Raw genomic sequence first — 63187 nt, forward strand, 5'->3', positions numbered from 1 at the left:
CCTCCCATCTACCCCCATAGCTGTATGAACCGACCCCTCCCAACATACACTATATCTGTATGAACCGACCCCTCCCCACTACCCACCATAGCTTCCTTCCTTCCTTATACGGAAACCGGCTCAGAAGGTTGACTTCCATTAGCCAGGCAGGCCTCAGTGTAGCAAACTCCGACCACAAGAGTTCCCCACACATCGGTCGCTACTTCCGTGGGCTCTCACCGGGCTTTCCTTCCCCACCCACCAGACGCGGGACGTCGTCCCACCGCCTGGTACCCAGCTTGATCGTGGGGGGCATTCCGCCAGATCAAAACCCTCTAGCTGCTGTTATCTGCCACTGGCCATTCCGCACCCACTAGGGGGGACATGAGTTTGGTCGGACCAGTGGCATTATTCCGAAGCCCCGTTAAGGCCGCCGCTTAAAAAAGATCTGGTTGCGGACTTTTGGTTCCCGGCAGTCTTGCACCTCTCCTCCCCCACGCTATTATGTGGGGGACTTGGGAGTCCGACGTACCAGGCTCTACCCACCATAGCTGTATGAACCGACCCCTCCCCACTACCCCCCATAGCTGTATGAACCGACCCCTCCCAACATACACTATAGCTGTATGAACCGACCCCTCCCCACTACCCACCATAGCTGTATGAACCGACCCCTCCCAACATACACTATAGCTGTATGAACCGACCCCTCCCATCTACCCCCATAACTGTATGAACCGACCCCTCCCAACATACACCATAGCTATATCAACCGACCCCTCCCAACAACCACACCATAGATATATAAACCGACCCATTCCACCTCTACACCCCACCATACATTCAATACATCAACACCATCCCACGTCCTACCCTACTCATCAAATCAAAATTCCGACATCAAATCACACCAATCAGACAAGATTAACCCACAACCCACACCTAGACTACAGGAGATTATCTACATAATAAATTTAAATGACAAATTAACACACGCATAATAAAGATAGAGCCACACAACCTACTTTTTGTACGTATTCTATCTCGTACAATAAACATGAATTAAAGCAAATAAGATAAAAGAAATTTTCTGAGCTAAATATATATTTGGTGTTAGTTTTTAGTATTGGAACGTAATTTATTACACGCTTTATCTAACTTCATTACTTTTGTTTACTGCTTAATGCCTTTGTCTATCTTCCAAAGGGAGGGTGAGGATTAGCGTCCTTCACGGGCTACTGATTTAAAGCAACGTATTTTCAGTCCCAGCATTGGCAGTGTTGAATTCACAAATTATGATTTACTAAAAAGTAGAAAATAAAACAACTAAATAGCGGCGTATGCTTACGGCGGGAACAGGGCATTGCCCCCCCCCCCCGGACATTACCCCCACCATTTCCCCCCGTCATTACCTCTGGAGTATTTACCCCCCCCCCGTCAATTCCCCACCCCGTCAATTCCCCCCCCCCCCGTCAATCCCCCCCGTCAATTACCCCCTGTCGATACCCCCCCCCCCCGCGCCCAGTAGGGCATTACCCCCCCCCCCCCCGGTGTAGGTCTAGGGTTAGCGCAAGGGTTAGGGTTAGGGGGGAATGTCCTATGGGGGGGGGGGAATGTCCTATGGGGGGGGGGGTAATGTCCGGGGGGGGGAGGGTAATGTCTTTCCGCTTACGGCGCGGGTTAGCTCGTATACTTTACTTCACATATTTAGTCCGTAACTTGCGGCGCTAGTATAATATAAAACTACATGTAATAAAATCACAATACCTTCATTAGGTCTATTTACAACTCGATATTCAATGCCGATGTCAGCAACTCTCTTGGTCACCCGCAGCCTGGAGTTTGAATGCCAGTTGACTCTACCTCGAGTCTTAGAAGTCACTTGACATGGAAAACACAGGTCACATGACATAAGAATCACGGGGAAACATCGCTCACCGAAGAGCATAAAAAAAAAACATCAACAGTTGCTGTCCCACAGGGGGCGCAACTAAATAAGGTGTAAATTATCCCCCCTGACTGGTTACCCATGGTATGTGTTACATATCTTTCAGACTTTTTTTCCTGGGTAGGGGGGGGGGGGGACTTGAAACTTTTGAGGGGTGGGGGAAGGGGCTTGATTTTTCCGTGGGGCGGGGGGGGGGGGGTTCTATATACATTCTATTTTGTTGGGGGGGGGGGGGGGTTGACGTGTTTTGGGGGAGGGGGGGGGGCGTTTAAGTAAAGTTCTCTTTTCAAACCTAACGATTCTCCACAGGACAGGTGGAACTAGTGTTTCTTGTTCTCAGGGACGTTTTACGGATTGGCGTACTGCGCACTACGCTAATGCGCCTTGACTTTACCCACCATGATTTATGCACCTATCATAGCTCAAGTCCAGACTTGAAAGAAACTCACGTCTTTCGGGTTAGCAGTCGAGCGCTCTGCCCCCAGACCACGCCATCCCTGTGTACTGTTTTAGCCACAATATTCTTTTACCTGGTCTATAGACTGTCAGGTGTTTGCATTATATTTCAGTTCACTACCGTATCGAAAAAAAATATTTCAAATTCGAAGAAGAAAACATAATGTTCTAATGAGGAACTGACGCCCAACAGAGTAGGTGAAGTAGAGTTGATCTGTACGAACATAACACCACACACATGTCGCCTTAAAAAAATTAATTTCGCAGAAAAAAATAACTTAACCCCAAATCTAACCCCAACTCTACTACTTTACCACTAGATTTAACTTTAGTTTAAGTTATGAAGTATTGCTGATGTTACCCAGATTGTTCTAATTTTAGATCCAGTGATTTCATCGAAACGTACTCGGCTGTTTCCGTAATGCGTTGATATGTTCGTAGGTCAGGACTGGTTATTTCCCCTCACGTATTTTAATGAAGAGATTATATACTCTTGCGCATGCGTAAAATCAAGCACAAACTTGAATATCTCTTTTCGAGATCTTTAGATATTGGTTTCATGGGTTAAGGATTTAGTTATGGTCATTCAAAACTTATGAAAGTAGGATTATTGACTCACTCGACTTTCTCACTTTCATGGTGAGTTTCTTCAAGGTAATTCGGTGCTAAGTAAATTACAGCTTACAGCGGCTTTTTAAATAAATATCTTGACACACACATACATACACACTCATTAATGCATATATAGGCCTATATATATCTCTCTCTCTCTCTCTCTATATATATATATCTATATATATATCTATAATATATCTATATATATCTATAATCTATATATATCTATATATATCTATATATATCTATATATATCTATATATATACATATATATATGTGTGTGTGAATGTGTGTGTTTATATATATATATATATATATATATATATATATATATATATATATATATATATATATAATTGATCTATATAATAATGCTTACATCTTTGCCTAATAAGTTTAGACCCAATGCAATGTTGATGTATCATTATAATTGTTGAACTTAAATTAATAACTTAAGTCAGTTACTTCCCATATATAGATTTTGAAAAATTATTGATAAATCAGCTGAATAACTATGTTATCAAAAGATTTTTTAAAAATTTCAAGACTCAGAAGTTATAAATTTAAAAAAAAGGAACGGTGCACCAAGTGAACGCCCAACAATCTGTGTATAATAGTGCGGAATATTATTAGTACTTTATAAATTCACATTCGTTTTCTGAAAAATCGAAAATAGCGTAAATTACTACTTCCGGTCAACGGAAATTATTCAAACTTTGACAGAAGGCAGAGAATTAGATCTTTTACTCATGTGAAATTTCATTTATCTATCTGAAACAGTACTCAAGTTATAGGCTTTTGAAAATTAAAAGTAGAAAAAGTTCCACTTCCGGTTATCGGAAATTGCTGAAAAGTTGATAAGAATCTACACAATTGATATTATTCTTTTATATGAAATTTCATCAACCTAGCTGTAACGGTACTCAAGTTATCGTGTTCACAGACACACATACACACACAGACATACAGACAGAATTACAAAGCAAAGTTTTTCCGACTTGATTACGCATAGACCGCTGAGATTTTGATAAATCTGCACTTATTTTTTTCCCCGATTAATATACTCCGTATATAATAAAGTACTGGGGTGTAAAACAATGAAAACTGTCAAAATTTTATGTGATTTTTTTTTCATGATTACAATACTTCCTCTATAGGTCTGTAAACGAAAAAGTAAAAATGCTCTTACATGGAGTTAAAAGAAATATAGCAAACAAAGCTAAGACAAAGACTTAAAGCACGAAACTCAGACCTGTAATTTTTAAACAAGGTAATTAAAAAGTCTAGTGACAATTTTAGCGCAATTTCCTTATGTTATCTAAAAATAGCTCTGTCGTAGCGTAAATCAAGAGCAGGGTTAGTAAAACCATTGGTTAGTTATTAAAACGTTTTTTATTAATTTTTTTTCAGTATTTTACATGTTTTATTTACAATAGAGTTACATGACTAAAAACCATTGCGCGCCTATTGAACATGATGGCGCAGCCATGGAACGCGATGGCGCAGCTATTGAACGTGATGACGCGTGTGGTGTGGTTGGAAAAAATGCCTACTAATTCGGTCAAAATTTTAATTAATTAAAAAAAAAATTTTCTGACCGAACGAAAGGATATTTTTGAAAACTTTCTTCGGCAATATTGTTCTAAATTATGTCAGGAATCGATTGGTACATGTTTCAAGTCGCTAAGTGGTCTGGTTGCCGAGATATGGGCCAAAAACTGCTTTTTTCCTAGGTTTTTTGGCTTTTCCGGGAAATCCATGAAAGAAACCCGGAATTTTTATGGCCTATGCTCATCCTCGTAACTTGCTTAACATATTTGCTTTTGGAACTAGTCCTCGATATTGCTTCGTTGAGGAGGAGATACGACTTAAAGCTGCGGACACACATTCATACATTCATCCATCCATCCATCCATTCATCCATCCAGAAATGACGGGTTAATAAACGCAATTCTCCAGAATGGAAATTGCGCTAAAAAATTTTCGAAGACCGGTAATTTTTCTATCTCAAATATTTACTGCACAATATATATTTCTTGTACGTCTTTTTAAAATACACCTTTTTTTTTATCTCTTTGGCATTACTACTAGATCTACACTAGATTTAAAATACAAAACATTTACAAAGCAATAAAAACAATCTGCTCAGGTTTTACTTTAGGTTGCGAATCTAATATAAAACTTTTTTTTTTATAGAGGAGCACGAAACTCAGACAGGTAATTCCCCCCCCCCCCCACCCCCCCCCCCCCCCGCCCCCGCCCCAGACATGTTATTTGCAGCGTCAGTTTGCCTTGCATGTTCGCTTTAGTATTACAGTTTTCATCATCGGCTTGTGATGACTGCTACAGATTTACAATAGTAATATTTCTTTCTTACTTGTAGCCTACTTTCATTCATTTAAGATGGCTTACTTATACATAGATCTAATACAAAACGTCTAATTATTACAATTTTATTTAGGAAAAAAAAACAACCTTAAAATGCAGATGCGTAATTAAATGATGATTCAAGGGATTTTTTTTCCATCGGCGTGGGCTGATGGGGGTTTGGGCTTTTAAGTAGAGCTGAAAATAATTTGGGGTTACATGGAATTAAAATTTTAAGCAACAGGAAAAGATGTGTTGATTACAATGAGACACGCCAAAGAAGACATTCTTCCCTTTCTAACATCTTTATCAACATTTTTTTTCTAGTAATGTAGTGTTTTATTGTCTGAATTAGAGAACAGTTATAACGGGAAATTAGAACAAATTTACAAATAACTGTATTCAATATGATGATCAGTAAAAGACAAAAAAATATATAACTTTTAAATCTATTGGTGCTCCATTTTTTTTATATGTATTTTTTTTTTAAATACTTTTATTTGCAATTTAAAACAAGTACATCAACATCAAATTCTTGACATAATTTCGAACATCAAATGAAAACGAAAGGTTTTGCAAATGTACACAATGAATATTACAAGATGTCATGTACAGTGTTTCTTCCAGACTTCTTTCTCCGGGGGGGCACTTGAAATCTTCGGGGGGGCGGTAAACTTTCTTCGGGGGGGCGGACACTGTTAAAAGTATATATTTTCTATATAAATTATATAAATTTCATTTCGTTCGGGGGGGCGGTAAAAATTTTTCGGGGGGGCAACGCCCCCCCGAAGAGATGCCTGGAAGAAACTCTGGTCATGTATGTGATTATACAAAATTGAAAGGCATAACAGTAAAGGGGGTGAAGGTCAAATGCAAGTGACAGGAGTCGGGGTGAGAAGTGGAGGGGAAATCATTCACAGAGGGGGTGGGGTTGTGTAATTTTTTTTATTTTTTATTAATCCAATTGTTTTAAACATTTAAATCAGTAATAATAATTTATTTGATAGATTTTACACAGCATCAAAGACATGAACATCAATTGCATATATAATAATCAAAGGGAGAAAATAAAATGGCATAAGAACTAGACTAAAATAAGGTGTGCAAACTAGGTTTCTCTTGACAGCTTAGTTTACTGTGCTCTGTCCTTAGCTGAGGAGTCAAAAGTTCACATTGTATCCAACCATGGACAGAAATAGAAACGACCGTGGGAGAAGTGTCTCTGTAATACACATACTGATCTATCATTCCAAAACTTTCCATGACATAAAATTGACCCTTGGCAATGAGGGCACGCTACCTAGAAAAATCCGCCATTCCGGTTGAGTAGAGGGAAGTGTGTGTGTGGGGGAGGGGGTGTGAAGTGTGTATCTCTTTCTACCATTCAGGTTGTGCACTTTTAAAAACCTGGGAAACAGAAGACTGTTCTAATGTTAATTTACTTGAGGGCTGATCGAGTGATGTTTAGCTTGAGACTGTCGATATTAATTATGCATCTAGTTTATTAGCTTCTACTGTCGTTCCAATGTTAGTTTCCTGTAAAAGTAGGATGTCAATATTGTGTTTATTTATTATGTTGTTTATATAATGTGTTTTGTCCCTAGCCCCCCCCCCCTGATATACAATGTTGCCAGAGTTAGCATGAATTATTTGGGGTTTTCTTTCGAACATTTGTTTCTGGAGGGCTGGATGGTGGTGGTCTTTTAACGCCAAACTTTCCAGCCGTTGGTTTGCTATCCCGTTGGGCCCTGGTCACGACCCTTTGAGGTGGCTTTACTGTAGGTAATTGATTTTTACTTGAACTGATTGCTTGACTATATGACAGTTGACATGATACCTTTGTTGCTGATATACTTTGTGAGCTTTTAATTTCCTTTAGCGGTTTCGTTATGTTTTCTGAAATAGTGTTATCTTGAAGAATATCATTTATTGTTTCGTCGACAGCCACCAAATTTTCTTGACTCCCATCTTTTTGAGACCCTGTTACTATGGAATTTCTGGTCGCTATTGTCTCCATGGCTTCGGCCTCTATGGTGGTTTCTGTTACGCTTTCGTTAACTTGCTGTGATGCTGCAGTAGTATGATGTGCTTCAGTTAGGCCATCTACTCCAAAGGCATCTTCTACCTCTCTATGCCTTGCTTCTCTAAGCATTTCATTTTGTCTTTCTCCGTCAACATCATAACTGTCCCAATGCTTTAAGAAATTTTTATTGTTACTTAGATGCTCCCTAACTTCTTCTTTATCATTTGAATCCCAAGGCTCAATTGCCCTATACTGTCCATCTACTAGCTGGACGCCGTCAAGAGCGCGAGTCCTCAAATGCTCACACATTTTAGGCAGGTGTCTGTCTGTGTTGCAGTGGCAACATTGCACCCTCCTCCCATTGAGGATTATAAGGACTCTACTCTCCTTGTTGGCCTCGTTTGTAAGTATAATATAGTGTGGGACACTCTCCACATCTTCTTTTTCCAGAGAGATGGTGAATTGGACCACATTTGATTGGTCTAGTCTCTTAAATGTTGGGGTTGAGTCCTGACTGCTTATAGATTTCAGAATCGCCATTATATCATCGTCGCTTGTCTTGGAAGGCAGCCATTTCAACATGCCCCTTTGCCCAGATTTATCGGCGTGGGTTATTGATATTCTCTGCACTCTGTATCTGGATGTTACCCCAGGTGGCAAATCTCTGTGAAATTCTTTTAGGTGCATTTTCTCATATAGTTCCTTTGATCTAATGGTGACATACCATTTACGCAGTGTCCCATAGTTATACAGACCTTCATATTCAGCTGGTGATAGGCTACATAACATACATAGCTCTCTTTTTAGTTCGTCAGCTGTGAGAGTTGCTAAAGAAAAACCCTGTTCTATGAAAATCTTTAGAGTTTTTGTCCTGCCATGCCAAACTTAGGCAGGAATAGCCGTTTGGTGTATTTTTCCGACATAGTTGTGTGTGAGTTGATAAAAGTATAAATAGTCTAAGTCCGATTTGAAACTAGCAATGGTTGAAAGTAAGTTTTATTAGTTTTATTTACTCTATTAATGATGTATTTAAATTAACCACTGTTTTCCTGATTAAACTAGATTTAATAACAGTTCTATTAGTAAAACAAACACATAGATTGAATCAATATGTTGTTAATAATTATATTTTACACAATAAATTCTAGAAAAAATATCTATATTTTATTCAATTATTAAATTGTTTTTATATTTTGCATTTTTAAGCTTTCTAGTCTATTGTTGCCTCCCTTGATTGTTTAAAACTAATGGAAAAACTGTTTTAAATAGCTGTAGATGTTATTTTAATACTCTTACTTCGGTACGATAAACTCAAATAAACTTTCTTTATACCTTAATGTAAATATTGATGTAAGTTGATGAAAAAAAATATCAATTTTGTCAACCAAAATAAAAATGAAAAGGGAGCTAATATTATTTAATATATTATCTTATCTAAAAACAAAAAACAAAGATACAATATCAAACAGTGTTGTTATTGTATGTGTTTCAGAATTGAAAATAAAAGTATGTATCGAAAAAAAAGAAAAAAGATTAGATTCAGATATATTTCTTATGGGGTGAACCTAAAATTTCTGACAGCGCGGGAACTATACTTGTAAGGGGGTGGCTAATCACAACAAGCCTTCACTCTGTTTCTTGTTGTTTTATTTCAGTTTTATTTCAATTTTGATAGTCAACTAATATGGCACAGTCTGGTTAGTATTGTAGGATGCTCCCCCTGTCGCCAGGCGACTATAAAGTAGACTTAGGCGGGAACAACTCTAACAACCGAAACGATCACCAAAATATAAACTTACCGGAAAACACGTCAAAAATACAACACTGTAAAAAAGAAACGAAAAACACGACAGAAAATGATGTAGACAACATTAAAACAGCTACGGAATTCGTCCACGATTCTGATTTAGATAACACAACGACAACTACAGGATTTTTCAATCATTGCGGGTTAACACAGCATGCAGGGGACCAGCCTCGCTACCTTCTGTCCGATCGCTTGAACCAGCAGACGACGAGCAAACATGTCGTAACATCACGTGACGAAGCATCGCAGACGTCACTCGACGACGTGTTAACACCAGACCGCCGCACCGTGCAGCACGATGCGCCTGAGAGTTCCATCTGCGATGACGTCAAAGCGAGAATTCTGGAACTTTCTTGCAAGGAGTCGTACGATTTGAAGGCGAGGGTGATACTGTTGGGAGACTACAGCGTTGGAAAAACATCTTTTCTAAGAACTTTAGCAAGGTAAGTGGGTGTCTAGACATTAGAAGGGCGTGTGCGATGTACCATAGATTATACAGTAGAATATTAAGGTTAGGTTAAAATTTTCTCTTTTCTAAAAAGTTGTTAAGTCTATGCTTAAAACATGACTGGGACGGCGTGGTCGAACAGTATAGCATACGATTGTTAAAGTCTCGATTTCAAATGCGGATTAAAGTAAGGAAGAACGCAGAACGTCCCTGAGTCCACCCTGCTCTGATGGGTACCCAACCTACGGTCAGGAAAGTAAAGGCGGATTTGCAATGTCACAGAAACAGGTGAATTCTACTTGCCCCCATGAACCGTCAGGTTCGAAAGGGTATTTTACTAAAGCATAATTCGTGATCAGGTATCTCTATAGGGCTGGTAAGTAGGTCACCAAACAGTTCTACGGCTCAATAAAACCTGCATGAGCCATAGAACTGGTTGGTGACCTACTTACCAGCCCTATTGCGATAATCTTCCGTTACCAACCCGTATGGCCTACTTTTAATTATTCGTTCCTGTGAAATCCTGTGCAGTAAACGTTTGGTTGTGTTTATTTTTAATAAAGAACCGCAGTTTTAAAAATATTGCTTCTAAAATAACCCCACGACTGCTTGTATCCAGCATGTTTCCTTATCTGCAATAGGGCTGGTAAGTAGGTCACCAACCAGTTCTACGGCTCAATAAAACCTGCATGAGCCATAGAACTGGTGGGTGACCTACTTACCAGCCCCATTAATCCATTATGTGTTACTTTGTGTATGTATCGATGATCTTGAAGACAAGCTACTATTTCCGGGTAATAACACAGGGTAAAGAAGATGGTGCCTAAAAGAAACACTGATTACTTGGTATCATAAAAAAAAATAAAGTTCTCTTTTCAAACCTAACGATCTTCTAATGTACTGTGTACACTCCTCAGCTCCAGGGAAGATGTTGTCGGTGTCTGCTGTAAGGAGTACGTGCCCGGGGAGGTCGCTGTGGTCATCTGCGTCAGGGACGAGGAGCGTGCTCTGGTCAGGGTCATGGACACGGGGGGTAGGTTGGTCGTGTGGGTCATCTGGGTCAGGGTCATGGACACGGGGGGTAGGTTGGTCGTGTGGGTCATCTGGGTCAGGGTCATGGACACGGGGGGTAGGTTGGTCGTGTGGGTCATCTGGGTCAGGGTCATGGACACGGGGGGTAGGTTGGTCGTGTGGGTCATCTGGGTCAGGGTCATGGACACAGGGAGTAGGTTGGTCGTGTGGGTCATCTGGGTCAGGGTCATGGACACGGGGGGTAGGTTGGTCGTGTGGGTCATCTGGGTCAGGGTCATGGACACGGGGGGTAGGTTGGTCGTGTGGGTCATCTGGGTCAGGGTCATGGACACAGGGGGTAGGTTGGTCGTGTGGGTCATCTGGGTCAGGGTCATGGACACAGGGGTAGGTTGGTCGTGTGTGTCATCTGGGTCAGGGTCATGGACACGGGGGGGGGGTAGGTTGGTCGTCTGGGTCAGGATTATGGACACGGGGGGTAGGTTTGTCATCTGGGTCAGGGTCATAGACACGGGGGGGTAGGTTGGTCGTGTGTGTCATCTGGGTCAGGGTCATGGACACAGGGGTAGGTTGGTCGTGTGGGTCATGTGGGTCAGGGTCATGGACACAGGGGTAGGTTGGTCGTGTGTGTCATAAGGGTCAGGGTCATGGACACGGGGGGTAGGTTGGTCGTGTGTGTCATCTGGGTCAGGGTCATGGACACAGGGGTAGGTTGGTCGTGTGGGTCAGGGTCATGGACACGGGGGGTAGGTTGGTCGTGTGGGTCAGGGTCATGCACAAGGGGGTAGGTTGGTCGTGTGTGTCGTCTGGGTCAGGATTATGGACACGGGGGGTAGGTTGGTCGTCTGGGTCAGGATTATGGACACGGGGGGTAGGTTGGTCGTCTGGGTCAGGATTATGGACACGGGGGGTAGGTTGGTCGTGTGGGTCATCTGGGTCAGGGTCATGGACACAGGGGTAGGTTGGTCACTGGGTCAAGTTCATGGGGGGGGGTTGGTCTTATGGTATTCTAGGTCAAAATCATAGACACGGAGGGGGGGGGGGGGGTAGGTTGGTCGTGTGAACGAGTCCTGGTCAGGATCATGGAAAAGATGGAGGGAAGCGGAGCTAGGATGGTCATGTGTATCAGGGTCGGTCTTTGATCACGATCCTGGATATAGAGCTTAGTTTGGTGTAAGCTCTAGCGATGTGCTGATAAATAGCGTGGTCTAGCGATAGAGCGCTTACTAACCCGAACGTTACGAGTTCGATACCCCCCTCCTCAGAAAAGTGTCCCTTAAGGCCTATCCAATCTAGATAGTGCAATGAACAAGAGACTGGGAAGCGAATTAGGCGGGAATCCACAGGCCTAGCGGCTTGTTACTTAAGGAATAGCTACTCTTTTCTCTTGTCCTAGGTCTAGCATTAAAACATTGCTCGTGTTAGTATCTTGAAAGTGTCACATCGTGTAACCATGGAAACGTAGTAGTGTTCCACGCGCGATGTTTAAAATTTGCATACATTTGCATACGTCCCCCCAGGGCAGGAGAAGTACCGCAGTCTGACGTCATCGTACTACCGGGGCGTGCACGGTTGTCTGCTCATGTTTGACGTCAGACGGGAGACAACTTTTGACAGCATCATCGGCTGGTGAGTTCATGCATCACCCCCCCCCCCCCCAGCAGTTTCTTTCAGAAACGTCTTCTGAATAGGGGGGGGCAGAGTTTCTTACTGGCTCCACCCCCCCCCCCCCCATCCACGAAGAAAGTCTACCGCTCCCTCGAACGAAATGGAATTTATATAGAAAACATATACTTTAACCAGTGTCCACCCCCCCCCCCTCCCCCTTTGAAAATTTAGTCCACCTCCCCGAAAGTTTCACCCCCCCCCCCCCCGGAGGAAACAAGTCAGAAAGAAACACTGAACCGCGGGGGTTAGGGTGCAAACGTAGGGAAGGGGTGGGCTGTTGTTAGAATAAAATTAATACGGGGCTGTGGAAATATTTAAATTCAATAAAATGGCGTGTTGTTTTTGGCTATTTGTAACGAACGCGATGATAAGGGGTGGGGATTTATATTTGATTACATTACAATTTTCTAGCGTCATTTATTAACGTCCAATAAAACATCTTTTTTTTTAAATTATTAAATCCAGAAGTGGCAATAACGTGCTGGGGGGGGGGGGGGGGGGGTAGGTGGGGGGTGTTGAAAACGCCTTCAAGATTTAATCCGCCGTCAACTGTTGAAATAGGACCTAGAGTGATGTGGTGTTTTATGCTTGAAATTTGATGTATAAATATCCTTGAATAAATAGGGCTGGTAAGTAGGTCACCGACCAGTTCTATGGCTCATGCAGGTTTTATTGAGCCGTAGAACTGGTTGGTGACCTACTTACCAGTCCCATTCCATTCCAAGGTACCAGGAGCTTGTAAAGAACGCACAAAACGATTACGTCTGCGCCATCTTGGTGGGAACGACGTCACACACGGGTCAAAGGATGATCTCATCCGAGAGGGGTTTCAGGCTAGCCGACAACTTGGACATCCCCTACATGGAATGTTCCACGGAGGACGAGCTCTCCACGTGCGCCATAGTTCAAAGGTTATTGGAGAAAATTAGGTTGGGCGTCCGCAGGAAATCATTCAATGTTGAGATCAAACCTCACGTGTCGGAAATTAAAAAGTCTGGAATTTTTCAAGTCAGCCCGAACATTGAGAAAATAAACTGTATGTGTTGATTAGGAACGCAAGTGCTTCCAATTTGTTTTTAATATTTCAGCAAAGATGAAATTATTAGCAGTATGACTCATGAGTCGCATCTATTGATTAATTCGGAAATTGTTTATTGTGTAAGTTTCAAGGAAGTTAGACAATAAAGTTTTATTGTTAATGAAAATCAAATTATAAGTGTTTTTTATTTTAAATTACAGACATAAAATAAACTTCATTGAAAAATTACACATTCTGTCTGTGGGTTAGCCTCGTTGTAGAGTCGAGGTCATCAATAAACAAATCCACACCTGTTTTTACCTCCCCTTTCACCAATGTCTCAAACAAATATCCCCACAACAAATATATCAAATTAGGCAGGTTTTTAAACTCTGTCACTAAGTAGAATAATAAACATAACAAAACATTTGAAAAATATCAAGGCGTTTTAATGAAAATATGTGTATCTTACATATTTATAAGTAAAATAATAAATGAAAATATTTCTATTATTGGAATGGCTTGTTACTAATACTGATAAAAAAAAACCCCTGTTTTATACCTCTACTGCAACTATTCTATAACCTCCCACAAATATAAGGAGTACATCATCCGTCAACTTTATTTATTACCTTAATTTAAGTTTAAAAATAAATTAACAACGTAATGTTAAATTTTACAGAATAACAATTTAATCACAACATATTACTTTCGGAAGTTATTTCAAATTTTCAATGTAGAGTTTGTATTAATGAATATTCATTAAGGATTGCCATTTCTGTCTAAACTGAGTGCAACTATATTTTCTTATAACTTAACTTTCGTTAACAAACTCTTACAATAAAAAAATAAATTATGTTAACATTTTTTAATTTTTGAAGTCCTGAAAAAAAAAACAACAGAAACTAATATTGGCAGATAGGTTAAGAGCCTATTTTGGCCAGGATGGCTTTACAAAATTCTGGCAAGTCTTTGGGAGTCCTGGATGTGATGAGGTTATGGTCCACTACGACAGACTTGTCTTCAAAAATTCCACTGAAAGACACAATTTTTTAAATTCTCATGAACATTAAATAACAATTAAAAATTTTACTTTATGGATAGCTAAGTAAAAGATTTCTATGAGTATTTAAAAGATTCAATGTCTAGAATATTGTTATATTTTAGCACAGATTTCAAAATCATGGAATTTATCAGCTTTTTAAAAAAAGATCACTTAGTGTAAAATTGTGTGTGTGGTTGTGTAAACTATTGTCAGTTATAACAATGGTTGTGGGTTGTATTATAAAATTAAGTTCCAGGTATTGAAAAGTGATGTGGGTTGAAATAACCCGCCTGATGTTTAACATGAAGTATTTACTTTTTCTATTGGGGATTGATATAAATTTAAGTCACTTCAAATCAGGTTTCCCATGCAAGGGAACTTACCCAGCATTTTCTACATCATCTTTAATGGCACAGAAGCAAGTGAGTTTTCTCCCTTTAAGAATTTTAGCAGAGCACAGCAACCAAGGACCATGGCAGATGGCAGCTATTGGTTTACCTAGAGAGAAAAAATATTTTTTAAAAAATTTATACATTACATCCATCATTACACTCTTTATATAACATCTCAGGTGTTTAAAGAGGACCGTATTTAAGTATGTTAGTCCAATGTTATCAAAGTCACATACACTAATTCAAAGTGATGTCAATATTGTCTGATTATTATAATTGATATAAATTATAATAATACAGAAAATTTTATCTTGAAATAAAAAAACAACAGACACAGTAAAAGTAAAGTAAGAATGTATGATACTCTTTTCAACATTGATGGTTAGCAGCATGGATGAAGTAGAGTTAATCTGTTTCTGTAGCCTAGATCAAAATAATGTATGATGTGACTAACCCTAGTCACTACATTTTGGTGCTCCTCAACATGAGTCAGAGGTGGGTGAGGGATGTTCTAAGCCAGGTACTCATTAAAGCTGGGTTGACTCAAGGATGTTCTAAGCCAGGTACTCATTAAAGCTGAGTTGACTCAAGGATGTTCTAAGTCAGGTACTCATTAAAGCTGGGTTGACTCAAGGATGTTCTAAGCCAGGTATTCATTAAAGCTGGGTTGACTCAAGGATGTTCTAAGTCAGGTACTCATTAAAGCTGGGTTGACTCAAGGATGTTCTAAGCCAGGTATTCATTAAAGCTGGGTTGACTCAAGGATGTTCTAAGCCAGGTACTCATTAGAGCTGGGTTGACTCAAGGATGTTCTAAGTCAGGTACTCATCAGAGCTGGGTAGACTCAAGAATGTTCTAAGCCAGGTACTCATTAGAGCTGGGTGGACTTATGGATGTTCTAAGTCAGGTACTCATTAGAGCTGGGTTAACTCAGGGATGTTCTAAGCCAGGTACTCATTAGATCTGGGTAGACTCAAGAATGTTCTAAACCAGGTACTCATTCGAGCTGGGTTGACTCAGGAATGTTTTAAACCAGGCACTCAACAGAGCTGGGTAGAATCGAGCTAGGGAACACTCTGCTTACAGCCCTGTGGCTACCCAGCTTGACCACACCTCCTTACAAAGTACCAGTAATCTTAAAATAAAACACCCATAAACAATACTCTCAAAATATTAATCAAAAATAAAAATACCTTGCTCATTCATGTCTTTCACCAGCTGAAGAAATCTTTTGTCCCTCCTCCAGTAATCAGGCGCCCACCCCCCAGGGATAACAAGAGCGTCCAGTTCCTAAAAACAGAACAAAAAGTTTCTGGTAGAAAAATTTGGGCAGAAAACTAACATAATCTCTAACCCCAGTTGTGTACAGTGTACACTATTGATGGTCTGTAAATGTTTTCAAAAATTGGGGTAAATGGAATAGACAGATGGAGAAAAAACCTTTTTGGTAAGGAATTTTAAAATAAATTAAAACATCTGTTTTTAAATAAATACAAATATAACCAAAATAATACGGGTATTTGAAAAAATCCAGATTTAATTCAATTTTGGGATTGTCTAGTAGATTTGCTCGCGTAGTATTTAATGAGTCTAGACTTTTACAGAAAATGTTATGCAATGTAGCCAAATAAATATGAAAATGAAGGAGTTTTTAAGTTTTACTCAAGCATTAATGAGAATTAGGGAATATAAAAAGTTGACATATTAGGGAATAAAAAAAGTTGATGTATTAGGGAATATAAAAGGTGACGCATTAGGGAATAGCAAAAGTTGATGCATTAGGGGATATAAAAAGTTGATGTAACTAAAGAAAGGATGAACTATCAAACATCCTCAAATATTTAATAATTTCTTACTGGTCGCAGAACGCAGTGTTCTATTATGGCTTTTCCTGCTAGGTTTATGATCAGGTTAGGGGTTAATACTAGGAAAAAAATATGTCCTGCTAATGAACAAGAAATACAAAGCACCAATGTTAAAGGTACCTTGGCATGGATTCCATCTATAGCCACCTCAGAGCTTAAAGGGTAGCCATTTTTTCCTGTGTACTGTTTCCCTGCCACTGGACCAATCAGAACAGACTCAAGCCCCGCCTCTTTCATCCTGTAGTAGGGGTAGATAACCTGTGAAAAAGATCATGAATCATTTAACCATTGAGCTGTGACTAAATAAAAAGGCTAAGCTTCTCATTAATCAGCTGTATATTATGTCTTTAAACAAATTTAAATGTCAAGCTGGTTCAATGATTCTGATATGGAGGACCTGGATAATCTATTAACCCAGATTTTATTTATATCTATTGTCTGATCGAAATTAACATTAAAAAAATACTTGGGCTACAATTATAAAGTGTGCTCAGATTTTTAAATTAACACTCTCATTAGTAAATCATTAATAAAAAACATTAATATAGATCTAGTCAGTAGCTTTACAAGATAGGGGAGGGGAGTGCAGTCAGCACGAGATGACACCAATTTGGTGCTGACACTAAATTGAAAAATCATTGAATTTACTGTCAAGACAATATTTTCTGCACTTAAAATAATAAACTAGCGAGGGTGACACCAAACCAAAAATGCAAAATTGTTGGAGCAGGTTGGATGACACCCTCACTGTACCAAGTGACACCCATTATTACTAGATCTATTACTAAACAACTAACAAAACTATTACAAAACATTGATTACATTGTATATTCTATATATTGACAACAATTAAATAAGTATTGTATTTACAACATTATAGTTTTATAAAGATAGCAATAGAATAGATGAATAGATCTACTCAATCAATAAAAATTAGTAGATTCTACTAATAATATTAGTACACAGGGCTAATAAAAATAAATATTCAATAAATATCGATAAATAACAAAACTCCAGATTGAGGCATTAGAACTGATAAGGGGGCGGGCGACGATTGATAGAGAATAAGAAGATTGATTAAGCCGATTCATCATCATTTTGTCCCATTCATGCGATTAGTTAGTAGGGCTATTACTACTATTAGACCTATATTTTATATATTTAACTTTTAATCCAATGAGTATGATACTAATAATAATATAATTAGGCCTAATAATTAATTAGGCCTAAGAATAAATAAATAGGATATTAGCCTAATTAATATTAATTAGACTGCTGACTATAAATATTACATAGGCCTACATCAGGGGTCGGCAACCTGCGGCTCACGAGCCGCATGCGGCTCTTTTGATATCAAGTTGCGGCTCTCCAGCTCCTTGCACAAATACTAATAATCTTAATCAAAAAATAAAATATTTGAAATAAAAAAATGTTAGTGGCTCTTTAAAACCAGGGAAATTTTGAAAATTGTAACTTTTGGCTCTTCCGCTTCAAAAGGTTGCCGACCCCTGGACTACATACATACAGACAGACCACAATGTAATCATAATTGTGATAATGATTGATGATCAATGTCCTTGAGTAATATGTCATAATATCAATCATGCTGCTGTAGCCTAATACACATAAGTTTTATTAATTAATACTTAATATAATTAATACTAACTAGTAGGCCCTAAGTAGGCCTTTTTAATTAGTAGGCTAATTATGTATATAGAATTTAGTAGTAGGCCTATAGCACTACTATTATTATTATAGATACTAGATAGGCTATAGTAAAACTATAGTTTATAGTTGACTATAATTATTGCTGATAAGATCTAGATCTATGTGATATATTCTTATAGTCTAGATCTAGTATAAAGTATAGAGAATCTACTATCTAGATTACATAAGATTTCATAAGAAGTATTCTATAGAATCTAAATCTAGTAGTTAAGTATAGTATAGTAACAGTGTAGTGGTGTAGTTAGTATTATAGCGGCGTCTTAGCGAACGATAGGCTACCTCAGCATCCTCAAAATTGTACTCAATCAAAATTCCGACCTTCTTTCCAGAAGGAGTAGGCGATGGATTTTTGCGAGTATCATGTTGTAAACTACCAGAACTATTAAGAGACGGAGAATATGACATGATCAACCACAGAGCAAGAATCTAAATCTATTTCTCTCCCAAAACTTAACGAAAAAGATTGAGCAAAAGTTAGAATTCCTGGAAACCAAGGACAATATTTTTAGAGTTATCTCTCTTTGACCATTTGCGTACAGTCGTAAGGGACAATTTAAGAAGCCCCATTAAGAAAAATTGATCTAAAATAATCTTAAGTCTAGAAATAAAGTCACACACAAGTTTCTAAACAAGATCGCAAAATAGAACAAGTATAATAATATTTGCAGTATTAGCCTTTTAAATAAAAACAAATATATCTAAATAAACATAATAAATAGGCCTACTTATTTTAATCTCTAAAAGTAGGTTAAAAAAAAAAGCTTTGGCAATAATTAGTGACAAAATACATTCGACATCTCTTTGCACTTTAATCAGAGTTTCTTCCAGGCATCTCTTCGACCCCCCCGAAAATTTTTTACCGCCCCCCCCCGAACGAAATGAAATTTATATAATTTATATAGAAAATATATACGTTTAACAGTGTCCGCCCCCCCCCCCCCCCCGAAGAAAGTTTACCGCCCCCCCGAAGATTTCAAGTGCCCCCCCCCCCCCCGGAGAAAAAAGTCTGGAAGAAACACTGACTTTAATGTGATGTTAGATACTGAACAGTAGCCGTTATGTCGCGTTTAAATATTTATTTGTAAATTGTAACAGAAATTGATCAAAGAGAGGTTACTCTAGATCAGGGGTTCCCAACCTTTTTTTTTAATCTAGAGCACATTCTAAAATATCGGTAGGGTGGCGGGCACCAGAGCCGGCGTTAGGATTATGCGGGGCCTAGGGCCAACCATCCGCGCGGGGCCTTTCCATTATATATATATATATATATATATATATATATATATATATATATATATATATATGTATAAAGGCCTATATAATGTGATGTACACATAATAACACAAATGTTTTGGAGTTTATAAGCTAATGCCAAACTTTCCACTATAATAACAGATGTTTATCTCTCCCATGTATTAACCCAATGTTCGTAGTTTTTTTCCCTTTGCTAAGATATTAAATCACTTTTGACAGTTATGTAATTCATACCAAATCACTTAAGAAAATTTAATCACGTGCCGAATAATTAGGAAAATAAAGTTTACAATACAGCGAACTCGCCTGATGTATCAAAACAGTATAGACTTCAATTTTTTTTAGAATTCATATAATATTTTAAAACCAAAATCATTATTGTCTTAATTATTGAACGGGTGAATCCTTAAGGTGACACAACATAACAACAGTTTTAACTTTCTTCCAAAAAATAATAATAAATCACTCTGTTTAATGCCCCCTCCTGATATAGATCCTAAGGGCCTCCCACCTCGTCGCTCTCCTCCCACCCCTCTGCACGCAACTGAATGTTAATTTTGTTATACCAAGACAAGTAGGCCTACATATAGAGTTTCTTCCAGGCATCTCTTCGAAAACGAAATGAAATTTATATAGAAAATATATACTTTTAACAATGTCCACCCCCCCCCCCCCCGAAGAAAGTCTACCGCCCCCCTCTCCCCGAAAATTTCAAGTGCCCCCCCCCCCCGTAGAAAAAAGTCTGGAAGAAACACTGTACATATACGACATTATACGACATCTGCAACAAGAAAGTCAGGACTAGAGTTCATCAGGTCACTAACTGTCTACTGCAGACATCCCGTCTGCTCACTAAAAGGACGTCTTCATGGGTCCGCATACAATAGGGTATCTCTTTACGTCGTGGGCTAATTCTCGACCGCCATCTCCAGTCAGCTCAGGTCAAATGCCAGGCGACCGTACCCTACACAAAGGAGAGGTGTGTGACACTGTTTTTTGTATAGAATTACGGCCTTTCTCAGTTCAGGTGGGTGATAACTCACTAACATCACCATGGTCTCAGTTATAACAATCAACAACGTCGGCATTCGACCAGTTAGTTTTTCCCAATTGAATTCAGCAACATTTTTTTTAAGTTTACGAACTAATTCAGATAACAATGACATTGCTGAAGCGCGGGGCCCCTTCAAGCGCGGGGCCTATGGCGACCGCCCCGTTCGCCACCCCCTAACGCCGGCTCTGGCGGGCACCGACTATTTAAAATCGACAAACTCCTTCCATTCCATAACTTTTCATTTTCCCATAATTTATTTTCTTATAGTCATAATGTATTAATAAATAATAAACAAAAATGTTTCAAAATAATAAAATTATTTGGCATTTTTTTCAAATTGCATAACCCACAGAGAAATGTATTTACAAAACGGAAATAGTGCAGTCTGGCTAGACAAGTTGGGACAAGTATCAAACATATTTAATAAACCTAGGCAGTCAAAAAAAAATTAAAACTGTAACAAATGAATAAAAATAAATCATATTTTAAAATAATGTTTATGAACAAAATTCTTTCTCTGTTGAATAGTGAGAGGAGGGCACATACGAATCGTTCAGCGGGCGACATGGCGCCCGCGGGCACAGGGCTGGGAACCCCTGCTCTAGATTGAACGTGCTCAGTAAATTTATCAAAGGAGATATATAGATGTTTTAGAAAACATAAACTGTAATTTTGAGGCGGGTGTAGGTTGAGATGTGAAGTTTTAAGTGTGCATGTGGGGGGGGGGGGGAGGGGTGGTCTTACTTTTGTGATGATCATGTGTCTCGGCTTCTCTACTTTCTTTTTCCTCGAGGCATGCAGTTTAGCGCCATTCATGTGATACATATTTCGCAAACTACTTTCATTTCCATCTCTCCTAGTAGTCTAGCATTGGAGATGGTGTTGAGGCCAATTGATGCTTTTGATGCTTCTCAAGCTATTAATTTGGGAAAAGTCCGGCGCAGTAGCTTAATATTTTAGTAGTTTAGAATTTTAATATTTTAGCGTTTTAGTGTTTTAGAAGTTTGGTATTTTTGAAGTTTAGTAGTTAGTATTTTGGTATTATAGTAGCTAAGTAGCATAGCATTTTAGTAGTTTAGTAGTTTTGTATTTTATTGTGTTAATATTTTAGTATTTTAGTAGTTTTAGCAGGGCCATTTGGGGGGGGGGGGGGGGGGGTAGTCCTGATACTAGGCAACATCCCCCTTCCAATGCCAGTAAATTTTATTCGGATGGTTTTAAGTCTAAATTATTTTTTAAATTAAAAAAAAAGTAATAAAAACAAAATTAGCAAGTTTAAAATCGAATGTATTTGTAAATTTCAAGCTCTAATATTTCTTTTTCTGGTGATGTGGAGCTAACACCAGCATCAGATGAGGTCCAGACGACAGCCCAGCGGTTCTTACGCTCTTGGTACACAGTGGCATCTGTTGATGGAGGGACATGGGGAACGCTTTCTTATTTTTGTTTTGTTCAGATGGTTTTATAATGTTCGTTTCGAAATGCATATAGTCACACAAACACTCACACACACACGCACGAACAGATAAACACTCACAAACACACACGCACGTACACACATACATGCACATACACGCACGCACGCACAAACTCACGCACACACTCACATACAAACGCAAGCCCGCATGTACACAGACGCACGCACACACATACACACACACGCAGAGGCGTAGCGAGGGGGGCGGGGGTGCGGACCGCCCCGGGTGACACCATTTAGGAGGGTGACGCCAAGGCAAAAAATAGTAAAATATAGAGAGAAAAATTTGAGGAGAGGGGGGTGCAAATCGAAAGTTTGAAGGGGGGGGGGGTGCAAATCGAAAATTGAAAGTTTGTCCCCTTCTTCTTCGTTCTTAATTATTAGTGTTGAAGGGGATCGAGAATTATCTGCCAGTGCGTTTGAATTCGAGACTTTTTTTTTTCAAATTTATCAACCATGAGCTTTCTGCCGATTCGACCACGCCTCCAACACAATTAAGCGTTACGTGTCAACTGGTTATGCGCCATTGAGGCCATTGACTCCGATTTCAGCCTGCTTTTCTTTTTGGATTTGCTTCCATAGCCTTTGTCCAACCAAGAACAAACTACAAGGCAGCAGTTGTTTAATTTTGGAGTTGTCTCTCCTAGAAGAGTGGCTGTCCCCAGCTAACGAGCCTCATCTACCCGAGGGTTCGAACTCGAGACTTTTCGGTTTAGCAACCATGAGCTTTACCGACTCGACCACGCCGACCCCAAGTTTGTCCCCGGGAAGAGTCGCTACGCCTCTGACGGGGTGACACCATTAAGTGCCATTGCACACACGTACGTACACACAAACACACACACACACACACACATATATATATATATATATATATATATATATATATATATATATATATATATATGCTTTAATCCTTAATGACTTTTGCTCTAATCCTAAAGAATGGAGTGAGATGTTTGAATCCTCTCCCTCCACCCACACGTAGAGAACTCACTGAGTGGGGAGACACAGCGTCAGCGTCTGTTTAACCGGATTGCTGCGTGCGTCCAGACACAGGGCGTTGACCGTCGTGCTCCTCCCACAGGCAGGCATGCACCTGCCCGGCTGCAGCTTACACCACTCACCTTGGGGGCAATAGGGGACACAGTTGCCGCATCTGTTGATTTTGCGTGGAGGGGGGGGGGGGAAGAGAGGACGGTGAATTACATTTTTAAAAAAAACGGAAATTACTCAAAATTTAATGGAAGGTAGAGAATGAGATCTTTTACTTACATGTGAAATTTCATTTATCTATCTAAAATAGTACTCAAGTTATAGGCTTTTGAAAAATTCAAATTTAAAAAGTACCACTTCCGGTTATCGGAAATCGCTCAAAAGTTGATATGGATCTACGATTTTGATAAAATACTTATATATGAAATTTCATCAATCTAGCTGTAACGGTACTCAAGTTATCATGTTTACACACAGACAGACACACACACACACACACACACAGACATACGGACAAGATTGCAAAATTATGTTTTCCCGACTCAGTGAGGTGTTAAACTTCGAGATTTGTAAATACGAGAAAGTAAAAATTATGACGTCGGACTTACGAACATTTCCTGTACATAACTTTCTCCGGCTCCAAGATTTTACAGACGTTGTCGTTCAGCCGGAAGTAGATCAGACATTCGAACGTCTCCACCGTACAGTCATAGCGATTTTGTTTTGGGCAGCAGTACCTGTTGATGATGGTTTAATTCGTTGAGTAGGGGGAAAGATCAAGTAATTATTTTCAGATGATAGTTTATTTCGTTGGGAAGGGGGAAAGATCAAGTAATTATTTTCAAAAATAAAGTTTGAACAATAATTATATAAGACATCCAATTGGAAATTCAAAATACAAAATTCAATCACACAATTTTAAATATGCTGGGGGCAGGGGCGGATTAAGGCTGAGCGGTGCCCCTGGCTGAAATTTTTTGGTGGCCCATATATATATATATATATATATATATATATATATATATATATATATATATATATATATATATATATATATATATATATATATATACATATATATATATATATATATATATATATATATATATATATATATATATATATATATATATATATATATATATGTATATATGTATATATATATATGTGTGTGTGTGTGTGAAATGAAACGAAAAACAATAACTAAACAAATGCTAATGAAAATACGCTAGTATTCCAAGATAAGACAAACAAATTCAACTGATGGCTGATGGGAATTTAGCAAAGAATTTATACACGTTAGCCTTTGTATTAGGTGGCTCTCTCGGTATTATCTAAGCTACTGAAGCTTGGATATATACGCATAAACAATCGAAGAATAAACAAATCTAAATTCGTCGGCTGGGGCGACTTAGTAAACGACTACAATACCCCAACTTATGCATAAAATAAACAAAAGGCAGTATTTAAAATGTCCGTGTTTTACCTACCACAGTGCATTTATCAATCCATGCTAATTATAATATTCTAGCAATAATGTTTGCAGAATTTGCATTCATTTTATATAGCTTGAGTTGAATTTCTTTTTAATTATACAAGATTTTAATCAATTGTTTTTTTTACCCTACTGTTTTTAAAAAATAATCCAATTTTTCTAGTAATCTAAGCGAAAGTATTATTTGACATTGAACCATTTAATATATACTAGAATACCCGTCATCCGTTGGATAACTGTGGGTTTCGGGGGTCATCCATCAAAAAACAGCACGTCTGTCACTCAGAGGCATAGCGAGCCTTCCCGGCGCCCGGGGACAAACTTTTCGATTTTAACCCCCCCCCCCCCCAAGATTTCGATTTTCAACCCCCCCCTCAAACTTTTGATGTGCACCCCCCCCCCCACTCAAACTTTCGATTTGAACCCCCCTCAACCTTTCAATTTATTTTTCCAAACCATTTTGGCACCCCAACATATGTCCCCCCGCCCCCCCCCCCCTTCCCCCCCTCCCCTCCCGCCCCCCCCCCCCCTCCTCGCTACGCTACTGCAGTGTCACTTATCGTCACAAAAAACAGACCCCACATTCAAAAATATGTTTCTTATCTTTTAAAAACACCGAAAACACCGATTTCGGACTATCCCTTCATATACTGACGTCACATGTGACCTACTCAACTCTACTTCACCCGCCCAGTGTCCCGCCAAGTCTCAGACAACATGTTTCTATCGTTTAAAAAACGATTCCAGCCGAGCATGTCTCTGACCACACTATCCTTTCATATGCTTAGGACAAAGAAACAGATGAACTCTACTTCACCTGCCCTGTATCCTGGCAAGTTCAGATAGGCAACTTTATCATTCACATCTAAAAAAAAAATTGAAAAAAAATATCATTGACATATTGGTCTAGAACCTGTGCCACCCACATGAGAGCGGGCTACGCTACCAACTTAGCTATTTACTCGTGACGTCACAAATGAATTTTTATACTATACTTTTGAGTCTCCGCGCATAGATCTAGATATTAGGCTAGTAGTAGTAACTTTCAAATTCAATTTAATCTTAAATTAGCCAAACAAAGATTTATATAAAATAAAGAAGTTCTGAAATTAGCTAGATCTAGATAATTCTATCTAGATCTATATTCTACGACTCGCTTGCTTAGGTCTTAAGTTTAGTTTTTCTTGCTAGATCTAGATCTAATCATTAGCTACGCTGATAGGCCCGGAGCGAGCATTTCAAAATTACCATATTCCAAACAAAGATTTATATAAAATAATAAAGGTCTAAAATAGTTTAGTATATAGAAAATCACTATTATCTAAATCTAGATAGAATTATCTATATTTTAGATCTACGACTGAGCTATATTTAGAATTTACGTTTATAATTTAGCAAAATTCCGGTATAGAAGCAGCGTATGAATCTTAAGCTGCGCAAATACGCCCTGGAGCCAGCACTTCAAAATTTGCATAGTCGAAACAAAGATTTATACAAAATAATAAAGGTCTAAAATATTTTAGTATATAGAAACTCATTATTATCTAAATCTAGATAGAATTATCTATATTCTAGATCTACGACTGGTTTGCTTAAGTCTCGTTTCTTTTTTGGTTTGTATTAAGATCTATAACTAATAAATTTTTGATTTGACCTAGATTTAGATTCTAGATTCTAGATCTAGATCTATAAATAAATAACTTTCTTGGACAGATTGTAGATCTAGAGAAATTTATTGTAAAACTAAATGAAAAAAGACAGTTGAAAATTGATATAAATGTTGGAACGTAATAAATACAGCAAACGGACGTATTGTTAAAGTTATGACCGACAGAAAATTAGATTTGATTTGACCTAGATTCTAGATCTAGATCTAGCTAGATCTATAAATAACTTTCCTTCGACAGCTGATCTTTAGATCTAGAGAAATTTATTGTAAAACTAAATGAAAAAAGACAGTTTAAAATTGATATAAGTGTTGGAACGTAATAAATACAGCAAACGGACGTATTGTTTAAGTTATAGCCGGCAGGAAATTAGCTTTGTAACGCGTTAAACTTCTGAATGGGCCACAAAGTCTATGATGGAGTCCGCCATTTTTATTGAACCAAAAAGTAAACACATCAAGGGACGTCACTATCCCCACAAAGTTTATTCAAAGTATTAACATTTTTTTAAAAATACGGTTAATTTAACTATGAATAAATCAATAAATTAACTAACGTCTTTAAATAAATGTGTGATTAACAGTCTGTCTGCATTAAAAAATTATTCTCTACCTACATACTATTTTACAGCTTTCCAGATAGAGTCGAACATATCACAATAGTCGATCAGGCAAACAAACAAACAAAAAAATAAATATTCAAACATGTAAACAAACTTGACTTTTAGTAGTATACTAGAATACCCGTCATCCGTTGGATAACTGTGGGTTTCGGGGGTCATCCATCAAAAAACATCACGTCTGTCACTCAGAGGCATAGCGACCCTTTCCGGCGCCCGGGGACAAAGTTTTCGATTTGAACCCCCCCCCCCCCTCAAACTTTTGATGTGCACCCCCCCCCCCCCACTCAAACTTTCGATTTGAACCCCCCTCAACCTATCAATTTATTTTTCCAAACCATTTTGGCGCCCCAACATATGTCCCCCCCCCTTCCCCCTCCACCTCCCCACCCCCCGCCTCCCCTTCCCCCCCCCCCCCCGCCTCCACTCCCCACCTCCCCTCCCCTACCGCCCCCCCCCCCCCCCTCCTCGGTACGCTACTGCAGTGTCACTTATCGTCACAAAAAACAGACCCCACATTCAAATATATGTTTTTTATCTTTTAAAAACACCGAAAACACCGATTTCGGACTATCCCTTTATAAACTGACGTCACAGGTGACCTACTCAACTCTACTTCACCTGCCCAGTGTCCTGCCAAGTCTCAGACAACATGTTTTTATCGTTTAAAAAACAATTCCAGCCGAGCATGTATCTGACCACACTATCCTTTCATATGCTTAGGACAAAGAAACAGATGAACTCTACTTCACCTGCCCTGTATCTTGCCAAGTTCAGATAGGCAACGTTATCATTCACATCTAAAAAAAAAAATTGAAAAAAAAAAATTCATTGACATATTGGTCTAGAACCCGTGCCTCCTGCATGAGAGCTGACTACGCTACCATTTTAGCTATTTACTCGTGACGTCACAAGTGAATTTTTATACTATACTATGTGTCTCCTTATGCAACTTGATTTACGCGTATAGATTCTAGATCTAGATCTAAAAATAAGTCTAGTAGTACTAACTTTCAAATTAAATTTTATCTTAAATAAGCCAAACAAAGATTTATATAAAATAATTAAGGCCTGAAATAGATTCTAGATGTAGAATTTACATTGAATCTAGTGACCTACATCTAGGCTAGATCTAGATCTAGGCTAGATTCATAAATTTCCTTCGATAGCTGATCTTTAGATCTAGAGAAATTTATCGTAAAACTAAATGAAAAAGACAGTTGAAAATTGATATAAGTGTTGGAACGTAATAAATACAGCAAACGGACGTATTGTTTAAGTTATAGCCGGCAGAAAATTAGCTTTGTAACGCGTGAAACTTTTGAATGGGCCACAAAGTCTATGATGGGGTCCGCCATTTTTATTGTACCAAAAATGTAAACACATCAAGGGACGTCACTATCCCCACAAAGTTTATTCAAAGTATTAACATTTTTAAAAAAATACGGTTAATTTAACTATGAATAAATCAATAAATTAATTAACGTCTTTAAATAAATTTGTGATTAACAGTCTGTCTGCATTAAAAAATTATTCTCTACCTACATACTATTTTACAGCTCTCCAGATAGAGCCGAACATATCAGGATACTTGATCAGGCAAACAAACAAACAAACAAAAAAACAAATAAATATTCAAACATGTAAACAAACTTGACTTTTAGTAGTATATAGATAGATTAGCTATGTGCGTTTATTTAATATTTTATTTATTTTATGCGAAAGAGTAAAAACAGTGACAAAGCATAGGTTCAGCGTTGAAACATCAACTAATGTCAGACATGTGTTAACGTGAGTACATACTTACGAGTAGTTTATGGTCGGGTTGACAGGACAGTAGGTAATGTTAGGGCTGGGGAGTGTAAAATGTACAATGAAATTGTTTGTTCTTAGTAAACGCTTGAAATTGTTAACTTTTACAAAATGTTCAAACGCTGCAATTATTGGCATGCTCTAAACAAAGTTCAAACTTGTATGGTCCATTATAAAAGAGACTGAAATATTTTGGTTTTCTTCAAGTTTCGTACAATCATCAATAACCTATTCATTTAACACAAAAATTTAGCTGTACTTTTCACAGTAGATATAAAAAAGGTTATTCTAGTAATTAGCTAATTAAAGAACCCCTTACTCATCAGGGAAATAGGTGGAGAAGGAGAAGGTATAAGCGTCATCAGTGTAGGGTTCTTCAGGGTTTTGGCATGTCTCCTTTCTCTTACACGGTGTTTTAGTGTTACAGTACATAGGGAACACCAAGAGGCCCAGCATCAAAACCTGAGATATAATGGTATATATATATTTATATATATATATATATATATATATATATATATATATATATATATATATATATATATATATATATATATATATATATTATATATATATATATATTTTATATATATATATATATATATATATATATATATATATATATATATATATATATATATATATATATATATATTATATATATATATATATATATATATATATATATATATATATATATATATATATATATATATATATATATATATATTATATATATAAATGTGTGTGTGTGTGTGCGTACATATATGCGCAGGTATTTATATATGTGTGTAAGTATAAAGGTATTATGCGTATATATATATATATACATGAGGTGAATTATAATCTTAATCACGCAGAAGGGTAGCCAGGGGAGGGCGGTGCCCCTGGCGCCTACCCTAAGGGGGCGCCAAACGTGGTAAAACAATTAATTATGAAAAAGCTCATTCTGAGTAGCATTACTAAATGATACATAGTCGAAGTAAAAAAAAATATCCTATTGCTTTGCTTTCCTGACTAACTTAGCTGTTTTCGATTTTGTGAAATAATTACAACTGTCAAGGGATAAAAGTTTGCCTTTCAAACCTGACGGTCTATGGGGCAAGTGAAGTAGAGTTCACCTGTTTCTGTGACCTCGGCATATGAAGAGATTGTGTGGTCAGCACTATGCCCAGCCGCCTTTACTTTCCCTAACGTGAGTTATGTACCCATCAGAGTTGGGTGGACTCAGGGACGGTCTACTGACTTGAACCCGGATTCGAACTCGAGACTTACGGGTTAGCAATGAATGAGTAACTACGCCGCTACGCCTCTGTAATCATGTAAAGTAGAGCCTGTTTAAAATCTGTGTTAAATTTATTTTAATATCTAGTACACTAAGTCGATTAAAGGAGTGCATCACTGACTGTAATTTGCTTAAACATGGCGGCATGCAGTGACTGCATGAACGCATGGAAAAATTTTGACAAATTCAATTAATTGAAAATGACTAACTTATAATGGATTAAACGTGGTATGGGCATGGACGTTTTTTTTTTTAAATACACATAGAAAAAAAACGCACAATATGCAATATTTGAGAAGACTTTAGCCCATTGAAAATGATTAATGCACCCAAAACAAAATAACTAAATAGCGGCGTATGCTTACGGTGCGGGTCAGCTCGTAAGAGATAAACGATTAATATTTGAAAAGAATTTTAATCCATTGAAAATGATTAACTTACACAAACCGTTTCCCTGACCTGAAGTACAAAAACACAAACAATATATTTGAATTTAATGTATTGAAAATGATAAACTTACCTAAGTTTGATTAAACATGGCGTCAAACTTTGCCTTAACATCGAGGTACATAAAGTCTCACATGGTGTATAATTTTTTAGTAGAACTTTATCAATTGCTAATAATTAACTAACCCAAATTGTTTCTGTTCGTTGAAGTACAAAAACACAATCTATGTATATATAATTCTCTTCTTGGAGACGATAGAAAACACCAAGCTGTAAGCGCGCTCCCTACAACCCCCACCCTTACATGGTCTGGTGAGCTGTGGTTCACGCTAAATGTTTACAATCGTAGAGCCGGGTTTAGTGACTGCTATTAGGGGCAGATAATTTAGTTTGAAATGAGTTTAAACTTAGGGGAGGTAACTAAAAGGAGTTTACTTTCACGGGGGGGGGGTGTGGGGTAGGGGTTGGGAAAAGGAGGGGGGGGGTATCGTCCTTAACGAGCTACTGATAGTGTTTTAAAGCAAATATTTTCAGTGGCAGCGTTGGTACTGTCGAATTCACAAATTATGAATTACTGAAAAGTAGAAAATAAAACAACTAAATAGTGGCATATGATACGCCGCGGGTCGGCTCGTGTTAAATATTTGAGTAAAATTTAATGAACTGAAAATTATAAACTTACCCCAATATGACTAAACATGGCGTCCAACTTTACCTAAACATAAAGCTACAAAAAACCCTTACATGATATGAACTTTTTGAGCTGGGTTGTCTCGAGATAACAACACGCTGATGATGTTTATCGACGTGTTGGCACCTGACACATGTAAACCTAAGTTGCCATTGATGGCTGGGTTAGTGCTTAAGTCCCTAAAGATTTTCGTTCAGTCGCCCGGGACACATGTGTCAGTTACCGCGGTGTCGCTAAGTTAGTTAATCAAATGTCTTTCAAAGTTGGATGCATTGATTGTCTCCCATCTCACTGCTGGGATAAGAATTTTGAGTTAACAAACTGTATTACTTAGGTCCTAAGTCTCAGGATAACGAACCGGTGATTAGTATTGAGAATAAAATACTTAAAAAAAACTTTTTAAAAAACCACGTTTTTCTTGTGGACTAGGGGATCTACCAATGACTGCTCGTAGATTTTGTGCTTCCTCGAGCTGTGCAGGTTCTTGTGATGACTGTTCATACATTTGATGACAAAAAACGTGGGTACGTTCACCATCAAATTTCCAAAATTCGTGTGTTGTGTGCTTTTCGCTTTAATCATAAATCTGCCCGACCCACGTTTTTTGTCATCAAATGTATGTTTGGTGTTCTTTCTAGAGGACCTAACCTTTTTTTTTATGCCACTGTTCTAAGGTGGTCGAATGGTAGAGCGTTTTGGCATAACGAGACATCAAAGGTCTACAAATTAGTCCCCTAATTACCAAAATTTATTTATTGCGTAATTCATGTTTAAAATCTTAGCCTCGACAAATTATTATTCAGACGCAACAAGACCGCATCGTAACTGGATGATAATTCACACAGTCTTATTTGTGAAGTCATCTTTGTGAAGTCTACTTTGTGAAGTCAACTTTGTGAAATCATAGTTGTGGAGTTAACTTTGTGGAGTCAACTTTGTGATGTAACTTTTGTAGTCAAACTTATGAAGTTAACTTTTGTAGTCAACTTTGTAAAATCAACTTTGTGAAGTCAACTTTATGAAGTAAACTTTGTGAAATCAACTTTATAAAGTCAACTTTATGAAGTCAATATTTGAAGTCAACTTTGTGAAGTCAACTTTGTGAAGTCGACTTGCGAAGTCGACTTGTGAAGTCAACTTTATGAAGTAACTTTGTGAAGTCAACTTTGTGAAGTCAACTTTATGAGGTCAACTTTGTGAAATCAACTTTGTAAAGTCTGGAGGAATTATGCCATGGGGTTATTTCTAGTGGGGATTATTTCAGAGGAATTTTAATCAGGTTTTTCCGTCTGGATGTTGCTGAAGCAGGTGTTAGAGAAATAGCTGGCTGTGTTGTATATTGTTCAGACAACCAATGAACGAATATTTAAAAAAACAAACATTTTAAACGAAACGAAATTTTTATTCAAGAGAGTTGAAAAGATCTTTCTGTGCCGAGTGTAATGACGTCATTAATTAGACATTGACCAATCTGGTTCTACACCTTACAGAAACATCTGAAGATGATAAAAAGTTTAATTAAAAACAAACATTGAACGTCAATTTTATTGCAAGGCGAAAAAGGTAGTCAATTAAAAGGATTTACGAGCAACAAAACTGTTATATGGAAACACATTCGATGAAACTCGGATTTTCATTTTTTTTTAATATTCGGAGAGGGAGGTGCGCAAAAAACGTGTTGTTAGACACGTTGCGTGTTCGAATCCTGGGATTCGGTCTATTAGAGACATTCTTTCATTGTCCTCCAAGTTTCTTCAAAAGTCCAAAGCGGTGAGCGGCGCCACTGTCACTGACCAACAGCCAATCAACTTAAGGAAAACAATTAATTAATTAACTAAACCAGTCACTGACGGGCTGCTAACCCGCAAAATTTCGAGTTAGGATCCGGGTTCAAGCCAGTAGAACGTCCCACCCTGCTCTGATGGGTACCTGACTTACGTTAGGGAAATTCAATGCGGATGAGCATCCTGCTGACCAGAGGCGCCGCTAAGTCGGGTGTCACCCGGTGCGGAACCTCATGGTGTCAAACACCCCCCCCCCCCCCACCAGCTAAAAAAAGTATAGGCTATATATATATATATATATATATATATATATATATTAATAATAATAGTTTCGCTGTCTGTCTATCTATCTATCTATCTATCTATCTATCTATCTATCTATCTATCTATCTATCTATCTATCTATCTGTCTGACAAGAACGCTCTAGAGAAAACACAAGGAAAATAAAAACATGCATAGTAATTCGAAAAACGAAGTATGACGTCGACACATTTAGCACAGAGTAGAAAATAATCTCAAGCCGGATAGTTCACACATTTATATGACGTCATTGATTATCGAGTAAACATTCAATACAAAGGCAATTTGGTCTAATCTAAGTGGTTTGCGTGAAGAGTTTCTTTCATACAATTCTTCGGGTAGGGGCGAAGCCCCACCCCCGCGTAAGAACGTCTGAGCCCCCCCCCCCCCCCCTCGGGGAGGGGGCGGACACTGGAAAAAGTATATAATTATATTTCGTTGAATGGGACGGTAGACATGTTTTTTTAGGGGGGTGGGGGGGGGGGGGGGGGTGGGGTGTGTGTGGGTGGGGGGGGTGGGGTGGTTTTAATTTAGACTTTTTCCTCCCCGGAGAGGGGTGGGGGTACTTGAAATTTTCGGTGGCGGGGGTAGAATTTTCGGGGAGGGGGCGGACACTGGAAAAAGTATATAAATTATATTTCGTTGAATGGGACGGTAGACATGTTTTTTTTTTTGGGGGGGGGGTGTGGGGGGGGGGGGGTGGTGTGTGTGGGGGGCTGGGGGTGGTGTGTGTGGGGGGTGGGGTGGTTTTAGTTTAGACTTTTTCCTCCCCGGAGAGGGGTGGGGGTACTTGAAATTTTCGGGGGCGGGGGTAGAATTTTCGGGGAGGGGGCGGACACTGGAAAAAGTATATAATTATATTTCGTTGAATGGGACGGTATACATGTTTTGTGGGGGGTTGGGGGGTGTGGGGTGGGGGTGGTGTGTGTGTGGGTGGGGGGTGGTGTGTGTGGGGGTGGTGTGTGTGGTGGTGGGGGGTTGGGGGGGTTTAGTTTAGAGAAAAGAGACAGCACTATCAGCCTAGCGCCCGGTGTATCCTTCCTCAACGGGCCATTTTTCTCGTATATATATATATATATTGCCTATTAAACATCTTAACATCTTTTCTTCTATAAATTGTGCAGTTGATGTCACCCTTTGTTGATAGCTTTATAGTGTGTACAGTTAACAGTAACAATGTTTATCTATAGTAGGTAATTAATACAGTCGGGTGTAGCGTTGTTTTCTCTATAGTTAGCAGGTTTACGTCATGGTGTCACCTCCCCATCCTTGTCGGGATTTGTCAATTTGTATTTCAAAGACTTTTTCACTGTAATTTAGCATTAATTAACAGGCAAAAACAATTTTCAACTATATAGTTTATGCATTTTTATTGTCTTGGTGTCATCCCCTAATCGGTGTCACCCGGTGCGGTCCGCAACCCCCGTCTCGCCTCGCGACGCTTCTGGTGCTGACCACACTATCCCTTCATAAGCCGAGCTCACAGAAACAGATCAACTCCACTCTACTTCCCCCACGGACCGTCAGGTTCGAAAAAAGAACTTTACTTATTTTACTAATGACCAATCAAGCATCGCCCATACAAGAATAAACGACACCATCACTAAAGAAAAAGTGTTGAAACATAAATGACGCGCGAAAATTTAAATATCTCTGGAAGCGAACGCCAACAAATCTGAAGTCTGCGACTCGAGTCTCAAAACAACAACAAAATCATTGATCCCTCTGTCACCCCCATCCCCTTTAACTATCCCCCCCCCCAACACACACACACACAATATGGGATTCTCCCCTCACCTGGTCGGGAGACAAAAACGTTCCGAGATAGAGATAAAATAAGGCCGGCCGTTCCCAAAGACCAGGCAGTTGAAATACACGGTGGTGCTGACCCCACATGCCTGGGTACACTTGCCTGCGCTGTGGTAGCACCATCCGTTGTTGGTGCAGTTGGGGATACAGGAGTCACATCTAGATGGGGGACAATGGTTGGAATGATGGTTAGGAGGATGGTTAGGATGGTTAGAAGGATGGTTAGAAGGGTGGTTAGGATGGATGGTTAGAATGGTGGTTAGGATGGTTAGAATGATGGTTAGAATGGTGGTTAGGATGGTTTTTAGAAGGGTGGTTAGAAGGATGGTTAGAAGGATGGTTAGAAGGGTGGTTAGAAGGATGATAAGAAGGGTCTTTAGAAGGGTCTTTAGAAGGGTGGTTGGATGGATAGATGGATGGATGGTTAGAAGGATGGTAAGAAGGGTGGTTAGAAGGGTGGTTAGAAGGATGGTTAGGATGGTTAGAAGGGTGGTTAGAAGGATGGTTAGAAGGATGGTTAGAAAAATGGTAAGAAGGATGGTTAGAAGGATGGTCGGATGACTAGTGATTAATTAAAAGAAGAATAAACTAAATGATAAAAAATAAAAATGATTTAAATATCGCTTAAACTAAGCGTTATAGGTAAATCGCTAATCGGAACAAAGATGATTTTTTTAAAATACTGATGAAATGTAAATTTTATTAGTGCTGCCTTTTAAAAAAAAATTTCATTCTATGTTGTCTCCATGAAATTGTAACCCTCGGGACTGACTAACCAGAGATCTACAATAACTTTATTTTTTCATTTCTTTAGCCTGGCTTCTGTTGGACTTTGCGGATGGTTTAACTATAATCATCATGAAAGTTAACACATTCTAAAAAAAAATGATTTTATTTTTAAGCTCAATAGAAAAATGTGGACTGGTATCGTAAACCCTCACTCTTATCATCACTCAAGTCTGATCTCCGCCCCCACCCCCACTGACCTTTGATTTTAGGTACGTAAAGTAAATTAATAACGACCCACGAACCCCTACAACAGGCCGATACAAAGCCCTATATAAAAGGCCGATACAAAAAGCCGATTAAGGCCGACACAAAGGCCGATACCAAGACCGATACAAAGGCCTATACAAAACAACAAGCCCTGTTTTCACATACGTGCACTTGACGTAGGTTAATTTGGTGGGCTTGACCGCTTGGCAGACGTAGTTTCTGTACCAGAATAGGGGCAGGCAGGACAGCCTCGCTTGACCACAGTCGTAGTACCTGGACCTTGGGCAACATGGGCTGTGGAGGTCAAGATTTAAAACAACAACAAAAACTCGTTAAATGTTGAGAAATCGTACATAAAACGGATATTTCAATGGGCATTAGAAAAAGAGAGAAACATATACACATTACATGTATACACACATCTTTATATTCACATGTTTTATTTATTTGCTCTCTTGTGTTTGTATAAGAACATATACCATGTATCTGTATATTTATATACACACACACACACACACACACATATATATATATATATATATATATATATATATATATATATATATATATATATATATATATATATATATATATATATATATATATATACATATTTAATAATAAAAAGTTTCTAAAAGCGCTGAAAATGTAAAAGTAAGAAACAAAACTCGTTCTCTTCAATAAAACGATATTGGTTGCTCAAGAAATCTACACATTTAAGCGACTTGATTAACTACTAATTAACTACTAATTAAAATGTACTTACTCAACTTTTAACCACACCGATTGGTCACATAAGATGGAGCTGGCGAGGAAATGAAAATATTTTGGATTGGTGAACACATTTCATTTTCAAGTTTTTAGACCTACTCATACAGTGTCATTTGACTTCGGACTATTTTCGGAAACAAATCGTCAAACAATCAGTTTGTTAAAATATTTAAAAAAATATCTATATATATATAATTCTCTTCTGGGAGACGCTAGAAAACAAGCTGTAAGCGCGCTCCCTACGTCCCCACCCCTACATGGTCTGGTGAGCTGTGGTTCACGCTAAATGTTTACATTCGTAGAGCCGGGTTTAGTGACGGCTATTAGGGACAGATAATTTAGTTTGAAACGATTTTAAACGTAGGGGTGGTAACTAAGAGGAGGCTGCTTTCACGGGAGTGGGGGGTGGATGGGGTAGGGGTTGGAGGAAAGGAGGGTGGGGGTAGTATCGTCCTTAACGACCTACTGATAGTGTTTTAAAGCAAATATTTTCAGTGGCAGCATTGGTACTGTCGAATTCACAAATTATGAATTACTGAAAAGTAGAAAATAAAACAACTAAATAGCGGCGTATGATATGCCGCGGGTCGGCTCGTATAAATTAAGGATCATTAGTGAACATATTATATAACATATGCTACGACCATATGGGTCGGACCTGGAGCCGAAAGGTGGGGAAGCAACCTGGCGCCCGGTTAGCAACCTGAAAATGAGCAGAGAGTGACCGTAGCTACCGTTGGCTGACCGGATATGACCAGGGGAGCTAACGGCCTTCGGGCAAGTGGCTTTCGGGTACTTGTCCCATTCGGGCAAGTGTCCATTAGGGCAAACGGCCTTCATGCGAGTAGCTTTCGGGTAGGCCTATTTTTCCCATTCGGGCAAGTGTTCATTCGGGAAAACGGCATTTGGCAAGTGGCTTTCGGGTATTTGTCCCATTCGGGCAAGTGTTCATTCGGGAAAACGGCATTTGGCAAGTGGCTTTCGGGTATTTGTCCCATTCGGGCAAGTGTCCATTCGAGCAAACGGTATTCGGGCAAGAGTCTTTCAGCAATTTGTCTTCTATCCGTTTCTTTGTGTATTTTAGTACGTGTATACACGCCACAGACCGAATACAGAGTACATTTGAAGTCGGTACTCACCTCTGATTAAAATAGGGAGCGTATTCGCTAACGTCGGCAGTTTTGAGAACAGTTAGGTCAGTGCATGAGTTTTTGTTCTGGGGACACACGTTTTCTACACAGCCAAGTGTCAGCGTAGTGGCGCACACAGCAAGAACAACCTGGTGTAGACCAAAATATTATTTTATTATCTACATACATACAAAATACCATACAAAATACTATATATAAATTATATATATATATATATATATATATATATATATATATATATATATATATATATATATATATATATATATATATATATATGTGTGTGTGTGTGTGTGTTACTGATATTCTAATTCCGACAATAGAGCTTGTAAGTATGTCACCAGCTTCTTGTTATACTAGCCAGCTAGTATTTTTCAAACCAATTGTGAATATGTTTATTAAATCGGTAAAAAAAAAGAAATAAAAGTTACTTACGCTATTGTTAAGTTATTTAAAATCGTACAAACTGATAATAATCTTTGAGAATTCACCTGACCCTGGCTAACGAGATTTCAAATTTTAAGTAAAAAAAGCAGAGACTTACAAGCCCTATTGATCAGTCGCTCCTGACCATTTTACAAACTGGTCGGCATATATCCGCAATTAAAATAAATTTTCGGATCCTGCCATTGGTATGTGATATTTGACAAATGCTCGCATTGGCCGAAATAATTGTATAAATGTATGGTAAAATATTTCAATAATAGGCCCATGTGCATGTTTAATCATTATAAAACAAATGTAAAATATATCAGTATATTATTTACACTAATTTATAATATATTCGCGAAAAGTATGTGAACAGCTTTCAGTTTTTAAAATAAATATACGAATGTAATTATTTTTAAATAGCAAAAACTGTTGGGAAAAAAAACAACATAAATTGACATTAAAAGTTGTAAAAATCTGGCCAGTACTTACAAAAATTCGACAATCCATCTCAGGCAGATTTATTTAACATATGTCCGCTTTGCTCTTGGGATACTGCAAGGCTTTAAATACACCTTGCTGTGTTACTGTGCAATGGTCTTGGTAGCGTAATGTTTGAATAGATTAAATTCAATCATGTCGGTTATAACTGGAGGTCAACTTTCTGTCGATTTTGTGGGGCTTTTTATTTTGACGTTAATGGTCTTGTTGTTTTGCTCTTTACGTCAGCGGCAGAAAGTGATTCTTTCAGGCATTTTGACCCATTTCAGGCATATATATATAAATTATATATATATATAAATAATATATATATATAAATTATATATATATATAAATTATATATATATATATATATATATATATATATATATATATATATATATATATAATAAACTTGTTGTTATGAACGATTGACCAATGTAAATAAATATATTAATAAAATTAACCCAATCATTGACCAAACACCTGTGTACCAAATTTAACTGTTTGCTAAAATGGCCAAGCACACCTGGTTTTGAAATTTTATAATTTTTATTTTGTATTCAAAGAAGAGAGAACAATTTTTAAAATACAGGAAAATAGGATTAGTCTACTGGTCTATAAATGCACCTGTAATCAAATACAGCAAAAAAAAAATTGGATACTGTTAATTAATTAACTGTTCGTGTTTTTAAATTGACGTTGCCCAAGGTTTTAAAACTTCTTTGGTTTATTTATTTTAGTTTAGTTTTAGTTTTTACAGCTAATACCTTGTTCAATTTTTTTATAACCTTTATCTATTATTCATATAGATAACAATTTAAACAAAATGATGGGGGGGGGGGAGGGGGAGGGGCTGATCACGTGTAAACAACATTGTGTGAGTCAAACTACGGACCTCTAGACCTGCCCGACTTGTTTATTGAAATTGTTGACGCGAGAGATCAACCTTCGATCACGTGGGACTTGATCAGCTATTGACATTTCATTCTGACCCAGTCCTAAAATCAATGCTATTTTTATCTTACTTTTTAAAGGGTTGTTTAGAGATCAAGTGTTTTGTGTGTGTGTGTGTGTGTGTGTGTGTGTGTGGGTGTGTGTGGGTGTGTGTGTGTGTGTGTTATCAAATTTGATTGATTTTAGTTTTTGAAGAACGTTCTTTTTCTTCGTTGCTAATTGTAATGTTGAAAGGGATTTCTTCCAACACAAGTAATACGTGTCAGCTTGTTACGTGCAACTAGCCGTTGACTCCGGTTCAAGCCTGCCAACCAAAAACAATCTGAAAGGCAGAAGTTGTTTTATTGCGGAGTTTTCTCCCCTAGGTGGGTTGCTGTCCCCAGTTATCGTTCCTGGGCGAAGGGCATTAACTACATTGATACCTTTACACCAGCACCCATTTATTTATTTTTTAACCATTAAAGTATCTAATAATTGCTAATACTTTTATAACGTGTTCGATTTAAAACAAAGTTGCCTCTAAAATGGTTTAACACTTATACACTTCTAAAGCAAATTTTTATTCCTTTATTGCGATGTGTAACATTGTTTTAGCCGTCAAATTGTTACACTATTACACTATGGTAAGCAGTCATCTTAGATTTTGTAAGATGTATTTCTTGCCTTTGAGGCATTATAAACTATACACCAATCTATATGCCAATCTAACCGCAAAAAATTCGTTTCACCTGGTGTAGTGACATTTTTCGGTGCTTTTACTAAAGAAAGAAATATTTTCTGTTCAGTGCATTAAAAAGTTAATTATTAATTAAACGTGTTTTTAATAAATTTTTTCTTCAAATCCTGTCTAAGACAGCCCATGTTAGCCGTGGTCCAGATACTTGGACTGTGGTCAAGTGACATAACGCTGTATGTAGTCATCAAGAGTCTATCAATTAAGGGGGTCACGTCCGTGGGGCCTTGGGCTATTTCTGGGGGGGGGGGGTTGTGTTAGAGGATATCTCCGGTGTGTGTGTGGGAGGGGGGGGGGGGGGTTAGGGGGGTATTTCCGGGGAAAGGAGAGGAAAGGGGTTTTATGTTAGAGGATATTTCTAGGGGGTTATGTTAGAGGATATTTCCGGTGTGTGTGCGGGGGGGGGGGTATGTTAGGGGGTATTTTCATGGGATCATGTTAAGGGATATTTTCAGGGGTTAAGGGATAATCCGGGGGGGGGGATGTTAAGCTATATTTCCATGGGGTTATCGTAGAGATATCTGACGTTTGTTTGTGTGTGTGGGGGGGGAGGGGTTATGCTAGAGGAAATTCCGAAGAGGGTTTATTTTAGGGCATATTTCCAGGGACTATGTTATAGAAATTTTCGGAGGGGAGGAGGGATTATGCTAGGGGATATGTCTGGGGGGTGGATTATGTTAGGGGATATATCCGGGGGGTGGTTATGTTAAAGTATATTTCCAGGCAATATGTTTGGGGAAATTGCTTACATTTTTCTATGTAAACATGTAGCTGCTGGGCATAGGGCTGACCAAACTATCCCGTATAGCTGCTGACCACACTATCCCTTCGTGCGCCGTGTTAGCAGAAACAGGTGAACTATACTTTACCTGCTCATGGAACGCCAGCTCCGAAAGAATAACTTTCAATCTGTCAGGACCAACGTACAGTTAGTCAATTTCTGATGAGTAGGTGAAACATAGTCACTGCAGGAATTACCGTGAGTGTGGGGTGGGGGTGGGGGAGGGGGGGTGGGAATTACACACGACTAAGCATTGACGAGTCGAAACGTTTAATGTGGAACGGATATCACCTAAAGAACACGGACTAAGAAATCGCCAATAAATAACGTCATTCTCCAAATAACGATTCGGGGGGGGGGGGGGGGGGGTAGGACATGAGTGAGGTAATGGTGTTTTTTTAAACAAAAATTGCAAAAAGTAGCTTACGCTTTTCGTTTTTTTTTAATGGAGTTTCGCGGAGAAAAAGGGTGGGGTTATAACCCAATAACAAAATTGTGAGGACATTGTTGGAATAGTGCCCCTCTGTGAATAATTAGTTAAGAATGGTCCCTCATCATCTGGACATGAACCGGAGTGGTTCCAATACAATACGAGTGCTGTTGTATTGAGCCTACTAAACCAGATTATCCCCAACAGAATTTCTTTCAGGCATTTCTTCGTGGAAGAAAGTCTACAACCCCCCCCCCTCCACCGAACGAAATGGAATTTATATAAAAAACATACTTTTACCAGTGTCCGACCCTTCGGAAAATGTTGTCCGCCCTCCCGAAAATATCAAGTGCCCATCTCTCTCCCCCCCCCCCCCCCCCCTCCGGAAAAAAAGGTCTGGAAGAAAGACTGATCCCAAACTTAGTCTACATTGCCATCATGTTGGGTTACACATGAAACCAGGTCAAAAATAAAGTGTAGAACTGTGATTGGTAGTTCCGCTTTAAAAACGAGTGTCTGGAAATTACTTTTTTTTTTACATTAGTAAATTTGTTATAAATATTTTTAAAAAGTCTCTTCGATGATTTACACGTTTAATTCAATTCGAATTTTCTAGTAGAGTTTAACAGTTGTTCAAACGTTGTTTTAATTTGTCCAGGAAATAATTGAGCTCGAGCAACTGATGTAAAGAACACACACTGCAAGACGTCAATCGAAGATAGGTGGCGCTTTATTACACACCTCCTGTGGCATCAGTTTTTGGGATACAATGACATCTTAGGGAAAAAAAATTATTAAATTATTATATTATTTTATCAATTATATTGTCTGGAGAAAATTAATAAAGCGATGATTCTAAAAACAAAAATTTCGGATGAGGGAGCGCTGAGTTCAAATCCCTGGCAGAATAAAGCTGTTTCGCTGTGTGCAAAAACTCGCCCAGGAAAGGAGGCGTGGAAATTGAACAACTGCTACCTTGAAGCAAAAGCTATGATAGCACACCCAGAAAAAAAAACCAGGCTAAAATCAGTCAACGGGCCTGAGGCGTTTAACGTTAACACGTAATGCTTAACTATGTATCAATATTCATCATCTTTTCCTTTTTGTGCCCAAGACACATGGGGTCGCCACATAAATCTCCCTAAACTTTTGTCGATCTCCGGAAATTTTTCTAGCAGTCCCCCAAGACAATCCTGCCTCTGCCAGCTGCTTCTCCGCCGTGCGCCTCTTGTGATATCATCTAGATTAATTCATATCACGAGCCCGATCAAAATGAAACGATTTAAATTTTCCTAATTCTAATGGGTACCTGACTCACTTAAACGAAACCAAGGCGTATGCGCGTAGTGCTGACGCCACTATAACTCTTGTATATCGAAGTTTTTGAAACAGATGAGCTCTATTTCATATACCCAGTGCGTCAGCGATACGAATAAGAAAAGACGATATGTATCTAATTAAGAGATAAATGGCTCCTTGTATTGAAAAATAAGTGATCGTGTTTTTGTAAACTTAAAAGTACATTTTAAATAAATAAACAAATACAGGCTCAAAACAATTTGTTGAAGTTATCGGCTCAGTGAGTTTCAGAGGCGTAGCGAGGGGGGGGGACATATGTCTCCAGGCGTCGACCTTAGAGGGGGGGGGGGGCGCAAAAATGGGTTGGAAAAACAAATTGAAAGTTCGAGGGGGGTGCAAATAAAAAGTTCGAGGGAGGGGTGCAATTAAAAAGTTCGAGGGGGGTGCATATCGAAAGTTTGTCCCAGGGCGCCGGGAAGGGTCGCTACGCCTCAGGTGAGTGTTGACCAATCTGATTAAGTCAGTAATCGGAACATGATATTCTTATGGTAGTTTCTGAAAGTTAAAAAAAACCACTTACGCTGTAGCGAGACAAAGGTTGAGACTGGTCATAAAAGACGGGAGATCGCTTCGCGGGTGGATGCAATACACCTCGACGTTCCAGAGCCGTCCACATGATGGGGTGCATCTGCTGGACTGCAGGGTGCACCATTCGTTTAGTGTACAGTCCGGGATGCAATAATCGCAGCTGTTTAAAAAGTCAAAGAAAATCAAGTGTCGCATCATCAAGATTATATATATATATATATATATATATATATATATATATATATATATATATATATATATATATATATATATATATATATATATATATATATGTATATATATATATATATAAATATATATATATATCTATCTATATATATATAAATATATATATAGATATATATATAGATATACACTTATGAGTATATATATATATATATATATATATATATATATATATATATATATATATATATATATATATATATATAATGCGTGTGTGTGTGCATGTAGGTGTGTGTCCTTTATTGCTACTCACGTGCAGACAGTGTAGGTGATATTCTTTGGGCAAACGACCATACAGATGCTATCTTTGTACCAGAACAGGGGAAGGCAATCGCTTCTTGCTGAGGTGCACTCGTATTTATTCGCCTTCGGGCAGCAGTTTCTTTTTAAAGGAAAGTAAACATATAATGCTGTTTGATGTTCTTGTTCAGGGTCACCTTAGCTTAATTTCAGATTAAACGTGCCTTGAATTGTTTAGATTGTTTTAATTAAAAAGTTAACTAACAAGGCCTATAATTTGTAATTGAATTAAAACGTTAATGTTGAGCATATAAAATTAATGATGTATGAACAATGAAATCGAAGAAAAAATGTAAACAGCAGCATGCAACGGAAAATTGGTTCTGTGAACCTTTGCCAAATGTCGTTGTACTTAATCTAATCTACAAAATCACCATCATCATTTATTATGCACCAACATATCGAATAGTCATAATATGTACCGAATTTAAAAACAATAGAGAACCAGGGGCATATGCCAGTTTTCGTGTTGTTGCTGCCCATCGTGTCTTTAGTGCATAGCTTTTCTTAAAACGAACTTAGGCACCATAGTGCACACAGGAGGGCCCAGTTGTATAATCATCGTAGATTTCGTTTTAAAAATTCCCCTGCTTCCCCTTGTATACACTACAAATTTACTTACTTTTTTCCCCCACCTAATTTTTACAGATCTACCCTGCATTATTCATACTTACTGTTTTCTAATTTCCGTTTGATTGCAACCTGTTTGACTGTAAAAAAAAATAGGATAAAATAGATTTAATTTTTTACTTTAAAATAACAACAAGTCTATAAAAAAAAACACGCACATTCTAACGTTTTAGAAAAGAAGATGGTTAGAAATGTTAGAAATAAAAATCTAACAAGAACCAAGAAACAAAAATGTTTATTATTTTATGAATTAAAATTATTTTGAAAATCTTTCAATTAATAACTTAATTTTACCATCACGACAGGTAGATCCAATCTGTCTTCACCAATACTATAGAAGCAAAATTTTAAACAGTGCCCTTTTGAACCTTTCGGTCATTGGGGCAGGTGAATTAGCTGACAATGCTTTTAGCCCTTTAGGAGCAAAGTGCTGCACGTAATCTCTACTGTTTTGGGCATTTCTCTTTAGTTCAGCCCACGTAAGCCCCAACAGCCCTTACTTCTCCTTCCACTGTCCTCCAGGATAGCTTAGGCTTCCCCCCCCCTTGGGATTCCAGTCCAATGCTCTTGCCGGGGCGTGTCCACTCCGTCCCCATCTTGGGGTTTTAATATCCATGTCTCTTGAATGTTGTTTTGTCGTTTGTCCCCAGGTCGTCATTTTGTCTGGCCATCTTATCTTAAGAATTTGCAGAGGCGTAGAGACGGGGGGGGGGGTATATATGTCCCCGGTCGCCGACCATAGAGGCGCCAAAATAAGCTCATTTTAGCTGTTATTTTGAATTACAAATATAAAACATATGGGGGGGGGGCGCCAAATTGAAAGTTTGTCCCCTGGCGCTGGGAGGAGTTGCTACGCCTATGAGAATTTGTAGTAGAAAAGTATTTGTGAACGACTGAAGTATGCCGGTATTTGACTTGGTAACTCTCCAGATCTCCCGGTCATAAAGCAGCACTGCCTTAAGGTTTGTGTTGAAGATTCTTATCTATCTCTGGAGTGACAAGGCTGTGCAATTCAATATCGGGCATATTGAGTTGAAGACAAGTCTGGCGTTATGGGGCAGGTGAAGTAGAGTGCATCTGTTTTCTATTTTCCCTAACGTAATTCAGGTGCCCATCAGTGCTGGGTGGATTTAGCAACATCCTAAGGACTCGAACCCGGAATCAGAACTCAGAAATATTGAGTTAGCAGTCCTACCCTCTACTATCCTAAAATAATGTACCTCAAAAAAAGTAAATAACCTCCCGAAAGTTTACTTAATGAAACAAAGTAAAGATCCCAAATAATGTAAAACACACTATCCACAGCTCATTCTTTGAAACATATAACCCAAAAAAAACTTTATTAAACACGCAAACCAAAAGCCAATAAAAAAAAATAGAGACTAGCCCAAAAACAAACTTGTAGAGACTAGCCAAAAACAAACTTATAGAGACTAGCCAAAAACAAACTTTATAAAGAAAAAATATAAAAAAACAAAGATGGAAACGAAACGCTTATTTCAAAGAACTTACCGAATTCTGACTATAAAAAGAAACATGTAACTCCACAACCACTTACCTGACAGGAAAAAGATGCTCGTAGTCACTAGTACCAGCAGTCACCACATCAAAAACATTTGTACAGAATCCAGGGATGTTGCTGCCTCTACAAGGTGGTGGATCACATTCTGAGACCACAGACACTACGCCGATGAGCAATACCTAAACAATTTATATATATATATATATATATATATATATATATATATATATATATATATATATATATATATATATATATATATATATATATATATATTAAGGGGTTCTAGTTAGTCTAAGAGGGAAACATTTAAATATAATTATTATATAAACAATGTCTCAACACTCAAATTACAAGGCGGCTTGTAATCAATTTTCAATAGGATATTCGAAAATATAATGATTCGGAGAAACTAGAATCTAGAACTAAGGTTACTTAGTAACATTTAAATTACTTTAGTGTGAGAAGAGTAGATCAAATAAAATTAGATCTAATTAGCTTAAAAACAAAAGCAAAATGAATAATTTAGTGAGGTTTTTTTACTTAACTATTTAATGTCTTTAATATTTTGTATAAAATTTGGTTCTTAACATTGTTGTATGTTAAATTAGAATATAATTTAATCTAAAAATATTTGGTGTCGTTTTTACCAAATGGTTAACAGTGGCCTCCCATCAAAATTTTGACAAATAGAACTTTCATTAAAATATATCATTTAAACCCGAACTCCGTGCATATCACTTTACAAATACGTTTATCTCAAATGCCAGTGCAGTGCCTGGCCGGTACGGCTAGTGCATAATATAGCGACACACGACATAGCAATAAAAATTGTCAAATAAACTAGCCGTCATTTATGAATGATCCCCTAAACACACGCTTATCCAAAATAATGGGTGATCCCTTTTAATGTTTAAAAATGTTAGAGAAATGATTTTGAGTTGTTTTTTTTTAGAAGACAAATAAAGTAATTATTTTTACTTACGAAAATTCGAAGATCCATAGTTTATTTTCATCCAGAAAAAAACAACCAATTATTTCAAATTTTAGATTATTTTATACCTTTGAGCTGGTAAACAGCATGACGTGATCTCGCAGGTATGTAAGAATTTTCGACATTAATGACTTTAGTTTTGGTATTGTGAAGCACATGTTGGCTAGTCACATGTCCTATGGCCATGTGTTGCAATCAACATGATGAAAACACTCATTAGGGTAATTAAACTTTTGGGGTTAACATTTTTAGGTTGATATTAGGTGACGTTAATGATTCGGCTTCTTCAACATCTTCAAAGCTGTGGTGGCAAGTGCTGATGACGAGCACAAGGATTGACGTAACCATGGATTGATCGTGGTACACATACACATATATATATATATATATATATATATATATATATATATATATATATATATATATATATAATTACTAGCTGTATGTCATTACTTCGCTATGATGTAAAATAAATTGAAAGTAGCACTCTGAAGAAATAAGAAAAAACACACAATGTAGACCGACAAAACAAAAATTGTATCAATCTAAATATACGTACATATATACACACACTACAACCAAAAACAATGAACGTAACACAATCTGTTTTGTAATTCTTGTAGACAAATTTTCTTACATAATAATTCCTGGGAAATTATTTAAGACAAGTGAAATAGGGGAAATAATCACTCTCTTAATATAAATATGCATATATCTACACATTTAATTATAAATGTCAAAACAAATCAATAATTACTTTAGAATATAATGAAATTGTTTAATACTATTCGTGTTTACAAAATGTTTTTGTCTATAATCAGAATTTGATAAAGTAATACAGCATAATGAAAGTTTTTAAAATCAGAGTTGGTATATAACCACACTTTTCGACAAAATAGAAAAACATTCGGAATAATAGCCTACATTTAACTAAATATTGGTCTATTAGTTCAGATCATGTATTTTTAATTAACTACTTCTTCTATGTGTTCTTTAAAGATCATTTTTTAACATAGTGATAGGTATGGGTTAGATCACTGTATTGATCACAAACCTTTTTCTGGTAATTGCAAAAACAATATTCACAGAGTGTGACAATAATGTCGCTCTACACACTTGTGGTGGTGAGCTGTGTGTGTGTGTGGGGGGGGGGGGAGATAACCAACTCAGAGTGAACATATCGTCAGTTTTTAGATGACTGTTCTAAACATACATATATATTACACAAATATATATTACACAAATATATATTACAGAAATAGATTTAAATAAGTAGCAGTGGTATTATGACAATATTTTTTTTACATAGGGGTCCATGGGGGAGGGGGGTTGTAACTGTTTCATGTAATTTGTAATCGTAATCACTATCGCCCAAACTGTAAGAATACTACTACTTCATCGTGATGACGTTGTTGACCTTGTCAAAATTTCCCCACCACTACGCAGTTTGCTCATAAGTAAATTTAAATAGAGGTGCCACATCAGTTGTATTTGTTTCTGTATTGTATTTTTAAAAAAATTAATCACACGATTCAAACTGTATATATAAAGTAATTATGTATGAAATTTTATGTAGAACATTTTCTAATTCAATTATTCGTAAGCAAATACATTATACAGTTGCCTTAAACTTAACACCCCTCTTGCCAAGTGGTACTACCCGTAGAGGTTTTTTAAACATTGCAATGCATCGTAATGGTTATTTTTAGAATGGCAAACTGATGCAGCTGTTAATACGTGTTGTAAACGTAGACACTACTAGACTAGTACAATAATGCTTAATTGCTGCACGAAAAGAAATCTTGTGATTTACATAGATGTGCCGAACAAAAATATTTTTTTAACAAATATCATTGTTTAAAACTTAGAGTTTAAAAAGTTTCCAAAAAGGCGCCACTTTGCTGAAAATGGCCAGAGGGGGAGCGGCCGCTCCCCCTGCTCCCCCCCCCCCCCTGCGTACGCTACTGGCCCTAGGATAAGTGGGGAGTATAAAGGGCGATAGTAAAAAAAATACACGTTGCGACTATTTCTTAAAATGTAAAGCCAGATAAAAATGCAACATCCTGCCAGTGTAGAGCAGAGCTACGTAGATATATATATATATATATATATATATATATATATATATATATATATATATATATATATATATATATATATATATATATATAAGCAGCGTAAGTAGCCACATACTAAAAGATAAATAACGACAATAACGTGATTAAGATTAAATCAGAGAAACATTGACAAATGTTGGATTTGTGTAAAAACACTTTGGTTTTGGATAGTCAACTTGGTCTACAACTAGATGGGGTAACACAATGGTAAAACTTGGTTTTGAAACTCTTAAAATAATTTTTTTTTATATTCAAAGAAGAAAGAACAATTTTTAAAATGCTGGAAAATAAAATTAGTCTACTGGCCTATAAATGCATCGGCATTGAATTATCGCCAAAATTGGATAAGGGGTCATTCATAAATGACGTCACGCTTTTTTTGACGATTTTTACCTCCCCCCCCCCCCCTCCGTCACACTTCGTCACAAAAAGCCAGACCCCCCCCCTAAAATGACGTCACACCTCAACCTACAACCCCCCTCAAAATTGCAGTTGAATTTTTTTTAAACATTGATATTTTTCCAAAATCTTGTCTAAACTATTACAATTTATTAAAACAGTTATCTAAAACGCGAAATAACGTCTAAAATTCGTTTTCTAACATTGCTTTTTTATAATGCAAAAATGTGACGTCGCAACATCTGACCCCCCCCCCCCTCCCCCTCATCACACATCGTCACAAAATTACGGACCCCCCCCTCCCCCCTACGAGCGTGACGTCATTTATGGATGACCCCTAATATTAACTAATTAACAGTTTTTTTTTAAATATTGAAGTAGTCAAACGTTTTGAAACATTGCTGGATTATTTTTTGTAGTTTTATATCAAATACCTTGTACATTTTTTTAAAAACCTACATATATTATTCATATAGATAATAATTTAAATAAAATGATGGGGGGGGGGGGGAAGGGGGCTGATCACGGGTAAGTAACATTGTGTGAGTAAAACTGTGGACCTCTAGACCTGCCCGACTTGTTGATTGAAGATGCTGACGCGAGAGATCAACCTTCGATCACGTGGGACTTGATCAGCTATTGACATTTCATTCTAACGTGGTCAGACCCGGTCTTAAAATCAATGTTATTTTTATGTCATTTTTTGTACTTTCTCGTATACGTTGTATGGAGGAAGTATTGTGCAAAAAATAGAAACCGAGATTTTCACACAATTCGACGTTTTTACACCCCCCTGAGTCGGAAAAACTTGATTTTGCAATGTTTGTCTGTATGCGTTTGTTTGTGTCTGTGTGTCTGTGAACACGATGACTTGAGTCACGTAACAGCTGGGTTGACAAAATGTCATATATATTAATAAATATTATCTTAAATTTAAAGTTCAGTATCAAGTTTTCAGCGATTTCCGGTAACCAAAAGTTTAACTTACTCTACTTTCGGTTTTCCTAAAGTCTTTAACTAATTACTGTTTCAGTTAGAAGAAATTTCACAAATGAATTTATTTTTAACTTGATTCCTCTTTCTTTCTTTATAAAGTACAAATGTTCCGCACTGTTATACACAGATTAATTGCTGTTCATTCGATGCACACTTCTTTTTTTTTCTACAAGATTCTCTTTTATTTAAAAAAATGTAAGTAATTGAAAATTGATTTTCCTCGTCTATATCCCGACTGCACTGGAGTGCCATCAACATTAATGTTTTCTAAGAATATTCGAGAACGTTTAGGGGAGGTCACTCCCGCTTTATTTTAAAGGTTTGTTTATAATTATATGAGTAGATTAGGTATTTTGTGTGTTATCAAATTTGAGTGATTTTCTTTTTCGAAGAACATTCTTCTTCCTCGTCTTCGTTCTTAATTTCAATGTTGGGAGAGATTTCCTCCAATATAATAAAGCATTACGGATCAACATGTTATGCGCCATATGGATCGTTGACTCCGATTTCAGCCTGCTTTTCTTTTTTTCCCACGTTTTCTTTAACTTGCTTTCGCCTCTGTTTGTTTGTTTTTCCAATCAAATCTTGCGATCGAAATTTCGGGCACTTCCCAGTTAGCTAGCGCGCTGAAATTTTCAGGGAAGCTTTGTTTCGGATGACAATAGAATATTCAACTGTTATTATTACTAAATTAATCCATGGAAACATTTTATTGATAATTTTATACCCCTATATAATTGTACAAAAAACGTGGGGAAAAAGGGACATAACCCAGTAACTGTAATTTGATGAAAACAAGGTTCGGTACTCTCCCTCTTTTTGCTTACTGAGTAGTTGTCACGCGGTGTTTGTCTACAAACAACCAGAACGTAACAACTGATGGCCAGTATGGGGGAGACGATATGGTCGAGTGGTTGGGCACACGATTGCTAACCCACTCGACACGGGTTCAAATCTATGTGTTCTAGTCAGTAACGTATTCACACAACGTGTTTTTTACGAGTTGTCTTTTTACGAGTTGTCTTCGTTTACCCAAAAAAAAAAAGTGAAAAGATAAAATCGATAGCAAGATTTCAATGCAAACAAACAGACAAAGACTAAAAAGTAGAAAATAATAATCATTTAAAAAGTTTTTAAAAACCCACGTTTTCTGATTGAACTAAAAAGTAGAAAATAAATGCTATACTATAAGCGATGAAAAACGTGGGGCGCCGTGATTTTCTTACAGTTTCTAATACTGTTGACTCTCTACAAGCTCCCTAATAAAAGTCAATAGTATTATCTAATCAATAGTAATATAACTTTTACTTCGGCGCCCCACGTTTTTCATCGCTTATAGTAGAGTGATCGCTTGCATTATTGTGATGTATAGCATTTATTTTCTACTTTTTAGTTCAATCAGAAAACGTGGGTTTTTTAAAACTTTTTTAATGATTATTATTGTATTTGCTTTTACAGCCTTTGTCCAACCACGAACAAACTACAAGGCAGCAGTTATTTTGTTTAGGAGTTTTCTCACCTTGGTGGGTTGCTGTCCCCACCTATCGTGCTCGGTCGAAGGACATTAACAACACTGATACACCAACCAGTGGCGTATGCAGGGGGGGGGGGGTTATTTTCTTTTCAGTGCATTGAAAAGTTAATTATTAGTATAACGTATTTTTAATATTTGATTTTTTTAAATCGTGAATTAAGGGGATTACTTCCACTGGGATTATATCGGGGAGGGGGATATTTCCAGGGGGGAGGGTTATGCTGGGGGGAGCTAAATCCATGGGGATATTTCTAAAGGGGTGTGGGTTACGTTGGGGGCACTATTTCCGAGGGCGTTAGGGCAAGGGCTATTCCCATTCTGCCCATCGCTCTGGTATGAGGGGGGAAGAATACATATCATTCTGTGTCGTAAGTTATTGTCATGACCACAGTGTGATCAATGGTAGGTTAATAAATAGAACAATAGAAAGAAAAATTTGAAACAAAAAGAAATTGAAATTTTTATTCCAAAAAACAAGTGAAAGGGTCATGCCAGATAGACTGTGATGACGTCATGGCTTGATCTTGGTCAAGGTTGTGCTACACCGTACAGAAACATCTGAGGGGGGGGGGATGGTACCTTTTTTTATAAGGCTGATTAAACAGTATGGGATTACGAGCAACGAAACTAACACATTAATCAATCACAAAGGCATCGATCCTCTAGATCAATCACTAAACAAAATTAATCAGGTGACACCATTAAGGGTGTGACACCATTTAGGTGGCGACACCTTTAGGGGGTGACACTATTTAGGGGTGACACCATTTTGGGGGTGACACCATTTAGGGTGTGACACCATTTAAGGTCTGACACCATTTAGGGTGTGACACCATTTAGGGTGTGACACCATTTAGGAGGTGACACCATTAAGGGAGTGACACTATTAAGGGAGTGACACCTCGATGAAAAGTCGTAAACTTTACTGTTTTATTCAGTTAAGTTTTCAAAAAGTAGGTGAAGAGGAGAACGCAAAACCGAAGATGTGCTAAATTGTTGGGGCAGCGGTGGTGGGAGTGACACCCTCAGTGACACCCTCAGTGACACCCTCAGTGACACCCTCAGTGACACCCTCAGTGACACCCTCAGTGACACCCTCAGTGACACCCTCAGTGACACCCTCAGTGACACCCTCAGTGACACCTTCAGTGACACCTTCAGTGACACCCTCAGTGACACCCGACCTAGTGACGTCACTAGGACGAGTCCGTAGAACGACCCTGAGCCCACCCAACTCTGATGGGTGCCTAACTCAAGTTAGGGCTAGTAAAGGCGGCTGGGCATTGTGATGACCACGTTAATTGAAACAGATGAACTCTAATTCATCTGCCCCATGGACTGTAGGATTCGAAAGGTTCAACAGTGTAACTTTATTTACACCCCCCTCCCTCACCCAACCCCAAAGAAATATAGAATTTTCCACACTGAGTGTAACAGATGAACTCTACTTCATCTGCCCAAAGTGTAACTCAGTATACACCCCCCACACACACTTTATTTTCCTCTCCCCCCCCCCTCCCCCATGAAATATTGGATTTACCACACTAATTGGAACAGATGTACTCTAATTCACCTGCCAAATGGACTGTAAGATTCGAAAGTCTACTTCTACCGCCCTCCCCACCCCTCACCCCCACCCCCACATTAAAAAAATAAATAGTATTTCTCCCCCCACCTGGAAGGGAGACAAAAATAGGTCAGAATTGAGAGCAACGCCTTCCTCGGCGCCCCGACTTCCAGGCAGTCGAGGGTCACGGTCGTGTTGACGCCGCACGCCTGTGTGCACCTGCCCGTGTTGGTGTTGCACCATCCGTTGTCGAGGCACTTCGGTACACAGGTCCCACATCTAGATGGGGCACGGTGGTTAGAATAAAAAGTAAAGTAATATAAATATGTAAAAATTATGGATTTAAAAAAAATAGATCAGTTTGTACAGAGGCGTAGCGAGGGGGCGGGGCGGGGGGGGGGGACATATGGGCCTTAGGGGGGCTCCAAAATGGGTTGGAAAAAGAAATTGAGAGTTTGAGGGGGGGGGGGTGCAAATCGAAAGTTTGAAGGGGGGGGGGGTGCAAATCGAAAGTTTGTCCCCAGGCGTCGGGAAGGGTCGCTACGCCTCTGAGTTTGTATATTTATCGATACATAAATATTAATTCAAAGAAGATGGATGAATCAATATTTAAAAAGGAGATAATTAATTGATTTATTATCAAACCAGTATTTTGATTCGTTAAATATTTTTTTAGAAAAGTAGACGAGTTTTCAGTTTAAATAAATTGAAAAAATTAATGGATTTTTAAATTTTAAAATAGTAAATCAAAATTGCTGAATTTTTATTTTATTTTTTTTCTTAATTTTTAGAAATTCAACCGTCTGAAATATCAGCAGTAAAAAAAACTCTGCTGTCACATACGTGCATTTAGTGTAGGCCAGTGAGATCTGCTGTCTGCTAACTTGGCAGACGAGACGATTGTACCAGAATAAGGGCAGGCAGGGTACCGTCTCCTGACCACAGTCGTAGTATCTTGACCTTGGGCAACATCCGCTGTTGGAGTTATATATATTTTTTTAAAGATGTGCAGCTTTATAGTCAGGTAGAAAAACACATGTTCAACAGGAGTATTCATTATTTTTTCCATCCACTCACACATATTTTACTTATTTAGGAACATAATTATTTCATCTACGCACACACACATACATACATACAAACACACACACACACACGCACGCACGCACGCACACACACGCGCGCACACACACACACATGCACAAACGCATACACAAATACGCACGCACACACACACTAACACACACACAAATACGCACGCACACACACACACGCACGCACGCACGCACTAACACACACACGCGCGCACACACACACGCGCAAACGCATACACAAATACGCACACACGCACTAACACACACATTCACACACACACACGCACAAATGCATACACAAATACGCACACAAACACACACACGCGCGCGCACGCACGAACTAACACACACACGCACACAAACACGCACAAACGCATACACAAATACGCACGCACGCACTAACACACACATTCACACACACACACACGCACAAATGCATACACAACTACGCACGCAATCACACACACACAAACGCACAAACATATTATCTTAGCTAAAATTCTTCACAAATTAAAACGTGACCAATAAAAATCAGTATTATTTATCAACAAAAAAATGTATTATTAATCATATTTTATTATATTCCTTAACTATTTTTCTTTAAAAAGAAACACAAACATGGAACATCGTGGTTGAGTGGTAGAGCGTTTGGATACTAACCCCAAGTTCGGATCTCGGTTCGGACTTGTGACTGTAGTATGTCCCCGAGTCCTATCTGATGGCTACCTGACTTACGTTGAGGAAAGTTAAGGCGGGTGGGCATAGTGCTGATCCCATTATCTATTCATAAGCCTAAGCCAAGAAACACATGAACTCTACTATATCTGCCCCATGTGTCTTGGACACAAACAGAATAATATGATAATTCATTAAAAAATACTTACTCAAAACGTGTCCATTGTGTGCTGTTACACACGAAAGGGCTAGCAGATAGAGAAAACACAGTTCATTAGTGAACAAGCCTTACAACATTTAAACAATTAAATCTACCCAAACGAAAGACACCCACACATTTCTGAAGACATGTAAACAGAGTTTCTTCCAGGTATCTCTTGGGAGGGGGTGGGGGAGCTCCCCGAAAAACGACTAGCGCCACTCCCCCCCCCCCACCCCACCCCCATCCGAACGAAGTAGAATACTTTTTAGTACGCCCCCTTTCCGAAAATTTGCCTGAAAGAAACACTGCATGTAAACAGATCTGACCCTTGGCTTTGAAATAACAGTATTTGTCGATATTGCGTTTTCAAATTTCGGAACGGAACTGTAAACAAGTTAATTAACTAAGAAATAGAGAAAAATGGAACAAAATATCAAACTCCCAATACATATTCTGCTATATAAAATGTGTTAAATCACCAAAGTTAACTATATAAAGTGTACATACAAATACTAGTAGTCAGTAAAGATAACTATAGAGTTAAGTGTACATAGAAGTTAAACGACAACAGATATATTTCAAAAACAAAGTTGACAAATTAAACAAACACAACTTATGTATAACTCAGTCTCTGCATGGGTCTTTCAGGCATTTTTCTACAAAGGAGGATTTCTTAATTCATTATACATTTTTTTTTCTATTTCTTCCAGGGGTCGGTGGACATATTCCGAGGGCCTCAAAGATAGATGCCTGTAAGACATTCTAGTCTATCTCGCTGTGTTCTCTTGGTCTTTGTGCATGTTGCTGTGTGTATCTGTGTATGTTGCTGTGTGTATCTGTCTAAGTTGCTGTGTGTATCTGTGTATATTACTTTCTATCTGTGCATAGCACTGTGTTTATCTGTACATAATTATGTGTGTATCTGTTTATGTTACTGTGTGTATCTGTGCTTTTTCCTGTGTGTGTTTCTGTACGTATTACTGTATTTATCTGTGCATGTTACTCACTCAGCAATCAAAGATACGGTAAAATTAAACTTCCGTACTAACCTTCGAGGGAAGTATGAAGCGTACTGGCTGGCGCCATTAGTAGAGATATCAGTCAGGACACTACAGGGTCTTCTAATGCGGGGACACAAGTAATCAACACAGCTTAGAGACAGGGTAGTAGCGCAAGCGCACACAGCAAGCACGATCTGATGGAGACAAATATACTCTATACACAACATACACAGTATACACACTATTTATGTTAAGTATACATAAGAAAATTGCCGGTGAACGACAAAAGTGAAGGGAGCAATCTCTAGTGGTCCCATGTGTCTTGGGAAGAAACAGGAAAAGTTGAAGATACATAAGGGGACAAGGGTAGTTATTTAAATATTTTTTTTATTTAAGATCTGAAGCAAGCACTTCAGGGATCCAGGGAAAACTTCGTTCCCGACTGTCTGAGGAAAGCTGGTAGGTAACTGGGTCAGCAGCAGTGAAACGCCAGTCCATCAGCGTCGTGGAGAGGATGCTGATGTGTGTTCTGCCAAGCTCCCAGCCCAAGTTTACACCACCGAGATCATCACAGTGTCGAGCAACCACAGCTCAGGTTACCTCGCCTTGCGGCTGGAGGTACGGCTGTCGGGTGTTCCGCCGTGGAGGAGGGTTCCAGCCGGAGGGTGCGCGTGAGGCTGGTAGAACAGCTGCACAGTGGACGTTAGTCTCAGCACGAGCAGGATCGTCGTTTGGGAGATAGACAGGACATCTGCAGAGATAGGAGAAGCCGCCGGAGGATAGGCGGCCGGAGGAGAGGCCAACGACGTGGTGGACGCCGCCGTGTTGGGCAGAGAACCGACTATACCCTTTCTAACTCTGAACCCACGGTGGCGGAGGGTTACGGCGGAAGGATATGTCATGAACCAGTGAAACAGAGGGGTAAGGTGATGAACTGAACATCAAGATGGTCTCAATCCGACTCCAAGTGGTGAGCAGTGCCAAGACTGGCGCATCAAGTGGTGAGCAGTGCACAAGACTGGCGCATCAAGTGGTGACCAGTGCCAACACTGGCGCATCAAGTGGTGACCAGTGCCAACACTGGCGCATCAAGTGGTGACCAGTGCCAACACTGGCGCATCAAGTGGTGAGCAGTGCCAAGACTGGCGCATCAAGTGGTGAGCAGTGCCAAGACTGGCGCATCAAGTGGTGAGCAGTGCCAAGACTGGCGCATCAAGTGGTGAGCAGTGCCAAGACTGGCGCATCAAGTGGTGAGCAGTGCCAAGACTGGCGCATCAAGTGGTGACCAGTGCCAACACTGGCGCATCAAGTGGTGAGCAGTGCCAAGACTGGCGCATCAAGTGGTGACCAGTGTCAACACTGGCGCATCAAGTGGTGACCAGTGCCAACACTGGCGCATCAAGTGGTGAGCAGTGCCAAGACTGGCGCATCAAGTGGTGAGCAGTGCCAAGACTGGCGCATCAAGTGGTGACCAGTGCCAACACTGGCGCATCAAGTGGTGAGCAGTGCCAAGACTGGCGCATCAAGTGGTGAGCAGTGCCAACACTGGCGCATCAAGTGGTGACCAGTGCCAACACTGGCGCATCAAGTGGTGAGCAGTGCCAACACTGGCGCATCAAGTGGTGAGCAGTGCCAAGACTGGCGCATCAAGTGGTGAGCAGTGCCAAGACTGGCGCATCAAGTGGTGAGCAGTGCCAAGACTGGCGTATCAAGTGGTGACCAGTGCCAACACTGGCGCATCAAGTGGTGAGCAGTGCCAAGACTGGCGCATCAAGTGGTGAGCAGTGCCAAGACTGGCGCATCAAGTGGTGAGCAGTGCCAAGACTGGCGCATCAAGTGGTGAGCAGTGCCAAGACTGGCGCATCAAGTGGTGAGCAGTGCCAGTACTGGAGCCTCAACCATTGTTCATTGAGAAAATATTTCATAGTCTTTAAGACTTTAATGTCGGGTACTATTGTAGCGTAGATGTAAAAGTTCAATTATAGGTTGTAAATGTAAATGTTTATGTACACACATTTTACATTTGTGAGCGGGGCTGTGTAACACATACCATGGGTTACTAGTCAGGGGGGATAATTTAAAGCTTATTTGGTTGCGGCCCTTATGTGACCGCAACTGTTGATGTTATTTTTGTGCTCTTCTGGGAGCAATGTTTCAAATTTACACTGCTTATATTTCAGTATATATTTGAACTTTGGTCACGACAACCTTTTATAGAGCTACTGGTCAGAATTTTAACATGAAAAAATTGCGCTCTTTTTAGTACGTGAAAGTTTTAAAATGTGCATATTTTTTTTTCCCATAAACTTTTTTCTATGAAAGCCATCACAATTCCCTCGTGAAAAAAAGTTTATGATTACATGGAGAATAAATCCTGAAAAAGATGGTGAAAATTGTATTGCTAATTTTTAAAAATTAGTAGGCTTTTTATAGTTACAAAACTGCGAAATGAGCAAAACAACAAAAAGTAACGAACAGTATTTCACAAAAATACAATCTATATATATAATTCTCTTCTGGGAGACGTTAGAAAACAAGCTGCAAGCGCTCCTTGGAGTCCCCTCTCTTCCTCTCTATCGCTACCACCCCCACCCCCTCACATGGTCTGATGAGCTGTGGTTCACGCTAAATGTTTACATTTTACAATCGTAGAGCCGGGTTTGGTGACGGCTATTAGGGGCAGATAATTTTAAACTTAGGGGAGGTAACTAAGAGGAGTCTGCTTTCACGGGGGGGGGGGGGGGGTAGTGTTTTAAAGCAAATATTTTCAGTGGCAGCATTGGTACTGTCGAATTCACAAATTATGAATTACTGAAAAGTAGAAAAAAAAACAACTAAATAGCGGCGTATAATACACCGCGGGTCGGCTCGTTTCTTTATAATTTGTAAAGTCAATTGTAAAGTTTGGGTTTTCTGAGATGACGGAAAATACATTTATCAAATAGGCCTACATGAGAAATCCAACTTTCCTATGATGCCAAATACAATATGATGACGGATATTAAACTTTTCGTAGACAGCGCGTAAGATTGGGTAAAAAACTGATGCTTTTTTTAAAAATAGATATAGTATTTCAAACAGACTAAAATGTTCTCTTTAAAATTATTATCTTCTTAATACAAAAAAAAATAAGTATCCAAAAGTGAAAGAAACTCATTATGACAAAAAAATTCAGGATATTGGTGATTTTTGCTGCGCACATCCTTTCTCTAAATGTTATATATTTTCTAAACAGCTAGAAGTAGGCTATGACTGATTCGTACAAAAAAAACTTATTGATATTAGATAATAATAATATATTAAAAATTTGGCCAGTATGTACTTACAAAAACTCGAGGGTCCATCATTGAAAGATTTTCAAGTTAGAATCGCAATTTGTTTTTGTTCTAGTACGTCTTCATATACCCTACTGTGTCAGCGTGACTAGGCCAGTAAAATATTTTAATAGATTAAATGCAATCGTGGCGGTAATAACTAGAGGTCAACTTTTTCGTCGATTTTATGTGGCTGTTTATTTTGACTTTAATGATCTTGTTGTTCTAGGTCCGCGGAAGTAAAGAGACCATAAAACAAGGCTATTATCTTAATGTTTTTCTTTTCTTCTTGGTTCTTAATTTTATAAAATTGCAGGAGATTTTCTGCAACTGAATTCAACATTTTATTCGGCATATTGCCCGCTAAATATGACCGCTTGATGCTTTTCGTTCTGGATTTGCTTCCTTAGCCTTTGTCAACTTGATAAGAATAATCTAAAATACTGAAGTTGTTTGATTTTAGAGTTGTCTCACCTTGATGGGTTGCTGTCCCCAAATAACGAGCCTCATCTGCCCGGGGGCTTAAAACTCTGGACTTTTGTTGTTTCAATCTCATACCCTACCATACCATCTCCATCATAATGTTAGTTTTGTAAATATTTAAATATTTTTATTTTTGTCTTTTTACAAATGTGTTTATTCTCTTGTTTTTTAATCTATTTTTATTTTTTTGATTTCTTGTCATGATGTGGTTTTGTCGTTCGTTCTGTGTAGCAGCTAGCCAACCTACTTCTTCCCAGTTTCTTTCAGGCATCTTTTCGAGGGGAGACGGTGAGGCTTCAACAACTACCAAATCTAACCTTAAAAAAAAATCAACTTCCAAAATCTAACTTTGAAAACCTAGAGGCCTATAGATAATGTATATAGGTATTGTCTAAAAAGAAAACTTTGAATTTTTATAATTGTGATATTTATCATGAACGTCAACTATAACAAGTGGGTATTTACAAAAACTCTAAGATCCATTGTTCGTTTTATTCAGAAAAAAAACGACAACAATATATTTAAACTTTTAACTTTTTTTTATATATCAGAGCCAGTAAACAAAATCACGTGATCTCGTTCGCTAAAAAAAATATATTATCAAAGCAGTTTTAACATTTACGATTTGTGTTATTGTTATTGTGAAACGTAACTCGGCTGTTCCATAATTATTACACGTTGTTAACAAAATGATGTAAAAGGCTCATAAGATTAATTACTAATTTGGGGCAGGTTAATATCAGGTGACGTTAATGATATGGCTTGGTCGGCATCTTCAAAGGTGAGTTCTCAGGTGTTAATGGTGTTGAGAGAGAAGCAGCTTATCGGGTAGTTACGAAAGGATGGTGTTATTGATTTTAGAAAGGGGTGGGATGTGGGAAATGGGGTAATTATGGGATGGGGAGTGGGAATGGAGTGTGTGGGATTGAGAATGGGTTTGGGGAATGGGATATGGGATAAGTGTGGGATAGAGAGTTGGATTAGGAAGTGGGATATGGGATAAGGGATAAGTGTGGGATGGAGAGTTGGATTATGGAGTGGGATATGGGATAAGGGATAAGTGTGAGATTGAGAGTTGGATTAGGGAGTGGGATAAGGGAGAAGTGTGGGATGGAGAGTTGGATTAGGGAGTGGGATATGGGATAAGTGTGGGATGGAGAGTTGGATTAGGGCGTGGGATATGGGATAAGGGAGAAGTGTGGGATGGAGAGTTGAATTAGGGAGTGGGATATGGGATAAGTGGGGGATGGAGAGCTGGATTAGGGAGTCGGATATGGGATAAGGGATAAGTGTGGGATGGAGAGCTGGATTAGGGAGTGGGATATGGAGTGAGTATGAGTTGGGAAGTGGGTTTCAGCACAGAGGTAAAGAGTGAATCTGTGATGGGCAGTGAGTGTAAGATGGAGGATATGTTTAGGGAGGATGGAAGATGAATGGGGAATATATTGGGGAATGAGGTTGAGCGTCGAATGGGGATTGTATATGGTGGATGGCTGGTGTGAGTATATGGTTGAGGCATCAAGAGCTGTTTTTTATTGATATTACGGCAGAGCACATGATTACTAACCGGGAAGTCTCGAGTTCAAATCCCGGATTAGAGTTTATATGACGTTTCTGAGTCCACCCAGCTCTAATGGGTACCTAACTCATGTTATTGAAATTAAAGTCGGCTGTGCATAAAACTGATCACACTATCCCTTCACATGCCGGGGGAAACAAAAAAAATCAGGTGAACTCTATTTCATCTATCTTCCCTATTTCTGTAGCCAGTTATAAAGATAGATAAGGGTGGAGGGGGGAGGAGAGAACAAGAAAAAAAGTAGTACAAAATCTGATTTTTTTATTCTTTACACCGTCGTGACAATTGAACAGTTTTGCGCGTTGCTCCTCGGGTATATTCTAGAAGAAATAATGTGAGAAACATCTCTTTACCACCACCACCCTTCCCCCGAAAAAAAAATGCCGACTTATTGATCTTTATATTGACAATTTTAAAACGAACATTTAAAAACTGTAAACGGTAAGCTAAACTCCTAATCTTCACCTAAAAGTAAAATTAAAACCTAAGTCTAATTTTAGACGTGATATTAATCATACAATACACAAATAAGATTTATTTTCAACAAACAATATTTCCTAATTACCAATGTAGGCTCTACCAACATAGCTGTTGTTCTTTGGGGTCGTCCATAAATGACGTCACACTAGTTGGGAGGGAGGGGGGGTCCGTAATTTTGTGACGGTGTGTGATGAGGGGGAGAAGGGGTTCAGATGGTGTAGTCACACTTTTGCATTATAATAAAGCAATGTTAGAAAACGAGTTTTAAGGCGTTATTTCGTGTTTTAGAAAACTGTTTTAATAAATTGTAATAGGAATTGATCAAAATACTCTATGTTGACAGAGTTCTGACACGATTT

At 38.4% G+C, this 63187-nt stretch overlaps 6 protein-coding genes across 8 annotated transcripts; 1 reads left to right on the forward strand and 5 right to left on the reverse strand.

Annotated features, from left to right (window-relative positions):
- Positions 1-2958: 2958 nt before the first annotated feature.
- LOC131929642 (ras-related protein Rab-37) lies at positions 2959-13406 on the forward strand. Its single transcript, XM_059285941.1, has 5 exons — positions 2959-3037; positions 9045-9639; positions 10562-10677; positions 12194-12302; positions 13067-13406. Exons 2-5 carry the CDS (start codon positions 9101-9103, stop codon positions 13386-13388), a joined length of 1086 nt encoding a protein of 361 aa, XP_059141924.1. The 5' UTR covers positions 2959-3037; positions 9045-9100; the 3' UTR covers positions 13389-13406.
- Positions 13407-14028: 622 nt separating this feature from the next.
- Positions 14029-18928, reverse strand: LOC131929638 (protein/nucleic acid deglycase 2). The gene is made up of 5 exons (XM_059285933.1): positions 18669-18928; positions 16782-16919; positions 15990-16086; positions 14788-14902; positions 14029-14394 (listed from the first exon to the last, which is right to left on the reverse strand). Exons 1-5 carry the CDS (start codon positions 18792-18794, stop codon positions 14283-14285), a joined length of 588 nt encoding a protein of 195 aa, XP_059141916.1. The 5' UTR covers positions 18795-18928; the 3' UTR covers positions 14029-14282.
- Positions 18929-21967: 3039 nt separating this feature from the next.
- On the reverse strand, positions 21968-31263 carry LOC131929644 (uncharacterized). 3 transcript variants are annotated; one of them, XM_059285944.1, is made up of 7 exons: positions 31178-31236; positions 30490-30507; positions 29083-29225; positions 28759-28803; positions 23779-23907; positions 23172-23333; positions 21968-22103 (listed from the first exon to the last, which is right to left on the reverse strand). In XM_059285944.1, the coding sequence occupies exons 1-7, from the start codon at positions 31193-31195 to the stop codon at positions 22079-22081; spliced, it is 540 nt and encodes a 179-aa protein (XP_059141927.1). In that variant the 5' UTR covers positions 31196-31236; the 3' UTR covers positions 21968-22078. The 3 variants fall into 3 exon arrangements, with proteins under 3 accessions (XP_059141927.1, XP_059141928.1, XP_059141926.1); XM_059285945.1 differs by lacking the exon at positions 30490-30507 and having other exon boundaries at positions 31178-31263; XM_059285943.1 differs by lacking the exons at positions 30490-30507; positions 31178-31236 and adding an exon at positions 31240-31258.
- Positions 31264-32567: 1304 nt separating this feature from the next.
- Positions 32568-39084, reverse strand: LOC131929643 (uncharacterized). Its single transcript, XM_059285942.1, has 6 exons — positions 38920-39084; positions 37987-38126; positions 36843-36881; positions 36242-36370; positions 35069-35239; positions 32568-32682 (listed from the first exon to the last, which is right to left on the reverse strand). Exons 1-6 carry the CDS (start codon positions 38935-38937, stop codon positions 32664-32666), a joined length of 516 nt encoding a protein of 171 aa, XP_059141925.1. The 5' UTR covers positions 38938-39084; the 3' UTR covers positions 32568-32663.
- A 3300-nt stretch (positions 39085-42384) lies between these two features.
- On the reverse strand, positions 42385-47535 carry LOC131929639 (uncharacterized). Its single transcript, XM_059285934.1, has 6 exons — positions 47379-47535; positions 46430-46572; positions 44916-44951; positions 44195-44323; positions 43688-43855; positions 42385-42584 (listed from the first exon to the last, which is right to left on the reverse strand). Exons 1-6 carry the CDS (start codon positions 47394-47396, stop codon positions 42542-42544), a joined length of 537 nt encoding a protein of 178 aa, XP_059141917.1. The 5' UTR covers positions 47397-47535; the 3' UTR covers positions 42385-42541.
- Positions 47536-52881: 5346 nt separating this feature from the next.
- LOC131929645 (uncharacterized) lies at positions 52882-60406 on the reverse strand. Its single transcript, XM_059285946.1, has 6 exons — positions 60299-60406; positions 57021-57166; positions 55979-56017; positions 54844-54975; positions 54109-54279; positions 52882-52991 (listed from the first exon to the last, which is right to left on the reverse strand). The coding sequence occupies exons 1-6, from the start codon at positions 60317-60319 to the stop codon at positions 52973-52975; spliced, it is 528 nt and encodes a 175-aa protein (XP_059141929.1). The 5' UTR covers positions 60320-60406; the 3' UTR covers positions 52882-52972.
- Between the last annotated feature and the right edge of the window lie 2781 nt (positions 60407-63187).

The sequence above is a fragment of the Physella acuta genome, unplaced genomic scaffold (genome assembly GCF_028476545.2).
Source record: "Physella acuta isolate Inbredline_101_S28 unplaced genomic scaffold, ASM2847654v3 ptg001659l, whole genome shotgun sequence".
In the NCBI taxonomy this organism is placed as follows: Eukaryota; Metazoa; Mollusca; class Gastropoda; family Physidae; genus Physella; species Physella acuta.

Bases quoted from the DNA above. Each gene is read 5' to 3' on its own strand.
- LOC131929642 (XM_059285941.1), top strand. From the start codon at position 9,101: ATGCTCCCCCTGTCGCCAGGCGACTATAAAGTAGACTTAGGCGGGAAC. The intron at 9,640-10,561 runs GTAAGTGGGTGT...TACACTCCTCAG, and splicing joins TTTCTAAGAACTTTAGCAAG to CTCCAGGGAAGATGTTGTCG. The intron at 12,303-13,066 runs GTGAGTTCATGC...TTCCATTCCAAG, and splicing joins TTTGACAGCATCATCGGCTG to GTACCAGGAGCTTGTAAAGA.
- LOC131929638 (XM_059285933.1), bottom strand. From the start codon at position 18,794: ATGTCATATTCTCCGTCTCTTAATAGTTCTGGTAGTTTACAACATGAT. The intron at 14,903-15,989 runs GTATTTTTATTT...TTTTCTCTCTAG, and splicing joins GAAAGACATGAATGAGCAAG to GTAAACCAATAGCTGCCATC. The intron at 14,395-14,787 runs GTAAGTTCCCTT...TGTGTCTTTCAG, and splicing joins GATGATGTAGAAAATGCTGG to TGGAATTTTTGAAGACAAGT.
- LOC131929644 (XM_059285944.1), bottom strand. The intron at 28,804-29,082 runs GTAAGGGGTTCT...TACACTCCCCAG, and splicing joins TCCACCTATTTCCCTGATGA to CCCTAACATTACCTACTGTC. The intron at 23,334-23,778 runs GTAAGTCCGACG...CAAAATCAACAG, and splicing joins GTTATGTACAGGAAATGTTC to ATGCGGCAACTGTGTCCCCT.
- LOC131929643 (XM_059285942.1), bottom strand. The intron at 36,371-36,842 runs GTAAGTACATTT...TGACCTCCACAG, and splicing joins TCGGTGTGGTTAAAAGTTGA to CCCATGTTGCCCAAGGTCCA. The intron at 35,240-36,241 runs GTATGTGAAAAC...TCCCCCATCTAG, and splicing joins TTAACCTACGTCAAGTGCAC to ATGTGACTCCTGTATCCCCA.
- LOC131929639 (XM_059285934.1), bottom strand. The intron at 44,324-44,915 runs GTAAGTATGAAT...TCCTTTAAAAAG, and splicing joins CAAACGGAAATTAGAAAACA to AAACTGCTGCCCGAAGGCGA. The intron at 42,585-43,687 runs GTAAGTGGTTTT...TTTTTCCCTAAG, and splicing joins AACCTTTGTCTCGCTACAGC to ATGTCATTGTATCCCAAAAA.
- LOC131929645 (XM_059285946.1), bottom strand. From the start codon at position 60,319: ATGATGGACCCTCGAGTTTTT. The intron at 57,167-60,298 runs GTAAGTACATAC...TGTCTCCATCAG, and splicing joins TGATGGACCCTCGAGTTTTT to ATCGTGCTTGCTGTGTGCGC. The intron at 54,976-55,978 runs GTAAGTATTTTT...TAACTCCAACAG, and splicing joins ACACAATGGACACGTTTTGA to CGGATGTTGCCCAAGGTCAA.